The sequence below is a fragment of the Lathyrus oleraceus genome, chromosome 2, assembly GCF_024323335.1.
Source record: "Lathyrus oleraceus cultivar Zhongwan6 chromosome 2, CAAS_Psat_ZW6_1.0, whole genome shotgun sequence".
Taxonomy (NCBI): domain Eukaryota; kingdom Viridiplantae; phylum Streptophyta; class Magnoliopsida; order Fabales; family Fabaceae; genus Lathyrus; species Lathyrus oleraceus.
The window spans coordinates 429193546-429265634 of record NC_066580.1 but is presented as its reverse complement, the minus strand read 5'-3'; the positions used below and the strand labels follow the sequence as shown (position 1 = coordinate 429265634).

The following is a 72089-nucleotide window of genomic DNA, read 5'->3' as shown; positions in this document are numbered from 1 at the left end:
ATGTCAAAACGTCCAATTTGACATTCACACATAGAGACTTACATCAGGTCTGTTATCCTCTTGATAGGCAGACTGATAATAAATACCGAGTTATAGTAGAATACCACCTGTTCTATTCCTCAGTATCTGCTGACAGGGACGAATGTCATAACATCCAGTTTGACATTCAATAAATCCTGTATTAGCTAATCCTGCAGTACACTACTCAGAATGTCATGACATCAGCCAAGACATCAGAGTACAGCTAGATATTCTAACATAAAATGCAGTCAAACAAACATCTCAACAGCATGTCATGACATCAGTCAAGACATTAGAATCCAGCTAGTGTTTTACCATACAATGCAGCCAATTAAACACCTACAAACTCCCCCTTTGGCAAATTTTTGGCTAAAACACTTTGGTCTCACAACAGAGTCCATAGCAGCGGAAATCTCACATCTAGCAGGAAATTAACCTAGCTAATACACTCAAAGTGGCAACACACTCACACACATGGAAGTTAAATAAAAACTTCACAAAACAGCACACATACAGAAGTTAAATAAAAACTTCTAATTGCAGCACACACACACACACACACACTCACACTCATTAGAAGTGGAACATCAGCTGCATAGTAGGGGATCTTGAATCTGTCCTGAATATCTGTTTAGCAATAAGCAAAACAATCTGTTGTCCTGGGGTATCACCTGTTGTTACTCCCCCTTTTTGTCAAAAATGTTGCCAAAGCAACACTTTAAATTACAGATCCACATAGCATAAACAGAATTACACAAATGATAGAATTACAAACTTGGTTTTACTTCACAGTTTCAACCAAGTCAACACCCACTTGATCTTGCTTCACAGCTTTGATCAAGTAGTCACACACTCTTGCTTTACAGTAGGTACCACCATATCAGATGCCATGACTTTGTGTCTGACATCCAGAACTACTCCTGCATGAACATTGTCCTTGAACTCCTGCAGGAGTATAGGCTGCCTCAAGGTAGGATATCTCCTTAACCTCTTGTTGCCACACTTGTTGCAAGTGACATAGTTATGATCTGTTGACCAATCAGAGAACACTTCCAATTGTTTAATAGGCAGAGATATTAAACAATACATATGGAATAGGGAACGCTTGTTGCACGAGTAATGTCTATTAATTTTTGACCACTCAGAGTGCACTTTTAATTGTTTAATAAGTTGACTTACTAAACAGTAGCTAACTAACATAATTAGTTGCTACAACTTCTCAGAAGAGCACATTCCCTCTTTGCCCCCACCATTGTCAAACTGAGTAGCATCCAATGTCATGACATTCTGAGTGACATTGTACTCAGTCTGCATTAGTTTCATCTGTTTATGCCTTGCTACTACACCATTTGTATGATGACCAATAGGTGACAATGACTCACAGCTTTCAATCAGACATTTTCCACAGTCTGTTTTCTTATCCACAGGCAGATTAGGGATTCCTCTAATTGCTCCCTTGGATATGATGTTCTTCATTCCTTTTAAATGAAGTTGCCTAATTCTTCCATGTCCCAGCTTCACTTCCAGCTCTCCCTTGGCTAAGGGGCACTTGGAGGAGTAGAGTGAGTCTTTAGATTTCCATAGATAACAGTTATCTTTGGATCTGGCTCCTCTCATTACTTCCTGATTGCATCCATTCAACACCACACATCCTCCCATAGTGTATTTCACATTGAATCCTTGGTCACATAGCTGGCTTATGCTGATGAGATTAGCAGTTAGTCCTCTTACTAACAACACATTACTCAGTTTTGGAACTCCAGGACACTCCAGCTTACCAACACCCTTGACTTCTCCTTTAGCACCATCACCAAATGTCACATACTTGGTGGCATGGGGTTGTAGATCCACCGATAAGTTGCTCATCCCAGTCATATGTCTTGAGCAGCCACTATCAAGGTACCAGTCTTGTCTGGTAGGTGCCCTTGGAGATGTGTGAGCTAATTTAGCAACACATTGTTGATTCTCAAGGGAGGGATTGAGCTTAGATGCCTGCTGCTTAGGTCTGACTTGAGGTGTCTGATTTTCAGCCCATTTTTGTTTCTTAATGGGGGCATTAAGCTTAGACGCCTTCTCCTTAGGTCTGACTTGGGTAGTCTGGTTGGGATAACCATGCAGCCTGTAGCAGAAGGGTTTTATGTGACCAAATCTACCACAGTAATGACATCTCCATCTCTGAAATTTCTTCTTCTGATGGTTGCTCATTCTGGTTCTCTGATGTTGAGACATCGGTTGTGACTTCTGCTTGAATTTCTGAACTTCAACCTTAGATCTTTTGAGTTCAGATGGAGATTTCTTAGCAAAACCTAAACCAGACATGATTCCTGACTTCTGTCCTACCTTTAGAATCTCTTCCAAGGTGTCAGTTCCTTTGTTCAACATTCTGATGGATTTGGTCATTTGTTCTAGCTTAGCCGTCAACAAAGAAATCTCACCATTCAGACCATCTATGACTTTCAGCTGCTTCTGTTTCTCAGCTTCCAGCTCTTTGATGAGTTTCTTCTGCTTTTCTCCTTGGATACATACTTCTGCACTTTTAACACATAACTCTTTATATGATACAGCAAGTTCATCCAAGGTAAGCTCATCTCCGCTTGAGTTATCCTCTAAGGCACAGACACTGGTCAGAGCAATGACATGTTTAGCAGATTCTCCTTCAGATTCACTCTCAGAGTCTTCTTCAGACCAGGTGGCAGCTAGCCCTTTCTTTTGCATCTTGAGGAAGGTAGGGCATTCAACTTTAATATGACCATAACCTTCACATCCATGGCACTGGATTCCCTTGCCATGAGTGACCTTTTCTTCATATTTTGACTTTCTACTGATGTCATATGAAGAGTTCTTGACATTAGGTCTACCCTGTTGATCAACCTTCTTTATGAACTTGTTGAACTGTCTTCCAAGCATGACTATGGCTTCAGAAATGCTTTCATTTCCCCCAAAGTTTCCTTCTTCTGAATTCTCTTCAGTATTTGATATAAAAGCTATGCTTTTGTTCTTCTTTTCAACATTCTCACACAAGCCCATTTCAAAGGTTTGGAGAGAACCAATGAGCTCATCCACCTTCATGTTGCAGATATCTTGAGCTTCTTCTATTGCAGTGACCTTCATGGCAAATCTCTTAGGTAATGACCTGAGAATCTTTCTTACAAGTTTCTCTTCAGCCATTTTCTCACCTAAGCCACCAGAGCTGTTTGCAATCTCAAGAATATTCATGTGAAAGTCATGAATAGTCTCATCCTCTTTCATCCTCAGATTTTCAAACTTGGTGGTCAGCATCTGAAGTTTGGACATCTTCACCTTGGAGGTACCTTCATGAGTTATCTTGAGGGTATCCCAAACTTCCTTAGCCAGCTCACAATGGTGCACCAGTCTGAAGATGTTCTTACTGATTCCATTGAACAATGCATTCAAGGCCTTAGAATTTCCAAGGGCCAATGCCTCTTGCTCCTTATCCCACTCTTCTTCAGGAATCTGCACACTGCCTCCATCTTCACCTGTCTTCGTTGGATGTTCCCATCCTTTGTTGACAGCTCTCCAGACTTTGCTATCTAGAGACCTTAAGAAGGCTATCATACGAGGCTTCCAGTCATCATAGTTAAAACCATCCAGCATGGGTGGTCTATTTGAGAGTCCTATATCCTTGTCCATGGTACTAGAAAGTAACTTCCCTAGATCTCACCCAGAAATTAACAGGCAGGGTGCCTGCTCCGGTGCCAATTGAAATTCTAGTTATCAGACTTTCGATGTCACACGGGTTGTTCTGACATCCAATTCTGCACAGACAAGAATTATGCAGAACTTAAAAGTAAGTACAGTAAATAACACAAGTAATTGTTTACCCAGTTCAGTCCAACATGACCTACGTCTGGGGGCTACCAAGCCAGGGAGGAAATCCACTATTAGTAGTATTAATTCAGACCTTAAACCAACTATTTAACCCTATCACTTAATACCTACCCAATGCAATTTCAATCTTACACTAAGATCAGAGTTCCTACTCACTCCCCCTCAATCACCGCAGTGATTACTACCTTTAATCAATATTAAAGACAATTCTGAAGTCACACTTCAAACAACTCTTGATTGTGCTTAACAGCTTTAATCAAGATACACAGCATTCACGCTTAAAAGCTTAGAGTGACACAACACTTACAACTCAATGAACATCCTATACCGTTGCTATCATCTATGTGATAATAGCCTGGCTTATAAGATACGTCTAATACAAGACTCACAAAAATACAGCAGTGAAGTATGATGGACACACTAAATCTTCACGCCTCAAAATCCCCAGCTCTGAATGAAGGATTGCCATCCTTTTATATTGCAGCACTTGGGCCTTGTACTTGTATTTTCCTGAAATTAAGGTCACGCGAGTTCCCCTAAATTCCACATCTAGGTTACTAACAAATAGGCTATTTGTTAGGTTCATTAATTGTAGCTTGGTTGTTGGTTTCCTGAATTTTCTCTTAGCTGTTGAATCCCTGAAGAATAGCCTGAGAAAAATGCTGAAAAAGAAAAACTAAACAACCTACAATATAGCATACGCTGTCAGGAATGAATGTCACAACATTCAGTTTGACATCCAAATCAAGGACCATATGCTAAGTCTATTTTTCTTGAAAACAGACTGTACAATTTGCTGTACTGTACAGAATCAATCTGTCCATGCTTCAGTATCAGCGTACAATAATAAATGTCAAAACGTCCAATTTGACATTCACACATAGAGACTTACATCAGGTCTGTTATCCTCTTGATAGGCAGACTGATAATAAATACTGAGTTATAGTAGAACACCACCTGTTCTATTCCTCAGTATCTGCTGACAGGGACGAATGTCATAACATCCAGTTTGACATTCAATAAATCCTGTATTAGCTAATCCTGCAGTACACTACTCAGAATGTCATGACATCAGCCAAGACATCAGAGTACAACTAGATATTCTAACATACAATGCAGTCAAACAAACATCTCCACAGCATGTCATGACATCAGTCAAGACATTAGAATCCAGCTAGTGTTTTACCATACAATGCAGCCAATTAAACACCTACAATAACCAAACAAATGAAAAGAATGTTTTTTTAAGGTTCAAAACTTAAATTGAAGATGATTAAAGGTAAAAACAAAATTGATAAATAAGCTAATCTATTGTATCGATTTCCGACTTATCATCGATTCTTATAATTTCAATTCCTTAGCGGATTCAATCCCATTCGATTACAATACCCACTGACAAATGCAAATTGGTATTATATGATGTATGTTCCTAATTTCCGAATTAAGCAAATAGATTTAAGAAGACACGAATTAAGTAAACGCGACTTAATCAAACACGAGAACGAAAAAACTATGCTAACGTGATTATAGTTAAGGATCATACAAACAATCAAATTTAATCAACTCTATCCTATAAGAAACAATCGAATTAAGCCAACGAAAGTAATCGAATTTATAAGAAAAATTGAAAAGAAATTGAAATTAAACTGAAATTAATAAAAACCTCAAAGTGGAATTCGAATACAACAAATCAACTATTTGGGAATTAGCTCTCAATGAAATCTTCTAAGCAATATTGTATCATCAAAATTCAGAATTAGGATTACTATAGTAGTGAAAGACCTAATATGATAAAAGACAAATTTGGGGCCTTATAGGATCCGGCCCGAAAATTACAAAAACTGGCCCAAACTAACTATTTTAATTAAGTCTGGAACTTCAACGAATTATTAGACCCTCCTTCACTTAGAATCAACTTTTGACTTCAGCATGCAACTTGTAGCTCTTTCTCTAGACTTTCCAACGCATATCAGAACGCATCAATCTAATTCTCGTAGCTCAAGTTATGATCTGCATAGTGATAAGGTATCAAATAACTATTTATGCTGAAAATAAAGTATGAAAATAAAACAAAGGCAAAAATAAACTTAAATATTAAAACACACTAAAATAGAAAAAATAATATAATAAACTATAGATTTGCATAAGTACAATAGTAGAAGAAGGTGCCTCAAAATGCACTGATCAACCATCCAACATCATCACCATTTTCCTCGTATCATCACTTACCATATCACAATCCATCATCTTCTATCAACATAATACAACATAACAACCTGCATCTCTTTTCTTCTTCTTTTTCTTCATCTATCACCTTCATCAACAAACCATACCAACATATTACATTTTCTACACATCACCATCATCTCCTTATTTCTCCCTGAAAACTCCATGAACAACAACTCATAATACTCTTTCCTCTTGACCACATAAACAACCTCATGCAAAAAGTCACATGAACCCACCTCTCTTCTACAAGCAACAAAAACCATGTAACGCAACTCACTTCTCACTATGACATAAACCTTCATCTCCCACGTGAACCACCATCAACAACGATCCTGTGAACATTCACGATTTCCGTTTCTTTCATTTTCTCCGGTGACGGCAACAACCAAAAGCACCGTTGAACTTCCGGCATCACCGCTGATAAATCCAACGGCCAGCCCTCACGATTGAACTGTCGTGCCAGAAACTTCTTGAAGGTACACAAAACCCTAACTTCTATCTATTACTTCTTTACTTTACGTATTTCGAAAGCAACACTGGAATTTTCGTTACGATCCATTCATTTTTTAATAATGGAATAAGTTAATTTGTTCTCATTGTCACTCTGTATGAGTTATCGTTATTAAACCTTAATTTTTGCGAATTTGTTCTTAAATTTATGGCATTAAATAGAAAAGTTAGATACTCATAGAAGCTCAAAGAATAAGTACTAATAGTAGTACATTCTTAAATGCAATTTACAAATCCCGGATGTTAGCGCATGTCTACACATTCTTATTATAAGGCTAGTAGTGAAATAATGATTCGAGTATCTATCTCCTAAAAGCAGCACGTAGTACACATAACTTTTACAAGTTAAAATAATAAAAAGATATAAAAAATTTCATAATCGATCTGTTTCATAATGCCAACAAAAAGCTCACTAAAGCTTTACCTCAACAGATAAATTTATCCAAACAAGAGGAATAATAAGTAAATCAAATGAATGTGTACTACTTATATTTCAGTAGATACTTGGATGCACCAGAATAGGGTAGCTATTTGGAGTCCAAGATTCTATATGTAAGTTTCTAAGCTCATAGTTAAACATCATTATATGAGAGCAATGTAAAATGCCTGGAATTAATCATCATATTATTTTCAAGCATAGGACTTCACATCCTTAAAACTTTGTCATGACTATAAGTTATTGGAGAATCATACACGACCTATAAATAATTTTAAGCCATTCAAGTTAGTTACAAACTAACTAACTCTCATTATATCAACTAACTTCATCTTCCTTTTATTAACCAAGGACACCCTAAAAGCGGGTAAAATAAATATTACCGATGTCTTCGGCTTTTTATCAGTATACTTCCTAGTTTGTGTTATTTCGATATTTTTTGCTTGAAGATTACAGTTACTACGTATATTTTGTTTTTCTCTTTACATCATTCTTTGATGTTTTTCCGACATTATAGATTTTGTTTCAATACTTTATACATATTTCAATTCTTCTTACAATTTGAACAATGTATGAAAGGAATATTGCATCGCATTTGTACGCTGTTTGTTACATCAACAAAATTTACTATTTTGGAGATTGCGATGATGCTTTCTTTGATAAGCTATGGTTCTTTATTGTTCATCGGTTTTTATTACTTGCAACTGAAAATGAGAATATATTCAAGTAGTACTTCGGAAATAATTAGCTATAATAGTTAAAAAACAAAGCTGATATCTTTAGGATCTATGGTTGGACATGGATGACAAATAGTTAATTTTTTTAGAATCTACGGTTGGACATGGTTAGTTTGATATTTTTTTAAAATATAATTATTTTAGAATTTATTTTAAAAAATATGATTATTTAAAAAAAATCACATAATGTCAACTATCCAATAAAAAATGGAACGACTCACATTTTAATGCATGATGTAAGGAAAATAAAATGTCATATTTTAAATTTTGATGAAATGATTAACATGCATAACCCACAATCTAGGCAAATATGAAAAGAAAAATAGTACTACATGGGATCATTATTCCCCTTTACATGAAAATAATATAGATTTGTATTTTGTAATGTCCGAAAAAGCCACTTGAGGAGAAGACAAAACAAGAGTCGTTATCTAACATACACATCACAACACCGAACTAGAATCCAATTCTTATCCATTCCACCAATGGAATTTTAATTCCAAAAATACATTCTCCTATCTCTCTTTATTCTTATCTCATGCTCTTGCTTCAATAAACAAACCAGAATCTTTTGCTATTTTCTTAGTTCTTTATTTCATTCACTCAACCGAGAAATATCACTATATGCGTTAAAAATATCTAAAAACAACAATACGCTTAACATAAGATTTTGATTTTTTTGGTATAAAGAGATAGAGATATAGCAAGAGAGTGGAAGAAATTGAGTGAGATATGAAAAAAATGTTAAATATTCATATGTGACATATGATCAAAATAAATATATTTTTTTATCAAAACACTATATTTTCTCACTATATTTTTTAATTAATTTATATCTATAATTTATCTATAATTAAAATTAACTGAGTTTTTATATAATTAAGTCACACTGACTCAATTTCTCACACCATTTTACATTTCAATGCTTAGTTAATATAAAATATTTTTATTTATTTTTTTAACATGTTTCTTTTTATTGATTATCCATTTTTAATTTATTTTGCATACTTTCTTCTTCGTATTTTTTATTTTTTAGTTTAGATTTATATTTTTAAGATATGTTTACAAATATCATTTTTGGAGTAACTTGTTTTAAAAAGATATATTTATTTTAAAGTAAATCTATATTTACTATTATTTTAAACATAATTAGTGAATTTATGTTGCTTATAAATTACATATGTGTTTGCCAGTTACATTAACAAAATGGAAAATAATACACGTTAAATATCAAGTCAACAACAAATGTCAAGAAGAGGCGAAAATGAAAGGAAGAGGAGACAAAATATGAGCAACGAGCAGAAAGAAAACCATTTGTCGAGACAACATGAAAATTATAGGCGGCGGAAAGAGCAAGAGAAACAAGCTCAAACATATTGCCCTATAAACAGTCAGTCGAGAGTTTTATTTCAAAATTTTACAAATATGACTTTTCCAAGATCACATTTTGAAGGAACTCAAGACACTGAAGTCGGTCCAAGTAGAATTTCATATGCTAATGATGTTGCACTTGGTTGGTGATGATCAATATATACATTATATATTACATTGTATAATTTTGTTCGCTTTCGTCATATCTCATTTTATGTATTTAAACCCGCAGATCGTAATTGAACATCACCTAATCAACGAAACAACATGAGTCAAACCGATACAGGTATAAGGGATATTGTTCTAAGTATGCGAGTAGTAACTTTTACACATGTATATATTCTAATTATTTTTTTTGTATCAGATGATACGAATGTTGATGAAGCTTTTGAGGATGCAGTAATATCATATGTTAACATGGATGTCAGAGAAAATGGTGCATTATCACGTTGTCCTAAATGTATGTTCATAAACATTTTGTGTCAAATAAATGTAGCTTTTACTCAAGTGACATAAAATTTAAAATCATGCAATATTAAAATATTCTAATTGAGGCATCTTGCGTATATTTTTTATTTGTATTTTATTAGATAATATTTAGTAATCAATATCAAACTCCTGCCTGTAGAATCAGGACATGCTTTTCGAGCAAAGTACAATATTGCTCGAAATTTCAAAAATAACATGATGATGACAAAATCCTAGTTGCCACATTCAATTACCTGTAGACACTGCAATGCAAGATTGTTTCATCATGAATCAAGTGACACGTGTTGTATTGGTGGAAATGTATCATTTTCATGAGTTAATGATCCTATAGAATTGCAACAATTATTTTTGGATGGTTCAGTTGAAGGAAAACATTTTAGGCAACATATTAGAAGTTATAACCATGTGCTCTCATTCACTTCAATTGGTGTTCCTGTTGATGAGAATATTCTTGCATCTGGTCGTGGTATATACACATTTCGTGCTCAAGGTGCTTTTTACCATAACATAGGAGGTTTTTATCCAAATGAGGGTGTCAGGCCGCGTTTCTTACAACTATACATCTACGACACTGATAATGAGCTACATAATAGAATTCAAGAAGATCCACAGTTGCACCAAAATATAGTTCACAAATTACAGAAAATGCTCAATCCGTTTAATCCTTTTGTAATTAGGTTCAAGCAACTGTCACTATTTCCAAGTATCAGTGAGTGTAGCATCATACTTAAGGAGTGTCCAAGTAATCACCATCAATACAATCTTCCAACTACAGAATAAGTTGGGAAATTTTTTGTTGGATGTGATGCTGATTCTATGGAGTATGGAAGGGATATTAATGTCATTCGTCATGATGGAAATATCAAGAAAGTTCAAGAGACAAAGGGACATTATGATCCTTTGCAATACCCTATATTATTTCCATTTGGGACGCATGGTTGGGACATCAACACAACAAATCTTAATGGACGAAGAGTTTCATGTTGAGAGTATTACAGTTACATGCTTCAGGTAAATTTAGATTAATTTTAGTAGATAGTATACTTGGCTAAGCATTGTTTAAAAAACTTTACATTTAGCACCGACATTTTTTCAATCAACTGTAGATTCGCCCAAATGATCAGTCAATGTTGTTAAATGCGGGTAGACTATTGCAACAATATGTTGTAGACAATTATGTCAAAATTGAATCAAGGAGGTTAAGGTGGATTAAAGAGCAACAAAGTGATATATGTGCTGAATTGTACCAAGGTTTACAGGATGCTTTGCATGTTGGTGAAACTAATGCAGGTACAAATTCATATAGCATAAATATACAGTTTTAGATTAATAACTAGTTGTACTTATAATGCTAATAATTCATGTATTCTAATACTAATGCATTTCATAAATCATCGTAGAAAACAATGGAAAAAGAACAATATTGCCATCATCATTTATTGGCGGTCGTCGAGACATGACACAACATTATGAAGATGGCATGGCTATTGTTCTTAATGGCGGTAAACCAAATATTTTTCTAACAATGACATGCAACCCTTCTTGGAGTGAGATAACATCAGAACTTTTGGTTTTTCAAACACCACAAGATCGTCCAGATTTTCTAACAAGAATATTTTGTTCAAAATTCGAGCAATTGAAGGATGACGTTATTAATAAAGGAGTCTTGGGAAAAGTTAAAAGCTACATGTATGTCACTGAATTTCAAAAGCACGGACTACCGAATGTGCATATGTTGTTGGTCTTAGAAAGTAATGACAAGTTGCATGACCCAAAAGATTATGATAGTATGGTACGGGCAGAAATACCTAAATTAGAATATGAACCACAATTGCATGAAGCTGTTGTAAAACATATGATCCACGGACCTTGCGGCATAATCAACCGAAAGTATCCATGTATGAAAGACAGACATTGTAAAAAAAGTTATCCCAAACAACTCTTGGATGAAACACGTCAAGACACTGACTCATATCTCGAGTATAGGAGAATGTTTGATGAATCTATATCATTAGATAGAGATATGTCTGTCGATAATAGATGGGTGGTTCCTTATAACCCTTGGTTACTATTAAAGTATGATTATCACATAGAAATGTAGAGATTTGCAGTAGCATTAAAAGTATCAAGTATCTATACAAATATGTGTACAAGGGCCCTGATCGTGTGGCTATAGAGGTTCATACAAGATCATACATGGATGAAGTTCAACAATATGTTGACGCAAGATGGATTTGTGCTCCCGAGGAATTATGGAAAATATTTCAATTCACTCTTTACCGATTATATCCTTGATTGAAAGATTGCAGATCCACTTGCCGAATCGACATCAAGTGCGCTTTTATGATCATCAGCAAATTGCATATATGTTAAATAATAAATGCAACTCCAAAACAATGATCACATAATTCTTTTCATTGAATGTACGAGATCCACAAGCAAGAAATTATCTGTATAGAGAGATTCCAGAGCATTATTGTTGGAACAAGCGGGACATGGAATGACATCGTAGGCGGTCAACAAGAAAAGTTATCGAGAGAATCTATACAATATCACCTTCGGAGGGAGATAAGTTTTACTTGTGACTGTTGTTATCTCATGTCACAGGTCCAACCAGTTGGGAATATCTTCTTACAAACGATGGCATGACTTTCAATACATTCAAAAAATCAGCCGAGGATAGGGGATTTCTAGAGACTGATCATAGTATTCATGATTGTTTGGTTGAGGCTACGAGTCTCCGAATGCCATATGCTTTATAGAGGTTATTCATGATGATTTTAATATTTTATGAACCTACTGATGTTAGAGGTATTTGGAATGATTTTTTTACACACATGGCAGATGATTATCAAACAACTAACAATGTTGTGGAATCAGACTTGACTAATATGTTGTTGAAGGACTTGAATGAACTCTTAAACCTGCACGGTAAAAAAATTCAAGATTATGATCTCCCATCTTTACCCCCTAATACAATAGATGGAGATGCAATTCCAACTCTCATACAAGAGGATTTAGCGGTCGATATCCCCAATGAAGAGATTGAATTTGTTGCTAAGTTAAATAATGATCAAATGATTGCATTCAAAACCATTATGAATGTAATTGTTCAAAAACACAGTGGGATATTTTTTGTTGATGGTCTAGGAGGAACAAGTAGAACATTCCTTTATCGAACATTAATGGCAAGTTTAAGAAGTAGAGGAGAAATTGTCTTAGCAACTACATCATCTGGTATAGCTGCAATATTGTTACCCGGTGGTAGGATTGCACACTCTCGATTTAAGATACCTATTGATATACAACCGAGTTCCATTTGTGGTATTCAAAAGCAAAAAGTGTGAGGGCAAATATGTCTAGTTCTTATTTTAATGATGTAAAACCTTTCTAGTCGCCCATAACGTGTACTTTGGATGGTGTCATCATATCATATAATGCATTCATCCTCTAACATGTTCAAAATATAAGTTCAACATGTCTAGGAATATAGGAGCATATCGTAGATGTGAATCATGCACTTTGTCGCAACGCGAAAAACAACCGGGGGAAAAAGACAAACAAACAGAGCCGCCACCGTGCGTTATTTATCCCAAAGGAGGGAAAGGAAACACTCGAAGTAAACCTGGAAAGGAAATGGTCTTACGACCGAAGATTGCAAGGATCGGGAGTCGGTTACGCAAGGGGAAGGTATTAGCACCCCTCACGTCCGTCGTACTCGACGAGATCCACGCTCAAAAGAAAAGAATAAGGTTGCTAAATAACTGCTCAAAAAGAAAGCACACACACTGGAATAAAACACAGATGGAAGAAGACGGAGGAAGGAGACTCGGCAGGATGTCGCATCCTGGGCCTACGTAGTTTGTCAGAAACAAACATCAAAGTCGACATAGTTCGGGGAAATGGGAACGGGCTCGCTAGGATATCGCATCCTATGCCTACGTTTCTCATCTGGAATGAGAATCAGAGCTACCGTAGTTCGGCTAACGCACGCCGAAACAAAACACAACACAAAGACGCTGAGACGTCAAAAGAAACACGCAAATGGAAACAGACTGCCAATGGCTGGTCTTACGTCCGACACCAAACAAAAGAAACACAAACAAGAAACCGAATGCCAATGGTTGGACTTACATCAGACTCCACAAATAAACAACAATAGGAAACCGAATGCCAATCACTGGACTTACATCAGACTCCAAACACACAACAAATAGGAAACGGAATGCCAACCGCTGGTCTTACATCCAACTCCTAACACACACAAAAAGGTTATCAAACCGACAAGCTAATAGGGAGTCTGGAACTCGAGCCTAATAGCCGTCAAGCAAACACACACACACACAAAAGAAAAGGTTGCCCAGAGAGATCTCGCACGATCTCCTGCCTACGTACCTCATCTGGTATGAGGATCAGGGCGACGTAGTTCCCCTTAACAGGGAAGAAACTTTCTCCTAACCAGAGACTTGGGAATAACAAACTAAAAGGGAGACTGACTCGAGCCTAATAGTTGTCATGCAATCCACAATAGTCCTAGGTTGAGGCATCTAAACAGAACCTAACTCGCACAGGAAGCAAGTCAATCACACAGCAAGTAAGCAACACAGGTGAACAGGTATCACACGCTATATGCAAACAAGTGGCTCATACAAGGCTGGGCTTTAGTCAAGGGGTCATATCAACCTCGACAAACAAGCCACCTGGAAGGGGTATCTGACAAAGCTCTTAACCACTAACATTGACCGTCAGGGTGAGCAGATGAAAAGGTAATGAGGGTTGGACCTCAAATCTCTTAACCCGGCCTGGGTGAGCTTGAATCAAAGAAGGTGTGGGAGTCCAGAATGAGGAACTCTACTCCACATGACTGACTCTATATACAAGGATCTTGGGTGTTTATTCAAAATGCATCAGCACGTAGTGCGAGCAAGATGAAAGACTCAACTGAATAGCAGGGGATGGATTGCACATCCCTTCTATCTGCCAATGCCTCTTCAATTAGGAGGTCTTTACATGTAACCATGCCTCATTGAGGTCTTTAGCATAAAGTTAAACAATCAAGAACATGGCCTCTTAAGGAGGGCTTCAGACAGGTGCCTGCCAAAGATAGCAGGTCTTCCAGACTACATGGAGTTAAAGAAATTACCTAAGTGTTATGCCAACCACAAGCAAAGAAAAGCAACTCAAATAATGAGTTAAAGCGGATAAAGTACCTGTAAGAAAATCTAAAACATCAGTAGGATACTCAGACAAACAACCAACAGTTAACAGATAACAACAGACAAACAATCCCAACATGTACAACATGTAAGCCATAAGGCAAACACTCAAGTGATTCACCAAAGGACCTACAAAAGAACCAAAGGTTATCAAACATAGCAAATAGCCAAGCTCAAATGATGAGGCAACATCAATCATGGAGATGAATGCTTGAACCTGAAATACAAAGTTCAAATGTGAGTTCAAACCCCTAGGGCAAAGCCTAGGGTCAAAAGTGAGGCAAAAAGTCAAAACAACAACCAATATTCAACATGAATCACATTTAATCAAGTGAGAACATGTCCTAAAAAGGACCAAATCAAAATCATTAAGCAAAGTCATGTAGTGAGCAAGAGAAGACAAAGGCAATTTCAAGGCACACAATTGGACATTAAGAATGAAAATTCCATATTAAAACAGAAATGAATCAAATAATTCTAGAAATTTTTATGTGCACACAACATGTCAAATACAATCATGATGCAAAAGATTGGAATCAGAAGAGATCATTTGTCCTAGAAATGAAAATGCACAAGTATGACATCAAATTGTGTGACACACATTGTCACACCATACAATCATGTGCATAAAACAGAGATGAAAGATGATAAAAATACCAAACCAAGCCTCAAATGTCAAGCATCATGTTAGGAATCATCATGCAAAATTTCATGGCAATTGGATCATTATTGAGCATTTAATGATAGAAAGAATGAAGCATGTCACATTTTGCATATATGTTCAATCAACCAATCACAATTCAAATTCCAGAAATGATAAAATCCAAAAATAAACACCACAAAATAATAGACAAACACATGAAAATGTTGCAAAAAATGTGGAATTAATTGGATGAATTTTCAAATTGATATGAATTTTTGAAGTTGGAAGAAAAATATTTGAATTAATGGACAAAACATATATTGAAATGGAGGGAAAATGAAATGTGGATTTAATTTGAAAAAGATGCAGCTGGCTGGAATCGAACCTGGTACAGAATAAAAGAGAAACGCATGACAAAATAATCCAGAAATTGCAACCAGTGGGAATCGAAGCGTGTATCAAGTGAAACGCTACAGTTTTATTTATGAGGTGGCGCGTCCAGTCACGGTCAAAGGCCAACGTGGAAGAGTCAGAGGAAGCGCAGCCAATGAATTGGACATGTAGCGCTCGCGTGGCACACACAAGGGACAAAACCCTAGCGCCAGCACTGCTAGTTGCAGGCGGCGGCTCCCACGGCCAGGCAAGGAGGAAACCACCGTCTCCTACCTTGAGACGGTGGTGAACAGTACCACGTGCATTTTTTTTTCCAGAATTTTAAATGGAATACATCATTGGAACCGTCTCGACGAGTAGATCACAAATATCACAAAACCTAAGCCTAATTCTCACTATATTTCACGAATCGAAGGAAATAAGAATGGATCTACAAACTTTAAATCAACATAACTTCTTCGTTTTTCATCCAAATTTCATGAAATTTATATCAGAATAACCAGCATGCAAGGATCTACAAGTCTATGTACATAAAGTCAAGAATTATGAGATTCGAAATTGGACCAACCTGGAATGGCAGTGATCAAAACAGTGAGTTCAAGGCCTCCAAAGTGTGTGAATCCACTCCTTAACTCTTGTTATGAAGCTTTGTGAATGAATTGAGGCTTGGAGATGCTTGGATCTAGCTCAATTTGCACTTGCCATTGATGTGTTCATATGCTTGACATGCTTCAAACCTTGCTCAAATTCCACAAAAAATGGATGAATCATGCTCCAAATGTCATGAGGATGATGGATCTATCAAGAAAATGTGTGGTTGTGTGGAGAAAATTTGAATTTGAGATGAGAGAAATTTTGGAGGGAAAATGAGATCTAGATCTAGAATTGGTGGTTATGAACAATTCTGTTAGGGTTTACCTTATATACCATGTACTAATTACATCCAAATCACAATTAGTCATGAATTAATTAGGATTAGGCAAAAATAAGGTGTATGACAAATTTTGGAAAATTGGTGGTGCCATGCAAAAGTACATGTGAACAGTAGCAAATGGATGATCAAATTCACTTAAAATCTTCCAATGAACACAATGGCAATGGTATTTTGTTCCCATGATGCACCAAATTCAAATTTGCAAATTTCCCTCCAAAATGGTCATGAATGAGCATATGATTATATGATGAAATTTCATGCCATGTAATGAATGATTTGGAAAATATATGTCACGAGGAGCAAAGTGCAAAAAGAGGCACTCAATTTGGAGTTTTGGTTCAAAAGTTATGGCCTTTTGGAGTTTCAAGCATACTTGGCAATGATTTGATCATATCTCCCCAACCATTCATCAGATGCTCATGATCTTGGACTTTTTGGAAATGGGAGAGAAAGATCTTAAAATTTAATGTTGGAAAAAATTGTATTTGAAGCTTTTTTGATGATGTAAGATCAAGTTGAATTTGGACCAGAATCATTCCATTTTTGCAAACTTGAAATTACAGGTCACTTTCCATTTTTGGAAACTTTTGCACAGACTACAAATTCTTCAATGTATATGTTTGTAATGACAAATGAACCTCTTTGGGACATGAATGAAGTGTCTCAAACCATTTCTCCACCTCCTAGCCCTCAATTGACTTTTTGTTGACTTTTATGGGCCCCAGATGACCTAACCATGCTCTGATCAGCTTGCGCCTCAACCACTTGAGGAATTGGCTCCAAAATGACACCCTAGCTCAAATATGCTTAACATAATGATCATATGATCCTCATCCTAATAGAATCCTCCTCTCCTTGAGAATCCCTGACTGAAAGAAAGCAATTGATTAGGGTTGACCAGAGGTCAAAACCCTAATCCCAAGGAACCTGAGCATGAATTCTGAAACCTTTGATAAGGACATGACCATGATGATAATGATGTATCCTTGCAACCAAGATAATGCTCAACCTCCTTGAAGAACCAAGAAAACCCTAATTGAAGCACAAACCCTCAGATGGCTAGTGATCAATCCATGAGACCCTCAGGCTTGAATCTCTTAACCTCTCTATCTTCTGAGAAAGACTTAGGAGGATGACTTGTTTATTTTCACATGATATTCAATATGCAAATGCCTAATGTCTTAAAAAATGCAAATATGCAGAACTAGTCCCAAGAAGAGGAGGGCAAATTTTGAGGTGTTACAGCTGCCCCTATTCAATCCACTATGAACCTGTCGATATGAATAACCTCGGATTTCAGATGATCAGGGTGAAGAGTGATTGAATACCAAGAACAAACGAACAATTTGCACTCCGCGGGGAAAATAATTAACAAAGCCTGTCAGAATCGGCAAAGAAGCAATCTCAAAAGATGAATCCGTATGGTACGTAGAAAGTCGGCCTGAATACCGAAAAGGAATATTGACCCGGATACCAAAATAAATGGTAACAAAGGAACCACCATGGCCTGAACGCTGCTCATCAGTTTGAATACTGAGCATCGGAATCTGGGAGTATCGATATCGGTCTGAACACCGAGAGATTGGCCTGAATGCCGCTTCGGTCTGAATACCATTTTGGTCTGAATACCACTTTGGTCTGAATACCACTTCGGTCTAAATACCGGAAAACTGGCCTGAGTGCCACATCGGTCTGAATACCGGTTCGGTTTGAATACCGGAAACTGGCCTGAGTGCCACAAGTACTTCGACCTGATCGTCGGAAACTTCTTTGATCTGAAAATCGGAAAACTGGCCTGAGTGCCACAAGTACTTCGACCTGATCTTCGGAAACTTCTTCGATCTGAATATCGGTTCGGTCTGAATACCGGAAACTGGCCTGAGTGCCACAAGTACTTCGACCTGATCGTCGGAAACTTCTTCGATCTGAATATCAAAAAACTGGCCTGAGTGCCACAAGTACTTCGACCTGATCGCCGGAAACTTCTTCGATCTGAAAATTGGAAAACTGGCCTGAGTGCCACAAGTACTTCGACCTGATCGTCGGAAACTTCTTCGATCTGAATATTGGAAAACTTCATGCCCTACGACATCGGCAGTAATAAGGTAAAGTGATGAATGAGACGGCACGTAGGTCAACAATTCATGCCGGGGATAATAAGCCATGAGCATGCCATCCCTACTTAATCCATGGTGAACGAACAATTTGCGCTCAGCTGGGGATTATTCTCTTTCTCTTTTTTTGCTTTTCTTGAACCCCAAAACTTCTCTTGATTTTTTTTATTATTTCCATCTCCGCCCGACATAAACTCTTCTTCCAATATCGCACTACTGGGGAATACTGTTGATTCAGAATCACGATGCCGAACTCCTCAGAGTAACATCTTCACCATCTGGCGAAACCAATCCTCAAACAGTAACCACGGCTTGAGACTAGTTTAAGCTTGCAATGCTGATGCATGATTTTTTACAGCGTAATGCTCCACAACCATGGAAATGCTACGCAATTAGATATGCAATATGCTATGCTTATCTAAATGATGAATGCCTAAAAAAGTATCCCCCTCAAGGGACTCTACTGGGAAGCTCGAGGCACTCTGTTGAGGAACTCGCTATCGCTCCAACCTCCACCCTGCTGGGGAAAAGCACTGCTGCTAGGGAAAGGACAACCCTCAACAGGGATGAACTCCACTGAACCCGATCTGCTTGGGGACTTCGCTGGGAAACAGCTACCAACACACTCTGCGGGGAAAACAACAATCTTCGACTTGCTAGGGATGCAACAATCCCGACACTGCTTGGGGAAATTGCCACCTTCATTCCTGACTGCTGTGGAAACACCGATCTTGAACCCGCTGGGAGATAACAATCCCGACCCTGCTAGGGGGAATAAGGAATATCTGGCACGGAACACCTGCCGACTCGTCGAACCCTAGTATTCACTATCTAACCACAGTGTCAGCTTTCCACTTTTGAGAGCTCCCAGAATCGTCTGGACTTTTCTGATTCATCACCTTGTATTCTCGATTTCTCCGTACTCCACGGAGATCGAACCCCTCAAATCGGTACCAACTTTCCAATTCTTCAGACTTTGAAGAGTCTTCTTGATTAATCCCCCAGGATCGTCGTACGTTCTTCCGTCGTCTTTTCACCGTTCCTCCATCCCTCGTCCCTGATTGGACTCCACGGGGATCTCTTGTTAAAGGCTTCACATCACAACCTGCAAGTGAGTGAAAATATCTAACAGCACCTGTAAAAGAGATCGTTAGACAAAATCGTGCCCCCAGGCGTGCCAAGATTTCAACACCTGGGTCACTCTACCTTCCGAATAAGATTTCAAGTTTTCAATCTTATAAACATGCATTGGAAGGGACCCGTATGTCTTAAAATGCAAAGATTCTTTATCAAAATAAACGGATGTTTTTGCAATCAAAGCGGTAATGAAAACAAAAACAAAATTATTTGACTGAATATGCACTTTATTGATTGAAAAAGGTGGCTCATGAATGAGCAATACAAAGGAAGCAATTCCTGAAAAGAGGTAATTGCGCACAAAAGGAAAATCTATCCTAATGGCAATGTGAACCCATGATCTCATCGAGTTCCAACTCGGTTACACCCCATATGTCCTCAAGACTCTCCACGCTTTCTGCCTTCTGAACAAGACGCTTCTGACTGATCCCTGCCGGATATTATCCACGTGTCTTAACCAAAGTACAAACGATCATGCTGGACGCAGTTGTTTGTTTCAATCCCTCTTTTGTCTGGACCGCCCTTGCGGGTTTTCAGTCCACCGGGATACCCTTTTTTGCCCAAGCCGCCCTTGTGGGGTTTTCGACTTGCCGGGTGTACAGTTTTTTCTTTTTATCCCTAATTTTTGCCCGAACCTTTTTATTCTTTTTTTTTTGTTCAACGGGATGCCCCTTTTTGCCTGGACTATTTTATTCTTTTCGTCCAGCGGGTCTCTTATACAAAGTATTTTTTAACTGCGTCCGCATTCACAGGGGATGGAAAATCCTCGCCATCCATGGTCGTCAACAACAAGGCTCCGCTAGAGAAAACCTTCTTGACCACGAATGGAACTTCATAATTGGGTGTCCACTTGCCCCTACGATCGTTTTGAGGAGGAAGGATCCTTTTCAACACCATATCGCCTACGTGATATACCCGAGGTCGCACCTTTCGGTCAAAAGCACACTTCATCCGCTGCTAGTACAGCTGCCCATGACAAATGGCCGCCAGCCTCTTTTCCTCAATCAGGCTCAACTCTTCGTACCGAGTCCTTACCCATTCAGCCTCTTGCAATTTCACGTCCATCAGGACTCTCAAAGAGGGAATCTGGACCTCAACCGGCAACACTGCTTCTATTCCATATACGAGCGAGAATGGCGTTGCCCCAATAGATGTACGCACCGAGGTTCGGTATCCATGCAATGCAAACGGCAACATCTCATGCCAATCTTTATAGGTCACGACCATCTTCTGCATAATCTTCTTAATATTCTTATTGGCTGCCTCGACCGCCCCATTCATCTTCGGACGATAAGGAGAAGAATTGTGATGCTCAATCTTGAATTCCCGGCACAGTTCTGCCATCATCTTATTGTTCAAATTAGAACCATTATCGGTAATGATTCTTTCGGGAACCCCATATCTGCAAATGATATCTCAATTCAGAAATCGAGCAACGACCTGCTTTGTCACATTGGCATAAGAGGCTGCTTCCACCCATTTGGTGAAGTAATCAATAGCCACTAATATGAATCAGTGCCCATTTGAAGCCGTAGGCTCAATCTTTCCGATCATATCAATGCCCCACATGGCAAACGGCCACGAAGACGACATCAAACTCAACGGATTAGGAGGCACGTGCACCTTATCAGCATAAATCTGGCATTTATGACACTTCCGCACGAAATTGAAGCATTGGGCCTCCATCGTCATCCAATAATATCCAGCCCTCAACAATTTCTTCACCATTGCATTCCCACTGGCATGGGTACCAAACGACCCCTCGTGAACCTCTTTCATCAATTGGCTTGCTTCTCTGTCATCGACGCATCTGAGCAAGACCCAATCAAAATTCCTCTTGTACAAAACCCCATCCTTGTTCAGATAGAACACCATGGCTAACCTCCTCAGAGTCTTTCGGTCCTTCTTGGATGCTCCCTCAGGATACTCTTGGGTTTCCAGAGAGCGTTTGATATCGTAATACCATGGCTTCTCATCATCAGGCGTTGTGTCAACAACAAACATATAAGCCGGTCTATCTAGACGTCCTACCTCAACATTGGGGAACTGATTCCACCACTGCACCTTAATCAAGGCAGCCAGAGTAGCCAAAGCATCTGCCAAAGGGTTCTCTTCTCTAGGCACATGATGTAATTTCACCTTGGTGAAAAACGTCAACAATCTCCTCGTATAATCCCGGTATGGAATTAAATGAGATTGATGCGTATACCATTTTCCGTTAACCTGGTTCACAACCAAAGCTGAATCTCCATATATAACAAGGTTTTTGATCCGCAAATCAATCGCCTCTTCAATCCCCAAGATACAAGCTTCATATTCAGCCACGTTGTTGGTGCATTCAAATGTTAGCCGGGCAGCAAAAGGAATGTGGGATCCTTTCGGCGTAACCAAAACAACACCAACTCCACTACCATTCACGTTAACGGCCCCATCAAACATCAGAATCCATTCGGATTCAGGGTCAGGCCCCTCCTTCGGGATAGGTTCCTCACAATCTTTCGATTTGAGAAACATGATGTCCTCATCAGGGAACTCAAACTTCATCGGTTGATAATCCTCAATGGGTTGCTTGGTGAGGTAATCAGACAATACACTCCCCTTGATCGCCTTCTGAGAGGTATATTAAATATCATATTCAGTCAAAATCATTTGCCACCTTGCAACCCGTCCGGTCAATGCTGGCTTCTCGAATATATACTTGACCGGATCCATCTTGGAAATCAACAAAGCGGTATGAACCAACATATACTGTCTCAGTCGGCGAGCAGCCCATACCAAAGCACAACAAGTTTTTTCGAGCAGTGAATATCTTGTTTCACAGTCGGTAAACTTTTTGCTAAGGTAGTAAATCGCATGCTCTTTTCGACCAGACTCGTCATGCTGCCCCAATACACACCCCATAACCCCTCAAGGATCGTCAAGCACAGAATTAACGGTCGTCCCTCCACAGGAGGCATCAGAATCGGAGGCTCCTGCAAATATTCTTTTATCTTTTCAAATGCCGCTTGGCAATCATTATTCCACCTGACCTTTTGATCTTTTCTCAACAATTTGAATATGGGTTCACACGTGGCTGTTAGATGAGATATGAACCGTGAAATGTAGTTCAATCTACCTAAGAAACCACGAACCTCTTTTTCTGTTCTCGGTTCAGGCATGTCTTGTATTGCTTTTACTTTAGCAGGATCAACCTCGATTCCTCTTTCGCTTACAATAAACCCCAACAATTTACCGGACCGCACTCCGAAAGTGCACTTATTCGGATTCAACCTCAGTCTGAATTGTCTCAGCCGGTCAAACAGCTTGGCCAGATCTACCAGATGCCCCTCTTCTGTTTGGGACTTTGCTATCATGTCATCAACATAGCATTCGATTTCATGATGAATCATATCATGAAACAAAGTCACCATGGCTCTCTGATAGGTTGCACCGACATTCTTGAGACCGAATGGCATCACCTTATAGCAGAAAGTGCCCCACGGTGTGATGAACGTTGTTTTCTCCATATCATTTGGCGACATTTTGATTTGGTTATAGCCAGAAAAGCCATCCATGAAGGAAAACACCGAGAACTGAGCTGTATTATCTACCAACACATCGATGTGAGGTAATGGAAAATCATCCTACGGACTAGCTCTGTTTAGATCCCGGTAGTCCACACACATTCTCACCTTCTCATCCTTCTTCGGGACCGGCACAACATTCGCGACCCAAGGTGGATAATTAGTGACAGCGAGGAAACCAGCATCCAACTGCTTCTGCACTTCCTCTTTTATTTTCATGGCCATCTCAGGTCGAGTTCTGCGCAACTTCTGCTTCACTGGAGGACAATCTGCTCTCAATGGTAACTTGTGCACAACGATATCGGTATCCAACCCTGGTATATCTTGATAAGACCAGGCGAAGATATCAACATACTCTTTCAACAAGGCTACCATTCTACTCTTAACATTTGCCTCCAAAGCAGCCCCGACTTTCACTTCTTTTCTGACCTCCTCGGTACCCAGATTCACAATCTCAACTTGCTCTTCGTGCGGCTGAATCACCTTCTCCTCTTGTTTCAACAACCTGGCTAATTCCTCCAGCAATTCACAATCATCTTCGCCTTCTTCTTCGGCATGATAGATCGGATTGTCGAAGTCATATAGGGGTGTAACAGGATTGTTATCAATGAAATCCGGAGAATGATCGCATCTGCATGAATGTTGATTCATGCATTGCTTTAGAACCGGAGTGAGACAAATTGAAAAAGGAAAATGAAAACATTGCCATTTTTATTTTTGTTTTTAAACTGCAAAAATAAACGAAAAACAGGGAACACCGCTTTTAATGAAAAACATCCTCTTATTTATGATGCAAATATTGCAAAATGAAACACATGAGGTGGCCCTTACAATGAACCATTACGTTTCGGGCAAAACGTATGGCTTTCATGCAGACAGAATTGAAAAACAGGAAATATTACTCTTCACGTAGAGTGACAGTGATGATCTTTTCGACCTTCTAGTTCTGGATCTCCATCCCTGGTACGCACGGTTTTATCCACTGATCGAGCTCACAGTCATTGTTAATCTCTTCACCCACCACACAGATGCGGTCTAGATCTAGCATTCCAGCACTGGTGAACGTGAATGGCTGACGGCGACCTCTATTCTGCCCAGACGAGCCTCGGCCCGGCTGATACCCAACCCCAAATCTGTCCTTCTTAGCAGCGATATCCATCATCCTTCCCCAGCCTGGAGCTTCTCCACTCTTCACCACCTCAGCATCCTGCTTGTACGAAGAAATGGATGACTTCTTCTCTTCCTTGACAAAAACGGCATTCTACACCTTAACGGTTTCAAATGCTTGACTTGGTGTTTCCCATATTTCACCGTCCATTTCCACGTACTTGAACGATGATAGGTGGCTGACGAAGATGTCTTCCTCTCCGCAAACTGTGACGACCTGCCCATCCCAGATATACTTCAATTTCTGGAGCAAATTCGAAGTCACTGCCCCAGCAACATGTATCCATGAGCGACCCAACAGGCAACTGTATTCCGGCTGAATATCCATGACATAGAATACTGACTTAAACACCTCGGGCCCAATCTTCACAGGGAGCTCCACTTCCCCAAACACAGCCCTTTTAGAACCATCAAAGGCTCTAACTATCAGGTCAGTGGGCCTCAGAATCAACCCTTCACAGTCCAGTTTCGCCAGGGCCTTCTTAGGCAACACATTGAGTGATGAGCCGGTATCCACCAACACGTGTGAAAGCACTGCTCCTTTACACTCCATTGCAATGTGTAATGCCCTATTATGATTACGCCCATCCACCGTTAGATCAAGATCAGTGAAACCCAACCCATGGCTAGCATTAACATTAGACACCACTGTCTCTAGCTGGTTAATCGTGATCTCTTGAGGAACATAGGCTCTCTTCAGTATTTTCAACAAAGCCTCTCTATGTCCCTCTGAGCTCAGTAGCAGAGATAAGATTGAGATTTTGGACGGCGTCTGCTGCAAATGGTCAACAAGCTTGTACTCTGACTTCTTGATGATCCTCAGAAATTCCTCAGCTTCGTCATCAAGTTCTTTTTCCGATCCACCAGGAGCCGGTGTCACCACAGGAGTACCCTCGCTTACCACCTGCTTCCCTCTTGCCCTGGCTAAAGCCTCGACCTTATCTTTCTTTTCTCTCTCTCCATCCCCACTCCTCAAAGCATCAGGTGCAAACAACCTTCCACTGCGAGTGAAACCACTGGGTCCGACATTATCCACCTTTGAAACGGTGGTTTCACCTGCAGCCTGTTCTTCCTGCTTCTCCCCATTACAGTATACCTCTCCACCATAATCCCATGGTACAACATCATCGTTGTCATAAGGAATAGGCCCAGGTACCGTGATGGTAACCGGAGCCGCATCTGCCAGCGTTGACAAATCGATCGGATCAAAGTAAATGGTTATGGTGGAGACATCCTCCTTTCCCAAATCAACCTTTTCAAACCTGAGACTTCCCTCATCCATCAGGCTCTGAACAACTTCCCTCAATAATACACACCCATTAGGAGCCACGGTGCATGCAGCACAACAATCAACACAACCCGGGAAGACCCCATTCTTCAACAGTTGCCTCTTGACCTCAGCCAAAGGAGTTCTCAACTGATCTACGTTCATCATCCAGATTCGGCCCTTATCCTCAGAAATTTCATTCACCCCCATTTGACCATGCGCAGACATGGGATTGGCATTCACATTCGGAGATGGTGCAAAATTGATTGCCTTAGAATCCACCAGGTCCTGGACAACATGCTTAAAAGCTTTACAATTCTCCACATTATGTCCAGGGGCACCAGAGTGGAATTCGCACCTGGCGTTCTCATCATAGCTGGCCGGCCTCTGATCCGGTCTCAACGGAGCCAATGTCCTCAGCTGGACCAACCCCAAATCCTTCAACTTCTTCAGCAAGAATGAGTAGGTCACAGGTGGTCTATCAAATTGACGATCATTCATTCGCCCTCTCACCTGATACCCGGCCCTCCGCGGTCTCTGTTGAAATGGCTGTCGTTGTTGTTGCGGTTGTTGTTGTTGCTGCTGTTGATTATCAGCAGGAATTGTTACCGCAGCAGTGTGCTGGTAGTAACGATCCCTACTTTGTCCTCTTTGGGCATACACAACACTTGTATCACCCTCCTTCTTTCGCTGGCCATTACCAAAGGGTTTCTTCGATCCAAACGACGAAGCGTTACCCTGTATCTTCCCCAGCTTCAACCAGCTTTCTATTCTTTCTCCCGCCACTACAATATCAGCAAAGTTGGTAACTGGGCATCCCACCATTCTTTCTGCAAACGTCCCCTAAAGGGTACCCATAAACAGATCAGACATCTCCCGGTCTACCAACGGAGGTTGGACTCGGGCAGCCAACTCCCTCCATCTCTGCGCGTATTCTTTAAACCTCTCACTAGGCTTCTGAGACATACCTTGCAATTGGGTACGGCTAGGAGCCATGTCAGCATTGAATTGATACTGTTTAAAGAACGCATCTCTGAGATCCTGCCAGCTCTTGACATCAGATGACCTCAACTTGGTATACCATTCCAAAGACCCACCAGACAGACTGTCCTAGAAGAAGTACATCCAAAGCTTTTGGTCCATTGTATAGGCAGAAATCTTTCCAAAGCCCTTATCTTCTCAGCCAACACCTGAATCTCTTTGTTTGGTGGTTGAACACCGTATTGACCAAACTGTTCATTCAACACGGAGAACTGGTCTTCTTCTCTATCCTCCTCGGCCCCAAAGAAAGGAGGAAACAGACTATCCTTCAGGTTGTTGCCCACCGGACCTGGTCCACCGCCTGTAGCAGCACCAAAACCACCACCATTATTGATCACCACCCCAGCAATAGTCTTCTTTCTGAGATCTCCTCCATCCCTAGAACCACCCAGACCATTGTTGGACACACCCTCCTAATTATTACCACTGTTGGCAGCCGAAGCCCGCTCGAGCTTTTCCACCTTATCAGCAAGTGCTTTCTGTACCAGAGCAAGCCCTTGCATAACATTTATCAGCTCACCCATTTTCTCCTTCAATTCGAGAATATCTGCGTTGGGTAGATCCATCAACTTGGATTTCTTGCGCCTGGTAGGGTATCTGTGTGGACGTGCTACGTGCAGGGGAATGATTCTACGTGCGCGAGCAATGATTCCTGAAACAATCAAACACGTTAGCAACGGACACCTGCAAAATAGAAGACAAGTTATTATGATTCATGCATGAATGCAATGTCTATCCATATGAGGAACACTCTGTCTTTCGATCATGGTTTCATCGAGACAGATAATAATTTGACAGCAACATTCTATCATCAATCATCTGGTTTTGCCATACAGATCAGAGAATTATGATTCAGCAAAAATATCACCCGACCATGTGTGTGCTATGTGAGTGCGCCGAAAAAGCAAATAAAGCTTGAAGATCAATCACTGAATGATAATAACCACTGTATATCAAAAGTGCACTTACACGTGCAAGAGTCATACATCAAGTTGATACAAATCAAATTACAATTCTCCAGAATCATAAAGAAAATACAAGCAAGTGAATTCTGTCAACAGGCCTGACGATAATCCACACCATAACAACAAAAGTCTACACTGAAGAAGGTCCCACAGACGGCTCTGCATCATCAACCATCTTGGTAAACTTCACAGCAAACCTGAGCTCAGTGTTCTCCTGCTACAATCTCCCCACTTCCTTCTGGTGAATCTTCATCTGACGGAAATAATGATCCCTCTCAGTAAGATAGTGATCTCTCTCAGCAATAATCTTCGCTTTCTCAACTTCCCATTCCGTGGAAAGGACTTTAGCTCTGACATCTCTCTGATTCTTCACAAGGATTTGTCTCCTCTTCTCATCTTCAATATCCCTCAAAGCTCTATATAACTTCTCCTTGGTAATGTCATGCTCCTTTGTAGACGACTCTAAAGCTTGGCTGACCTTCCGATAATAAGCGGTGTCTATCTCAAAGCGCTTCACCTCCATGGCATGTCTCTTATCCTGATCTTTTATTTTCCCTTTGATTTCCTGATTAGCCATTTGGATTCTAGCAACACTCATCTCCAACTCAGTCTTCTCTGCTTGCAGCTGATCTCTGGCCTTCTTCATCTCAAGGAACTCTTCCATGCTGACAGAAGAATATGGCCCCTCAATCAATGGACACCAAGGATCACCCCCAGGAAATGGTAGATGCGTGAGCTCAATCCTCTTCCTGAGCCAATCATCAAATGGAGGAAAATACCTGCTATTAACCTTACCAAAAGGAACCTTGCCCTTCCTCTGAATATCGCGCCACTCATCAGCCACTTTCCTCAACTTTGGCTGATTACCCTCAGCCGGGAAGTAGAAAGACTCTTGAATCTCGCACCCAAGGGGAGGACCCTCCACAGCAAACCCCATTTGCCTCCTAAGAAGCACCGGGTTATAATTAATGCAACCCTGAACTCCTATAAGAGGCACATTGGGAAGACTCCCACAACTGTAAATGAAATCTCGTCCAGCCATACCATTGTGAGTCCAAGCTATGTCCTTGGCTCGCAAACCCATCAACCTGATTGACCATTTGACAGTAGGATCAAGAAAGACAAAGGCACCTCTGGAAGGCAAATACCCCATGAACCATTTGTACAACAGTTGAGCACAACACCTGATCAATCCCCCACGCCGCTTCTCATTCCGGTTATGGACCGAGTAATAAACGTCTTCAACCAGGGTAGGAATGGGATTCCTCTGAGCAAACAACCTGATGGCATTAATGTCCACAAAGTTCTTCTGATTAGGGAACATGATGATTCCATAGATGCTCACAGCAAGCAAAGCACAAACGGCCCTCCAATTACCCAAAACAGCATGCTCCTTGGCTTTAACCTCCAAGAAACTTAGATGAAAACCGGGCAACTTTCCTTTCTCCTTCAAACCCCCCTTAGCCACCTCTGAGCTCAAATAAAGAGCACGAGAAATCTCGGCAACATCAGGTTCATCCTTAGTGGCATAGAATGGAATCTGGTCTCTGATCTGAGTACCTAAGATACTGGCATAGTCCTCCATCAAAGGTCCCAACAGGTAATCCGGGAAGACGAAACATCTCAAACCAGGGTCATAAAACTGGAGAAGAGTATGGATGACACTCCTATCATCATCGGTAAGCCTGAAAACCAACTTCAGAATACCCCCATAAGTCTCACGGAACATCCCCACATGGTCAGGTGTAATCAATGCTATCATATCCTTCAGCACATCAATTTCTGGATTGAAGAAACTGTAGACGACGTCATCTTTCAAGCCGGTCCTCATGTTTGGAACAAAGAAGTCTCTCAACCAGGATTTCGATCAAGAATGTCCCCTGCATATGGATAAACATAAGTTAGATGCAGATAAATGCAAAATGGGAATGATGCTGATGTATGAATGCAATGCACTGTGCCATCCTCCAAATCATCTGAACAACCACTGCACTGAATTCCTGGTCTCTGAACTGATCATAACCATCTGAGGTACTGAGCAACCATAAATCCAACTTGGGGTTCCGAAATAAACGGAACCTGAAGATATATCACCATCATCACAGGTAATCCTCTGATCTGATAACCACAAAATCATCTGAATCAACCCAGAGAATCCTGAAATAAACGGATCCCCACTGATAAATACCACGGACAGAACTCCGACGTCTCGGAAATAAATCCATAAATCAGACTTATAAATAGGACTCTGATCGATAACTGAACCATTAGTCACCATCAAAGTCACCATCAGAACATGCATTTGTAGGAATCAAACCCTCCCCTCACAGGTGAATTCTAATCAGGTCATCCTAATGCGGATAATGGTCTCGACAATCGGACAAGATACTCAACGGGTTTGCCCTTTCGGGTGTGCCGCTGCAGCTCTCATAAGATCATCTAAACCAAAGATCCGGGAAAGATCGGTCACCGAAGTCAACAGCTCAGCTGAGGTGACTCAACCAAAGTGGATACTCCACAAAGGAAGAGCTCTCTCAAAAGAACCTCGTCCGGCTTGTGGTATGTCACGTCGCCAAAAACATGTTGACCTAACATGAGAGGCAACATGAGACCATGCTAATCCTAGGTGTATACTCGGGCCTGGGTTTTAGCCCCACTCAGAACACCCACCCCAAATCAGAGGAACCAACCTGTACAGAGTCAGCACAGTGATAATATGATGCATGCAAACACATATGCAAATATATACAATCACAGTATAATAATCATAAATGCAATAAATACAACAACACAAGCAACCTAAACTATCCTAGAGAGCGCTAGGAATGACTCGCTTAGGGAAGATGGACCAGCAAGAGGTCAACTTCTTTACTCCCCAGCAGAGTCGCCAGCTGTCGCAACGCGAAAAATAACCGGCGGAAAAAGACAAACAAACAGAGCCGCCACCGTGCGTTATTTATCCCAAAGGAGGGAAAGGAAACGCTCGAAGTAAACCTGGAAAGGAAATGGTCTTACGACCGGAGATTGCAAGGATCGGGAGTCGGTTACGCAAGGGGAAGGTATTAGCACCCCTCACGTCCGTCGTACTCGACGGGATCCATGCTCAAAAGAAAAGAATAAGGTTGCTAAATAACTGCTCAAAAAGAAAGCACACACACTGGAATAAAACACAGATGGAAGAAGACGGAGGAAGGAGACTCGACAGGATGTCGCATCCTGGGCCTACGTAGTTTGTCAGAAACAAACATCAGAGTCGACATAGTTCGGGGAAATGGGAACGGGCTCGCTAGGATATCGCATCCTATGCCTACGTATCTCATCTAGAATGAGAATCAGAGCTACCGTAGTTCGGCTAACGCACGCCGAAACAAAACACAACACAAAGATGCTGAGACGTCAAAAGAAACACGCAAATGGAAACAGACTGCCAATGGCTAGTCTTACGTCCAACTCCAAACAAAATAAATACAAACAAGAAACCGAATGCCAATGGCTGGACTTACATCAGACTCCACGAATAAACAACAACAAGAAACCGAATGCCAATCGTTAGACTTACATCAGACTCCAAACACACAACAAATAGGAAACGGAATGCCAACCGCTGGTCTTACATCCAACTCCTAACACACACAAAAAGGTTATCAAACCGACAAGCTAATATGGAGTCTGGAACTCGAGCCTAATAGCCGTCAAGCAAACACACACACAAAAAAGAAAAGGTTGCCCGGAGAGATCTCACACGATCTCCTGCCTACGTACCTCATATGGTATGAGGATCAGGGCGACGTAGTTCCCCTTAACAGGGGAGAAACTTTCTCCTAACCAGAGACCTGGGAATAACAAACTAAAAGGGAGACTGACTTGAGCCTAATAGTTGTCATGCAATCCACAATAGTCCTAGGTTGAGGCATCTAAACAGAACCTAACTCGCACAGGAAGCAAGTCAATCACACAACAAGTAAGCAACACAGGTGAACAGGTATCACACACTATATGCAAACAAGTGGCTCATACAAGTCTGGGCTTTAGTCAAGGGGTCATATCAACCTCGACAAACAAGCCAACTGGAAGGGGTATCTGACAAAGTTCTTAACCACTGACATTGACCGTCAGGTGAGCAGATGAAAAGGTAATGAGGGTTGGACCTCATAGCTCTTAACCCGGCCTGGGTGAGCTTGAATAAAAGAAGGTGTGGGAGTCCAGAATGAGGAACTCTACTCCACATGACTGACTCTATATACAAGGATCTTGGGTGTTTATTCAAAATGCATCAACACGTAGTGCGAGCAAGATGAAAGACTCAACTGAATAGCAGGGGATGGATTGCACATCCCTTCTATCTGCCAATGCCTCTTCACTTAGGAGATCTTTACATGTAACCATGCCTCATTGAGGTCTTTAGCACAAAATTAAACAATCAAGAACATGGCCTCTTAAGGAGAGCTTGAGACAGGTGCCTGCCAAAGATAGCAGGTCTTCCAGACTACATGGAGTTAAAGAAATTACCTAAGTGGTATGCCAACCACAAGCAAAGCAAATCAACTCAAATAATGAGTTAAAGCGGCTAAAGTACCTGTAAGAAAATCTAAAACATCAGTAGGATACTCAGACAAACAACCAATAGTTAACAGATAACAACAGACAGACAATCCCAACATGTACAACATGTAAGCCATAAGGCAAACACTCAAGTGATTCACCAAAGGACCTACAAAAGAACCAAAGGTTAGCAAACATAGCAAATAGCTAAGCTCAAATGATGAGGCAACATCAATCATGGAGATGAATGCTTGAACCTGAAATACAAAGTTCAAATGTGAGTTCAAACCCCTAGGGCAAAGCCTAGGGTCAAAAGTGAGGCAAAAAGTCAAAACAACAACCAATATTCAACATGAATCACATTTAATCAAGTGAGAACATGTCCTAAAAAGGACCAAATCAAAATCATTAAGCAAAGTCATGTAGTGAGCAAGAGAAGACAAAGGCAATTTCAAGGCACACAATTGGACATTAAGAATTAAAATTCCATATTAAAACAGAAATGAATCAAACAATTCTGGAAATTTTTATGTGCATACAACATGTCAAACACAATCATCCTGAAAAAGATTGGAATCAGAAGAGATCATTTGACCTAGAAATGAAAATGCACAAGTATGACATCAAATTGTGTGACACACATTGTCACACCATACAATCATGTGCATAAAACAGAGATGAAAAATGAGAAAAATACCAAACCAATCCTCAAATGTCAAGCATCATGTTAGGAATCATCATGCAAAATTTCATGGCAATTCGATCATTATTGAGCATTTCATGATAGAAAGAATGAAGCATGTCACATTTTGCATATATGTTCAATCAACCAATCACAATTCAAATTCCAGAAATGATAAAATCCAAAAATAAACACCACAAAATAATAGACAAACACATGAAAATGTTGCAAAAAATGTGGAATTAATTGGATGAATTTTCAAATTGATATGAATTTTTGAAGTTGGAAGAAAAATATTTGAATTAATGGACAAAACATATATTGAAATGAAGGGAAAATGAAATGTGGATTTAATTTGAAAAAGATGCAGCCGACTGGAATCGAACCTGGTACAGAATAAAAGAGAAGCGCATGGCAAAATAATCCAGAAATTGCAACCAGTGGGAATCGAAGCGTGTATCAAGTGAAACGCTGCAGTTTTATTTATGAGGTGACGCGTCCAGTCACGGTCAAAGGCCAACGTGGAAGAGTCAGAGGAAGCGCAACCAATGAATTGGACATGTAGCGCTCGCGTGGCACACACAAGGGACAAAACCCTAGCGCCAACACTGCTAGTTGCAGGCGGCGGCTCCCACAGCCAAGAAAGGAGGAAACCACCGTCTCCTACCTTGAGACGGTGGTGAACAGTACCACGTGCATTTTTTTTCTTCCAGAATTTTAAATGGCATACATCATCGGAATCGTCTCGACGAGTAGATCAAAAATATCACAAAACCTAAGCCTAATTCTCACTATATTTCACGAATCGAAGGAAATAAGAATGGATCTACAAACTTTAAATCAACATAACTTCTTCATTTTTCATCCAAATTTCATGAAATTTATATCAGAATAACCAGCATGCAAGGATCTACAAGTCTATGTACATAAAGTCAAGAATTATGAGATTCGAAATTGGACCAACCTGGAATGGCAGTGATCAAAACAGTGAGTTTAAGGCCTCCAAAGTGTGTGAATCCACTCCTTAACTCTTGTTATGAAGCTTTGTGAATGAATTGAGGCTTGGAGATGCTTGGATCTAGCTCAATTTGCACTTGCCATTGATGTGTTCATATGCTTGACATTCTTCAAACCTTGCTCAAATTCCACAAAAAAATGGATGAATCATGCTCCAAATGTCATGAGGATGATGGATCTATTAAGAAAATGTGTGGTTGTGTGGAGAAAATTTGAATTTGAGATGAGAGAAATTTTGGAGGGAAAATGAGATCTAGATCTAGAATTGGTGGTTATGAACAATTCTGTTAGGGTTTACCTTATATACCATGTACTAATTACATCCAAATCACAATTAGTCATGAATTAATTAGGATTAGGCAAAAATAAGGTGTATGACAAATTTTGGAAAATTGGTGGTGCCATGCAAAAGTACACGTGAACAGTAGCAAATGGATGATCAAATTCACTTAAAATCTTCCAATGAACACAATGGTAATGGTATTTTGTTCCCATGAGGCACCAAATTCAAATTTGCAAATTTCCCTCCAAAATGGTCATGAATGAGCATATGATTATATGATGAAATTTCGTGCCATGTAATGAATGATTTGGAAAATATATGTCATGAGGAGCAAAGTGCAAAAAGAGGCACTCAATTTGGAGTTTTGGTTCAAAAGTTATGGCCTTTTGAAGTTTCAAGCATACTTGGCAATGATTTGATCATATCTCCTTAACCATTCATCAGATGCTCATGATCATGGACTTTTTGGAAATGGGAGAGAAAGATCTTCAACTTTCATGTTGGATAAAATTTCATTTGAAGCTTTTTTGATGATGTAAGATCAAGTTGAATTTGGACCAGAATCTTTCTATTTTTGGAAACTTGAAATTACAGGTCACTTTCCATTTTTGGAAACTTTTGCAGAGACCTCAAATTCGTCAATGTATATGTTTGTAATGACAAATGAACCTCTTTGGGACATGAATGAAGTGTATCAAACCATTTCTCCACCTCCTAGCCCTCAGTTGACTTTCTGTTGACTTTTATGGGCCCAGATGACCTAACCATGCTCTGATCAGCTTGAGCCTCAACCACATGAGGAATTGGCTCCAAAATGACACCCTAGCTCAAATAAGCTCAACATAATGATCATATGATCCTCATCCTAATAGAAGCCTCCTCTCCTTGAGAATCCCTGACTGAAAGAAAGCAATTGATTAGGGTTGACCAGAGGTCAAAACCTTAATCCCAAGGAACCTGAGCATGAATTCTGAAACATTTGATAAGGACATGACCATGATGATAATGATGTATCCTTGCAACCAAGATAATGCTCAACCTCCTTGAAGAACCAAGAAAACCCTAATTGAAGCACAAACCCTCAGATGGCTAGTGATCAATCCATGAGACCCTCAGGCTTGAATCTCTTAACCTCTCTATCTTCTGAGAAAGACTTAGGAGGATGACTTGTTTATTTTCACATGATATGCAATATGCAAATGCCTAATGTCTTAAAAAATGCAAATATGCTGAACTAGTCCCAAGAAGAGGAGGGCAAATTTTGAGGTGTTACACACTTGATTATCGTTAATACCCTAGGTTCATAAGAGATTGGTTTAAATTGATCAAAATACATCTCAAAACTCATTTTTGAGAGTTTAAGAACCGTGAGTCGACTCATGACTCGGAGCGTAACTCTCGGGTCTGAACAGGTCGAGTCACAGGTCGACTCAATCCTGGGAAAACTGAATGAGTCGACTCATCCACATGTTATGTCGACTCATTGCTTATTCCATTTGAACCATGTAGCCACGGGTCTGAACTGGTCGAGTCATAAGTCGACTCAACCCTGGAAAAACTCTATTTGAGTTGACTCATCCCGTGTTTGAGTCGACTCATCGCCTGTTTCACTTGAATAATTTTGCCTTGGGTCCATACAGGTCGAGTGACTTGTATGAACAGGTCGAGTGGTCGCTGCTTGGACTCAATTTTCTGCTGTGTAATTTTGCAAAATAGTTCTGTTATGTCTGTTATTTGGTTCATGCATCATATAAATATTCTAGAGTCTCTTCTTCAACAAACAACAAGAAAAGTGAAAGATATACACCAAAGTTCTCTTCATCTTCATTCTCCATTGCATTTCTCAACAAATACACATAACCATTTTTGTTGATCATTGTGCATTGCTGTGGTGACAATGTCCAAATAGGATTGTGTAATCTTAGTTTTGGTTGAGGCTTTGTATGGATTTTTCTTGAATAAAACCATTGGGGTTTTGTCCTCCAAGAATTGGGGTTTTTTGCACTAACATTTGCTTCACAAATTCAGCCGAGTGAAAAGTTTGAAGATCGGTGGGTTCGGTCAAACAAGTAACTGTAATCGGAGGATTGTGAAGAAAACTTAGGGTTCAAGCAACTTGCGGTCAAAATCAGCCGAGCTGAAGTTTTGGAGAACGTGGAGTTCTTGCAATAAGGTAGCTATAATCGGAGGTTTGTTCGAAGCGCTTGAAGGACTTGGTTCAACTCGAATCAAGGGGAGAGAAGCGAATAGGATCTGCAATGACACTAGGGGTTGATTGGTGGTGATCATTTGTTCTCTTGTATTAACTTTACAACTTGTTAATAAAAACATCTCAATTCTAGATTTAGAATTGAGGGAAGACGTACCTTAAGCAAGGACGATAGGGGAACTTCCTCAACAAATCCGGTGTTGTTCTCTCTTTCTCTTAACTCTTTAAATTCTGCATTAATTACGTTTTGTGTGAAATTAATAGTAAAATCAATCTCGCTTGATTATTGTGCATAGCAGCTGTTCGATAAATTGGTGCAATCATCTTAATTATAACTGAGTAAAATTCTGCACATTCAATTTGAGTGAAATTGAGACTTGGACAGGAGTGCTCACCAAGTGTTCGATAAAATTAATCTCACATAAATCTATTAATATTTTACTTGCTCTCTTATTGTGTTAACGCATTATTAGAGGTAACGATATCAAGGATTGTGGTAGTTAATCAATTGAGTTAGATAGTGGTTGATTATCTCTATCGTAGTTATTCCATTCGGTTTCACGCATATCCGATCTTTCCATTAACAGGTCATTTAGACGATTGTAATCTAGGGTGCTTTCATAACCGTTGAAAACATTTTTAAAAAGCGCTAAATTTCAAAAACTGATCTATTCAACCCCCTTCTAGATCGGTACTATCGTCTAACAAGTGGTATCACGAGTGTTGGTTCATCTAGTGCTTCGCGTATAACTTTTTATAAAATGAGTAATGATCCTAAAGGGGCATACAATAGGGCGCTTATTTTTACCGGTGAAAATTACAACTATTGGAAAGATTGTATGTGTATCCATATCAACTCTATTGATAGAAATGTATGGAAAGTCATCCAAGATGGTCCTATGGAAATAACCATGACCAATGCGGATGGTGTTGTTATACCTAAACCTGAAGCACAATGGAATGAAGAAGATGAGAAAAAGTACAACTATGATTGGCAAGCCAGAAACATACTCATCGCCGTCTTAGGTGTTGATGACTATTATAGTGTTTCCCATTGTACTAGTGCTAAAGCTATGTGGGACTCATTGCAAATTACCCATGAGGGAACCAATGATGTCAAACTAGCTAGAATCAACACTTTAACTCAAGAATTTGACCTTTTTCATATGGAAGATGGTGAAACCATTACCGATATGCAAAAGCGATTTTCTCATCTAATCAATCGGTTAAATGCTCTTGATAGAACTACCCCTAATGATGTTGCTACTAATAAAATCTTAAGATGTCTTAACAAGGATTGGCTACTAAAGGTCACCGCGGTTAAGGAAGCCAATGATCTAAGAACATTGGACATGACAACATTGTTTGGTAAGCTTCAAGAGCATGAGCAAGAGCTCATGAACCTTGAGAAATATGAGAAGAGTCAAAAGAAGGAAAAGAAGGAGAAAGCTAAGGACACCGAAAGGAAGTCTACCGCTTTAAAGGCTTCAAGATATAAGTCATCCACCAATGATACGTGTGAGAGTGAATCAAGTGATGATGATAAAGATTTGAATGAAGACATGGGGCTGTTCGTAAGGAGGTATAACCGATACCTTAGAAAGAATGAAGTTCAACATTCGGATAAAAATCTTGTCAACTATAGAAGACAATCAAAATTCCCAAATCGAGAGGAAGGTAAGACAACAAAGTCAAAAGGATCATGCTTCAATTGCGGAAAGGCCGATCACTATAAGTCGGACTGTCCCCTGTTGAAGAAAGACAAAGGAAGAGATAAACGTCACAACAAATCTAGCAAAGCTAGAAGAGCATACATTGCATGGGAGAGCGATAGTGAGTCCTCAAGCGATGATAACTCAAGTGATGAAGAAGAAAAGGCCAATCTTTGTCTTACAGCTCATCAAAAGAAGATAAAGAATGTAATTCATTCTAAATATGACCACGTTGATAAAATGTCTTATTATGATTTGCAAAATGCCTTTAGTACTCTACACAATGAGGCCAGGTAAGCTTTCAAACGCCTAACCTCAAATAAGAAAATTTTCTATTATTTAGAAAATAAGATTTTTGATTCCGAAAAGGAATTGGAAACTCTTAAGAAATCTATGATAGAGGTTACTAAAGACAAAACTGAAGATGATAAGGGATTTTGGTTTAGATGGTCTGGATGTGAAACCTGTCACATTTGGCAAAGAGAGGTTAGAACTCTTCAAGCTAAATTAGACAAGGCTTTACAACCTAAAGTTACCTTTGCTATTGATCAATCACATTTTAAAAGTAACATGAATAATCCTTATCAAAAATACACTTATGTGGTAAATGATCAAGTTAGCAAAAGCAACTCTCATTCGAACTTAAATTGTCTATATTGTTGCAAAAGGGGACATACTATTGCTAAATGCCGATTTAGGAGATTTTTGGTTCCTAAAGGCATTTTTCAATGGTTGCCCAAATGCAACCAAAGTTTCACTCACACACTAGGACCCAATGAAAATTGGGTACCTCCTTCCCTTGTTTAAATTTGTAGGTGGAATGTCTTGAGGATATGGAGAGAACATGGGTTCTTGATAGTGGATGCTCAAGACACATGACGGGTGACATTTCCTTGTTCTTTGACTTTGTGGCTAAGAAGAAAGGGTTTGTAACCTACGGTGATAATAACAAGGGAGCTATACTCAGAAAAGTTAGTGTAGGTAATCCCTCATCTACTACTATCTCAGGCGTCCTTTTAGTTAAATGCCTTAAGCACAATCTCCTTAGTATTAGCCAATTATGTGATAAAGGATATAAAGTATCATTTTCAAAAGATTGTTGCATGATTGAACATAATGATACAAAGAATGATGTGCTTAAGGGATGGAGGGAAAATAATCTATATATGCTTGACTTGAATGAAGTATCTTTGACTAGCGCTAAATGTCTCATCTCCATGAGTGAAGACTCGTGGCTTTGGCATAGGCAATTAATGCATGTCAACTTTGACTTGCTAAATAAAGTTGTTGCAAAAGATCTAGTAGTTGGTCTTCCCAAAATCAAAATTTCAAAAGATCACCTATGTGATGCGTGCCAAATGGGAAAGCAAACAAGGATCTCTTTTAAATATAAAAATATTGTTTCCACAACGAGACCCCTTAAACTTCTCCATATGGACCTTTTTGGGCCATCTAGAATTAAAAGTCTAGGTGGAAACTACTATGGTTTTGTTATAGTAGATGAGTACTCTAGATTTTGTTGGACCATCTTCTTAGCAAGTAAAAGTGACACTTTTTCTGCTTTTGAAAAGTTTGCCAAGATGTCTCAAAATAAATTGAACACTAACATAGTTACTATTCGAAATGATCACGGAGGTGAATTTGAAAACCACCTCTTTGAGGAATTTTGTGAAACCAACGACATTGATCATAATTTTTCTACTCCAAGAACTCCATAACAAAATGGAGTAGTGGAACGTGAAAACCGAATTTTAGAAGATCTTGGAAGGACTATGATCAATGAAAACAACCTTCCTAAATATTTTTGGGTCGTCGCCATAAATATGGTTTGTTATGTATTGAATAGGATACTCATTCGTCCTATTCTAAACAAAACCCCTTATGAATTGCTAAAGGGAAGGAAGCCTAATGTTTCACATCTTCATATCTTTGGATGTAAATGCTTTGTATTAAACAAGGGTAAAGAAAACGTTGGTAAATTTGACTCAAAAGCCGATGAAGGTATCTTTCTCGGATACTCTCAATCTAGTAAAGCATATAGAGTATACAACAAAAGGTTACTTATTGTTGAAGAATCCGTGCATGTGTCCTTTGATGAATCTTATCCGAAAATTGTCGAAGAAGGTAATATTATTGATGGTGCAGGTGTTCCTTCGGAAGTCATAATAAAAGATCAAGAAGAAAAGAGTGTTGAACCCCATCCAGAAAAAGCTGAGGAGGAGCCGAATCACATATCTGAAAAGAAAGAAGAGGATCATCCGATTAATAAAAATGATCTTCCTTTGGAATGGAAATCTTATAAGGATCATCCCATTGATAATATTCTATGAGATATCTCAAAGGGAGTTAACACACGGTCAAAGATAAGTAACTTTTGTTATCATTTCGCTTTCGTCTCTCAAATTGAGCCTAAAAACTCCAAAGATGCATTACTCGATGAACATTGGTTTTTAGCGATGCAAGAGGAACTTAATCAGTTCAAAAGAAATGAGGTGTGGGATCTTGTTCCCCTCCGCGAGACCATTGAGTAATCGACACTAAATGGGTGTTTAGGAACAAGTTAGACGAAAACGGAGTTATAACTCGCAACAAGGCTCGCATTGTTGCTCAAGGGTATAACTAAGAGGAAGGCATCGACTATGAGGAAACTTATGCTCTGATTGCTCGACTCGAGGCTATACGCCTTTTGCTTGCCTATGCTTGTTCTTAAAATTTCAAATTATTTCAAATGGATGTTAAGAGCGCTTTCCTAAACGGTCACATTAATGAAGAGGTCTATGTATCTCAACCTCCCGATTTTGAAAACTATGAGCATCCTAACTATGTTTATAAGCTTAAACGTGCTTTGTACGGTCTCAAACAAGCCCCTAGGGCATGGTATGAGCGTCTTAGCAAATTTCTACCAGAACAAGGATTCTAAAGAGGGAAGGTTGATAAAACCCTTTTTATTAAGCGTCAAGGAAAACACTCTATTTTAGTTCAAGTAGATGTAGATGAAATTATTTTTAGATCTACTAACATAAATTTGGTCAAGGAATTCTCTAAGTTGATGCAGGAAGAATTTGAAATGAGCATGATAGGGGAGCTAAATTACTTCCTCGGACTTCAAATCAAGCAACTTGAAGAAGGAACTTTTGTGAGCCAAACGAAGTATTCTAATGAGCTAGTCAAGTGCTTAGATATGGAAAACTCTAAAGTAATCGACACTCCAATGCCTACTGCTGTTAATATGGATCGGGATGAAAATGGTAAGGCCGTAGATATAAAAAGGTATAGAGGTATGATCAGATCTCTCCTCTATCTTACCGCATCTTGACCAGACATTATTTTTAGTGCATGTATGTGTGCTAGGTAGCAATCATGTATCAAAGAATCATATTTAAAGGCCGTCAAGCGCATACTTAGATACCTCTGTGGTACTTCAAAGTCTGGGCTTTGGTTTTCTAAGGGAAGTGATTGCTCTTTGGTTGGCTACTCCGATTCCGACTTTGCCGATTGCAAATCGGATAGGAAAAACACTAGTGGAAATTGTCATTTCTATTCAAATTCCTTAGTGAGTTGGCACAGTAAAAAGCAAGTTTCAGTTGCTTTGTCAACAGCCGAGGCAGAATACGTTGTTGTGGGTAATTGTTGCGCTCAAATTTTGTGGCTCAAACAACAATTACTTGACTTCAATGTTCAACTTGAATGTATTCCCATTTTTTGTGACAACACAAGTGCCATCAGTTTAACCAAAAATCCTACACTACATTCGCACACTAAACATATTTAAATTCGGCATCACTTCCTTAGGGATCATGTTGAGAAAGGTGATGTTTTCTTCGACCATGTTGATAGCAAAAATCAACTTGCCGATATTTTCACAAAACCACTTACGACAGAGCCTTTCTTCCACATCCGTAGGGAACTTGGTGTTCTCGATATCTCGGATCGCGTTTACATACATATATTATGCTTGTCTATTCCTTGATTTATAAGTGAGGTTATGTGAGGGCACTCATCATCTATCACCATTGGAGGTAATATCGTTCCTATCCATTTGACCTATATTTATCAACTATGTATGTATATACTTGATCTATGTAATTCTTGATGTTCATTTTATGGCTTGATCTAAGTTTGATCAATTTCTATGTTTGAATTATACTTGAACTTGCTTAGGCATCATATTTAACATGCATGTTACTGTATTTAGTTATTTGTCTTAAAGTTTATGCTAAACAAATGTAGCAATGTTATTTACTTAGTTTCTTTTGCTCCGTGTAATATTTATGCCTATACTTCTTCCATTGACTTCATGTTATGTGCATGATTGTTAATGTCTATATGTTGCAAAGTCGTTGACTAAGTGCTTATGAATAAATTTTGTTTCATGATTGACCATTTCATTGTTTCTTTTTGATGTTGTCAAAGGGGGAGAAGCAATGGAAACACAATAACTGATTTAGCAGAATGTTTGAAGGCATGCATAAAATCAGGGGGAGGATGTCTATCAAAGTACGCGATTGTGCCACAGTTTGCCATCATCAAAAAGGGGGAGTATGTGAGGGAAAATATGCCTACTTCTTATTTTAATGATGTCAAACCTTTCCAGTCGCCCATAGCGTGTACTTTGGATGGTGTCATCATATCATATAATGCATTCATCCTCTAACATGTTCAAAATATAAGTTCAACGTGTCCAGGCATATAGGAGCATATCATAAATGTGAATCATGAACTTGATCATCATTAATACCCTAGGTTCATAAGAGATTGGTTTAAATTGATCAAAATACATCTCAAAACTCATTTTTGAGAGTTTAAGAACTATGAGTTGACTCATGACTCGGAGCATAACTCTCGTGTCTGAACAGGTCGAGTCACAGGTCGACTCAATCCTGGGAAAATTGAATGAGTCGACTCATCCAAATGTTGTGTCGACTCATTTCCTATTTCCATTTGAACCATGTAGCCACGGGTCTGAACAGGTCAAGTTATAGGTCGATTCAACCCTGGAAAAACTTTGTTTGAGTCGACTCATCACCTATTTGAGTAGACTCATCGTCTGTTTCACTTGAATAATTTTGCTTAGGGTCCATACAGGTCGAGTGACCTGTATGAACAAGTCGAGTGGTCGCTGCTTGGACTCAATTTTCTGCCGTGTTATTTTGCAAAATAATTCTGTTATGCTTGTTATTTGGTCCATGCATCATATAAATATTCTAGAGTCTCTTCTTCAACAAACAACAAGAAAAGTGAAAGATATACACCAAAGTGCTCTTAATCTTCATTCTCCATTGCATTTCTCAACAAATACTCATAACCATTTTTGTTGATCATTGTGCATTGCTGTGGTGACAACGTCCAAATAGGAATGTGTAATCTTAGTTTGGGTTGAGGCTTTGTGTGGGTTTTCTTGAAGAAAACCATTGGGGCTTTGTCCTCCAAGAATTGGGGGGTTTTTGCACTAACCTTTGCTTCACAGATTCAGCCGAGTGAAAAGTTTGAAGAACGATGGGTTCGGTCAAACAAGTAACGGTAATCAGAGGATTATGAAGAAAGCTTAGGGTTCAAGCGACTTGCGATCGAAACCAACCGAGTTGAAGTTTTGGAGAATGTGGAGATCTTGCAATAAGGTAGCTGTAACCGGAGGTTTGTTCGAAGCGCTTGAAGGACTTTGTTCAACTCGAATCAAGGGGAGAAAAGTGAGTAAGATCTGCAATAACATTAAGGGTTGATTGGTGGTGATAATTTATTCTCTTGTATTAACTTTGTAACTTGTTAATAAAAACATCTCAATTCTATATTTAGAATTGAGGGCAGACGTACCCTAAGCGAGGACGATAGGGGAACTGCCTCAACAAATTCGATGTTGTTCTCTCTTTCTCTTAACTCTTTAAATTCTGCATTAATGATATTTTGTGTGAAATTAGTAGTAAAATCAATCTCGCTTGATTGTTGTGCATAGTAGTTGTTCGATAAATTGGTGCAATCATTTTGATTGCAACTGAGTAAAATTCTGCACATTCAATTTGAGTGAAATTGAGACTTGGCAAGGAGTGCTCACCAAGTGTTCGATAGAATTAATCTCACACAAATCTATTAATATTTTACCTGGTCTCTTATTATATTAATGCATTATTAGAGGTAACGATATCAAGGATTGTGGTAGTTAATCGGTTGAGTTAGATAGTGGTTGATTATCTCTACTGTAGTTATTCCATTCGATTTCACGCATATCCAATCTTTCCATTAACGGATCTTTTAGACGATTGTAATCTAGGATTCTTTCGCAACCGTTGAAAACATTTTTAAAAAGTGCTAAATTTCAAAAATTGACCTATTCAACCCCCCTTCTAGATCGGTGCTATCGTCTAACAAAAAGATCTTGCAAATCTCATTAGAGTTGTTGCCGTAATAATTTGGGATGAAGCACCAATGACAAACAAAAATTGTTTAGAAGCCTTAGATCGATCATTACAAGACATTTGTAGCAACATTGCTCTATTTGGTGGAAACGTTCTGATCATGGGGGGAGATTTTCGTCAAGTTCTTCCTGTTGTAAGAAAAGGTACTAGGTCAAAAATGATTTCAGCATGTATTGTTCAGTCTCATTTATGGGATCATACCAAGATTTTGCGTTTGTGTCAAAATATGAGATCATTGCATGATCAAGAGTTTGTAGAATTTCGTATTCGCATTAGTGATGGTGTTGAACCTACCAAACCAGATGACATGGTGAGGTTATCTTCACAAATTGCAATCCCATGGGAAGGTGAACATTCCATACAAGTACTTATCCAACATATTTTTCCTAATTTAGAATTGCATGGTTAGGATGCCCCATATATGGTACAAAGAGCTATTTTGACAACAACAAATGATAATGTCCAAAAATTGAATGATATGATTATCGACCAGTTTCCAGGAGAAGAACATAATTTGTTGTCGTTTGATGAGGTTGAAGGGGATAATCATGATTTATACCAGCAAGAATTCTTAAACTCAATTGCACAAGGTAGTTTGCCACCACATATTCTAAAGATAAAAAGGATGAACCGTTGATGCTGTTACGAAATCTAGATCCTAAATATGGATTGTGTAATGGGACCCAGTTATTATGTCATGGTTTATTTATGAATATGTTGGATGTGGAAATCTTAATAGGAAATAACGCAGGAAAACGAGTTTTTTTGCCCATAATTAAAATAAAAACATCTGCAAGTGATGGATTATCTTTTGTCCTTAGTAGAAAGCAGTTTCCTGTGCGACTAAGTTTTGCAATTACAATAAATAAATCACAAGGACAAACCATTCCAAATGTTGGAATATATTTTCCACGATATGTTTTTAGTAATAGACAGTTATATGGTACTTTATCCAGGGGTGTTTCACAGACTACGACAAGAGTTTTAACCAGGGAAGGAAAATTGAAAGGAGAAGATGGTGACTACACAAAAAATGTAGTCTTCAAACAAATTCTTTTATCGAACTCGCATGTATTTATTAAGTACATTAAAAAGATTGTTCACACATTGATTCCCATTTTGGTTACATGACATACAAAGATTATATTGTATTCTTTATATCATAACTAAATATAATTTTCTTTTGCTTTAATATACAGTCAAACTAGAACACATTGAAATCTTCCAATTATGTAAGGAGTTGGGACGAAAGAATGTTGAAACTTGCTTCGACATAAAAGTAAGTTATACTTAATCATTTATTTTATGCTTTTATGTTAGATATCAATTGGGTCATACTTATTCTCACTATTCTTATGCAATAAATTTTAGATAGGAGCCTTTGAAGATAAATGGAACATATGAAAGGATGAACACACAATTTCATTCATCGTCAAACTCGATAATAAAGTGTATTTACCTTTTCCGTAATATGTATAAAAAATTATTTATTGCGTTTTCACCACTCTTTCACTAACATTTTTATCATCCTTATTGAAACAGGTCAAACGTCTAAAAATTTACTCTGTCGGTTGGAGCTCCACAGTGATAACAGATAAAACACAACTTTGGAAAATGGTGAAAAGAGAAATAATATCTCAAAGGATGGAAATGTTTTTATTTAATTCATATAAGAATATTTTTACTCTAGAATATTTTTTAATGCATGAATTTAACTTCTATTTGTGGTTTATGTAAATAAAACCATATATATTTACTAAGTCCATTGTTTTCCTTCTTTTTACCAGAAATCCAGGTAATTAAGAAACAAGTCATAGTTGTTGTTCTACCAAATCTAGACTAAAATAAAATATCTTCATTCTCCAGATATTTATTTGTGTCACAATAAATCATATTATATTGAAACGAGTCAAATATTTTGAATGTATTTCTTTGATGATATGCCATTTTATCATGTATTTGTAGTTTTTTAAATCTCAAGAGCGCATTGATAAAAGGATGTATGAAGAATTGATTTGAATCTTTATAAGGTGAAAAAAACTATATTACACTACTTACTATTAATTTTACTATCTTTTTCTCTAAAAAGCTTCTAATTATGAGTCTTACATTTTTTCTTTACTACGGAAAACAATTGCAGGAAAAAAGAAAATACTTCGAATAAAGATTTCATGTTCGACATTCCTCTTAAAGAACTTCATTGATTACACAGTATCAATAGTACTTTGCATGCTTCAATATAATTTTGAATATCTTTGTTTACATTTACAAAGTGTAATAATATTATTTTTAATGCGACGTACAATATAAATCTCATAAAAAGAAAAAACATACATTTATTTTTCTTTGTTGTGCGCATTAAAAAAAGCTAGTGCCCGTCTGAACACTAGTTTGAAGAAAGACTCTTAGGTTTTGTTTGAATTGATGGAATCAGATGGAGCAGAACGAAATAGGATGGAATGGAACAATATTTCATTGTTTGGATAATTTAAAATCGGATGGAGTGCAATAGAGTGATATGGATTAAACTCTATCACTTACCACCATATTTCTTTCTCTATGATTTAGGCAAAATCAATAATTTGTCTTACTCTATCTTAAAATTTCTAAAGAATAAAATGTAATCTTCACTCCTTTTATTCCGCTCTAGTACGCTTGATTCATTTTTATGGTATCTGTAGCGGTAAATTCATGATCATCAAGCTATGGATAAGCTAGAGATCAAATAACAAGAGTCGCCATCGCGCTTTTATTGTTTCCAAGGGAAAAGAGAAAAAGTATGAACAAAACCCAAAAGTAAGAAGTTTTCAAATCAAAACTAATAAAAAGTCAGAGATTACAGGTAAGGGGGTTGGTTACACAGAGGGAAGGTGTTAGGACCCAAAGTGTCCTAGGTACTCTTAGGGAGTCCTTTTTGTGTGCATATGTACTTGGTATAAAGTGATGTTTACAAACAAATAGAAGGGGGGATGAGAAAAGAATTCATTAATTATATTTTTTGTGTTTGACAAGACCTTTGGTCTTGTGCTTACGTATCAACATAAAAATGAGGGATCAAAACTTCGTAGTTCGTGATACAAATTTCAAAGTGGATGCATTATTTTTAACAAAAATTAAGTTTGAAAGGCACAAAGGCCTAAAAATGGTTTGAATGAGTTAGTTCTTTTTTTTTGGCTTTTTGAAAGTTTAGGTCAAGTATAGTTAAGTTTATTTACAAGTTTGATTTAAGAAAATAAGTTTGAAATTGCAACGGCATAAGGCCAAAGTTTCTATTTTTTTGCAAAAATGGTCAAAGTTTAGAACAAAATAAGTTCAATCAAAGAAGGTTTTGGAAAATGGAGGGAGAGATTTTTGAAATTAAAGAAATGGGGAGAAGATGAAGAGACTATCCTATGTACAAAATTAAAAGTTTAGAGTTGAAAAGATCTGACCAAATGGGTAGCAATCCAATAGACAAGAATGTCAATAGAAACCCAGAATGCCCTTGGACTTTTAAAATCAAGCAACCCACAAATTCACAATTATATTATCTTGAAGAGCAAGGAATCAAATAAAGATGTCCACATCCAATGCTTACCCATTCCATGATCTTCCTCAAAGTAGCCCATGTAACAGATGAATTCCACAAGTCACAGGTTCAAAATAACAGCTTCACAATGACCATGTTGCAGATGAACTCGGAGGGATCTTGAATGATGTATCAGATGAAGTTTCAAATTGCAAGCACTTGGTTTCTCAATAAGTTGGCATTGGCCAAGTCCTTTAGCATAGGAAGGTTGCCTAGATTCTAAGTCCATTTGTCCAAGATCAAGTCAACAGTCCCCACAAAAGTTTTTTAGGGTTTTTGTTGTTATTATGTACATTAATGGTCAAAGACCACACAAACAAGCAAAGCATACCCAAACAAAATATATCACACAATATGGTCCAAATGGACAAAGTGAAAATTGCATTAACATAAACAATTAGAATGATATGAATAATGACAAATGAAATAAAAATGCTAAAAGTAAATTGCATTAAAGTAAATGGCTTGAATTTAAAAGTTAGTAGTTAATAGGTTAGAAGTTAGTCTTCTTTTGCTTTTGCTTTTCATTTTAAGATATTCTTTGGAGAACACTCAACCCACTTATCACAAGCATGGATCCCTGAACCAAGACATCTTCCACGGAAAGGAAAAAAGGCCAAGTTTTCATACAATACCATGAAAGAGGGGAGACTTACAATCTCACTAACTAGAATTCTTATGCCTTTTATGTCACAAATTTAGCGCTATGTTAAGCAATCGTAATTGGACTTATGTAGAAGTCACAACTATTTGAGGTCGGGCAATATAATTTTGGTGTTAATGCATGTTAGAGACATAGTATTATGAACTATGCTCATGAAACATACCACACACAAAAAGAATATGCAAAAGGTGTGGCCTAATCTCATCCATACTCATGTTAATTTTTCAATCAACTAGCCTTAGGATTTTGAGATATCATAGGCCAAATGGAATGAATGAAGAAGGGGAATAAGATGAAGTGAGAGGGGAATGGATCAAAACACAAATTGGTCAAAGGAGGACTTTTACCAAATTAATATCATCCATTCATTTTGGGAGATGGAATGTACATTCCATCAATCCCCTAAATCCAATGATATTAACTCAACAAAGTCAAATCAACCTTGACCAAGACCCAACAACAATAGTCAAACACAAACAAGTCATCACAATTGGTCAACAAAATTATTTGGCATTTATTCAAATTAAAAAAATACTAAAATAAGGCATTTAAATTAAATATGGTTTGTCCAATTCCTAAAACCTCATCAAAACACCAAAGAAATGGCCATGAGATTTATCATAGGTCAAACAAGGTCAAAGGACCTTGGAGAAAAAAATTCATAATTTTTGGACATTTAAAAGTATTTTTAAACAATAAAAAACAAATGCAAAATCAATTAAATCATGAAAAATATTAATAATGATTCAAAAAATAATTTTAATTTAGAATATGAAAGAGGAAAATATTTGAAATTTTTTGGTGAAACTCTCATATTTTTTGGATCAATATTAAAATTAATATGAATTAATAAAAATAAAAGGATTAAAATGAAAATTAAATGATCAGAAAAAACGTGGACCACTTGATCTCCCCATTAATTGAGGCGGCAGATCAAGTGGTCACAAGCGCGCTATCCACGATACGTCTGAGTCAGCGCGCCACAAGAAAGGTAATTCAAACCAGCGCACGAGATTATTTCATTTCAAAAGGATCATGTGGCTCTAAAGACACCAACTCACCACCGGAGCTACAGCTCCGGTCTCCTTCTCAGGTGAGCCTCGCCGGACTGGTCCAGTCATAACCATCGCCAAAAGTAAAAAGAAGGACATGATTTCAAAGTAAAAATGGCACTGAGCACGAATCTGACCTCAATTTATCCTAACTCCAAGTATATTGAGAGATACACGAAGTTGAAATTTGAGGTACATGAACTGAGTTGCTTCGATTTGGCCTCAAAGCAACTCAATCTTCTTGCCTACATTGGTAAGACTTCAGACAACCAAGGAATCAAGAGAATTGAGCAAGATTTAGAGAGAATCGAAGATATTAAAATTTCTGGAAAATACCTTCAATGTAGGTCTGGATTCAACTGTTCTTGCCTTGGCTCGTGCTTGATCTCACTCCAAATGCTTGCAGAAGAAGAAATGAATGCTCAAAAGGTCTTGGATCCCTGGAGTTTTGAATTTCAAAACAGTGAGAATTCAAACTCAATTTCAAGTGAAATTCTCAGGATTATCCTTTGGAATGAGAGGGTTAGAGGTTTGGGATCAAAGTTGGCGCGAATGTGTGTGAAATTCTGAGCATATGGAGCTCTATTTATAGCCAATTCAATTGATATTTGCACACTTGAAGTGAACTTCCAAAATTAGCAATGTGTGATGCATGAGTGCATGGGCGTGTGCAGGCCCATGAAATCACTCTATCTGATCCATAATTGAGTGTAAGCAAGGCTGAAGTCATGTTGGAAAGCTAGGCAATTGTGCATGGATGTTTGAAGTTCAATCTTGTCAAATGATGACACCATGTTCAAGCCATGTGCAGCCTATTCATTCTTGTCCAAAATGGATGAATTTGGGATTTTTGGAAAGGTTAGATCAAGAGGAACAACTTTCATGTTCAACACTTTTCCATTTGAAGCTTGTAACTTGAATAATTTTGAGGTGGAAGTTTGGAAATTTTAACATATTGGAATTTTTTCTAAGTGTCAAGCCATATGTCTCAATATTCCACCTTGATTAACGTTTTATGTGAGCTTCAAATGAGAAAAGTGTCTTCATCAAAGTTGTAGCTATCTCAAATACCTTAAAAATGGTCACCAATTTCATGTCATTTAGATTTGAAATGTTAGAGTTATGCATTTTTGATGTTTGGAAAAATCACTTGATCAATGGTATAGCTCAAAAGTGACCTATAATGTAGCCTCATATCACATGCTCATAAAAGTTGAATTAGCTCTCACTCCAAACATAAAACTTGAAGTAGACATATTGAATTTTATTGTGAAACTTGGAAATATTTCATCTTATAAAAATTGAGCAAGTTATGGCCTTGGGAAGTTGACTTTTAAATTAGGGTTTAGACAAAATGACCTATAATGTTTCAACATAGAAAATGATTTTCCAAGAAAAACTAGCTCTAGGTATCAACATTAAAGTTGTTTGTAATGTCATTTAGAGTAAGGTTTCTCTTGGAATAATTTTCATATGGTGAAAATTGTAGGAGATAGGGTCTAGGGAGACCCAGTTTTGATCAGATAAATTCATCTGGCCAACCACCATCAACCAACTTGCTAACCTTCAATTCTCTTGACTTTATAGGCTCATGGTAGATCATATATGCATAATATGATGATATTTGAAGTGTCCCTTGAGAAATTTGATCAATTGGTGAGATAGCTTATTGGAGAAGTTACTCAAAATACCCAGTCAAACTAGGGTTTCCAATGCAAATCACCCTCAAACTCTTGAAGAAAACTTGATCAATACAGCATGTAGAAACCATTGGAACTCATATATGATGCTCATAACCATTATTGTATCAATTCATGGTTGTACTCTTTGTCATGAGGGTCTTAAACCCTAGATATGAACTTGATAGATCAATGGAGATCATGCCCTACCTACAAAAGAGTTAGGCAAATACAAAGACATATTTTTGGTATTTTGGTTAGTAAAATGATAATATACAAGTATGATACAATCACAAAGTACTTGGTGATCTCTCCCCAAACAAACCCAATGAAGGAGGGGTAAGGAGGATGCCAAGGTATGATCCCAATGCTAATTCTTATGATGAAATTGCAGGAGGAATCTTAGGGTCAAAATTGGGGTCTTACACCTTTGACTCAGTTGACTCGAAAGGGTAAAACTTATGTGTGGAGTGTTCAGTCTGAAAAGAGTTTTCAAGAACTCAAGAAGAAGTTGATTTCTGCTCCGGTTTTGATTTTTCCAAGTCCAAGTGAATCCTTTGTTGTGTATTATGATGCTTCAAAGATGGGCATAAGTGGTGTGTTGATGAAAAATGCTCAGGTTATGGCTTATGCTTCCAGACAGCTAAAAGTTCATGAGAGGAATTATCCTACGGATGATCTAGGGTTAGCAGTCGTAGTGTTCGTGTTAAAAATTTGGAGACATTATCTGTTTGGTTCCATATTTGAAGTGTTCAGTGACCACAAGAGTTTGAAGTATCTCTTCGATAAGAAATAGTTGAATATAAGACAGGGGAGATGACTCGAATTTCTGAAGGATTATGATTTTGGTTTGAGTTACCATCATGTTAAGGCCAATGTTGTAGTTGATTCTTTGAGTAGAAAGTCGTTGCATATGTCGATGATGGTTCGAGAATTGGAGTTGATTGAACAGTTCAGAGACATGAGTTTGGTATGTGAAGAAACTCCTAGTAGTGTGAAGTTAGGCACATTGAAGCTGACTACTGGTATCCTTGAAGAGATAAGAGAATGTCAAAAAGTTTATTTGGGATTGGTTGACCGACTTATTTTAAGCAATCAAGGTAAAAGAGGTGATTTCAAAATTGGTGAGAATAATGTGATAATATTCTGAGACATAGTTTGCGTACCTGATGTGCCAAAACTTAAGAAAAGTATTCTTAAGGAAGGACATATGAGTGATTTGAGTATTCATCCCGACGCTACTAAAATGTATCAAGACTTGAAGAAAATGTTTTGGTGGCCAGGAATGAAGAAGGAAGTTGTTGAGTTCGTTTATGCGTGTTTGACTTGCTAGAACTTAAAGATTGAACATTAGAAGTTGTCGGGTCTGATGCAACCGTTGAGTATTCATGAATGGAAATGGGACAATATTTCCATAGATTTTGTGACGAGTTTGTCGAAGACGACAAAAAGATATGATTCCATCTATGTTATTGTTGATAGACTGACTAAATCGGCTTATTTCATATCAGTTAAGATCAATTATCCTTTGTAGAAGTTAGTTGAGTTGTATATTGAGAAGATCGTTAGCTTGCATGATATTTCGTTGAGTATTGTGTCTGATAGGGATCTGAGGTTCACATCGAGGTTTTGGCAGAGCTTGCAACAAGCGATGGGTGCTAAGCTAAAGTTAAGTTCAACTTATCATCTGCAGACAGATGGTCAGACGGAGAGGATTATTCAACCTTTATAGGATTTGCTGAGAGCGTGTGTTTTGGAGCAGGGAGGTAACTAAGACAATTACTTATCGTTGGTTGAGTTCACTTATAACAACAATTTACATTTTAGTATTGGAATGCCATTGTTCGAGGCATTGTACGGTAGGAGGTGTCGAAAACCTCTATATTTGTATGATTCTGGTGAGAGTGTTGTGCTTGGACCTAAGATAGTTCAGCAGGCTACTTAGAATATCAAGATGATCCAAGAGAAGATGAAAGCTTTGCAGAGTCGTCAGAAGATCTATCATGATAAGAGGAGGAAAACACTTGAGTTCTATGAGGGAGATCATGTGTTCTTGAGAGTTACTATGGTAACTGGTGTTGGACGTGTGTTGCAGTCTAAGAAACTTACGCCGCATTTCATTGGTCCATTTCAGATTCTTCATAGGGTAGGGGAGGTGGCCTATCGAGTTGCATTACCACCATATATTTCAAATCTTCATAATTTTTTTCATGTGTCTCAGTTGAGGAAGTACATTCTTGATCCGTCTCATGTGATCCAGTTAGATGTTGTGCAAGTTATAGAGAACTTGACGGTTGAGACTTTGCCGTTGAGGATTGAGGATCGTGAAGTGAAGCACTTACGAGACAAGGAGATCGCTTCAGTGAAGGTTTCTTGGGGAGGTTCTATTGGTGGCAGTGTGATGTGGGAGCTCGAGAGTCATATGAGAGAGTCTTATCCAGAGCTTTTCCAGTTAGGTAATTTTCGAGGGCGAAAATTCTTTTAAGTGAGAGAGAGTTGTAAAACCCCAACTTAATTATCCTTTTATTTAATTATTTAACTATTTATTTGATTTAATTAAGTGATTTATTTAAATAATTATTTGTGTGATTTTGGATGGTTGGGTCGGTGAGTAGTATTTTTGGAGAATTATACTTAATTTTTTTTTTATGAGATTTAATTAATTAAATAATTAGAAATTGGTAATATATGAGGAGTTGAGTCATTTATGTATTTTGAGGGAATTAAGTGGTGAGTGGTGAGAAGTGAAGTTTTGGTTGGGAAAAAATAATAATTATGGTAAATTAATTATAATATTATATATTTTAAAAATTAGAGAAATAGGGTCATGGGAGCCTTTTGTGAGTATGTGAATTAGAGAGTAAGAGCAGTGGAAGGGAGAGCTAGGGCTTGAGAGGAAGAATCCATAGGAGCTTGCTTTTGTTGTTTTTGCTGGAATTACAAGGTAAAGGTGGAGATTATTCAATTAAGGGTGCCTAAATTATGAAAGGGTATAGAGGTTTCCCTTAACCTCTAATAGGGTTTTGATTTTTCTCTATTGCTTGATGATGAGTATGATAGATGAATGTTTATGATTCTGTTTTGTCATGGATTGATGTGATAAATTGTGTTTATTATTGTTTTGTTTGGTGTTCATGAATCAATTAATAAAGTGATGAAATTGTGTTGAAATTGAGGATTTTAGGGTATAACTATGACTGGTTAATTCATGATAAAAACAATGAATTAATGTTATTCTAGGGATAATTGTGTTTACTGTGAAATTTAGTAAACAAGCGCTAGTCTCTTATAAAAGGTTACTTGCAGGATTAACCAGATAATCCTATAATATAATACTAAACATTTTTATGAGTTTTGTGTAGGAAAGTGAAGGACTTTGACGTGGTCAAAATCTTAAAGTAAAATAGTGCAAAAAGATAGATTATTTTGAAAGATAAAGGGTTTTATTATGACTAAGTGACAAACTTTTATGAAAGAATAATGTAAAGTGACAAGAAAATAACAAAGGAATGAAAGCAGGACTACAAAGAATATAAATTAAAGTGAAAACTTTGCATTAAATGAAATGGTGTTCAGAAATCATGCATTTTACTCAATTAAACTTGTTTCTCGCTTTGCTTGGTACTTTGAGTTTGTGAGTTTTTGTAGTGAATTCAACACAACACACTTAATCCTAACACTAGAACATCTATTTATACCAATACAAAATAATTGTTTGTAACATTCTCCTTTTCAGCACTTGACACGTAATTATTGCATGCTTTTCGCCTCTGAAATGCCGTCCATGTGTCCCTTCGAATAAGACTGAAAAATAGTTACTTGTTTTGAAAATATTTCGTCATGCTAACCACTGATTGTTGACGTGTCTTACTTGACAAATGGCGTCGAAATTTTAAACCAAGTTTTTGTCGAAATGTTTGACAAAATCCTTTTTTAGAAAAATACTAAATCTCAATCTTTATCCTACATCTGAGACTTCAACTTCCTCAACTGGAAATCTTGTGTCGAAATGTCCTTTTAACCTTACAAATTTTCTAAGTTCTCTCATTGTATTTATGTTTGACCCTGTCAAAAATACCAACTAACAAATTTCCCCCCAAAATGCCATTTTTAACTAAAAGAAGATATGGGCATTTTTTACTTTTCTTGACACTGTTTCGCCTAGTTCACTAAAGTCATTGACATCATGACCTCTCTATCAACTCTCATCTTAAAAATGTGTAAGTTCCCACAAACCTATAACTTTTAATCATGGCTCCACTCTTTTAGGACAACATGGCTACATACACGAAACTGTTGCAATTTCTCCTCTAACAATATGGCACGTGTCATAGAAGTTGGCGCCATTTGTCAAGAGCAAACTTGAAGAGTTTTCTTCTTTCCCACTATAAATACTCATTCTTTATTTCTTTTTCTCTTTTCTGCTTCTGTCCACTCATAAAATCCTCTTATAAACTTGTCTTCCTCAAGCATCAAGTTCATCACCTTCAAAAATGACTTCCAAAGCAAAAATGTTAAAGGAGTCAAGGAATCTCTACCTCTAGCTATTAGATTGTAATTTTCCATTCTTGCTGGAAATCAAGAATATGTTCCAGAGCCACAAAATCAAGAAGAGAAACTTCGTATATTTAAATATCATGTACTGATTCCTTATTCCATTTCTAGTAAAGTACATGCACTTATGGGTCCAATGCATGGCCTTTCAGTGGAGGTTGTTAAGCTTAGAGAGTTTCTTTCCTCTTACCACTAAACCAAACCCATAGTTAGCATAAAAAAACTCATTGATCTTGAGTACATGACTACTACTTTTCGTGTTTTGTGTACCTCCCCTCCCCCTAAAAGAAATCAGGATTATACTTTTTGGTTGAATAAAATCAAAAACCAAAAGGGACAAACCTGGAAAAATCAAGGGATTTATGTCTTAATTCAGTTGTCGAGGATTAGTCCTCTTTTTTGTCAAAACATGATTATCACAACCTTTTATTTTTGGGAGAGTAGCACTAATACATTCCAACTTACTTGTGGAATGGTTACCCCCACCATTTTTGACATAGCGGCCATTACTGGCCTTCGCCCAACTGGCGATAGTTTCAATCCCAACGAGAGTGATGAGGACACCATCAATTTCAATACTAACCATGTTAGTTTTGGAAAGTACATCGAAGATCATCATGACATTGATATTGTCGAAGTGTCTAATAAAGAACACATCGCTTTCTTAGCTTTGTGGTTGTTGAGATATATTTAGTGTTGCAAGTCATTGAAGGTAGTGAAGAGATACTTGACCCTGGCTAACCAATTACACGAAGGGCGAGATATCTGTCTTAGCCAATTGATATTAGTATCTCTATATGAATCATTATTGGTTACTCCATCTTTGGATAAATTCCATATTTGAACCTTCCTTGTATGTCAAACAACCCAACAATGATGATGAAGACATCAAGAACAGGCGCATTAAAGGCATTCGACTTGTTGGAATGACCCCAGTTGATGAAAATCGAATATACAGGGAAGCTTTTTCAGAATACTTCATGTTGTTTGTTAAAAGACATAACTTCACTCCCACCATGGCTCCTTTTGTGAATAGAAATCATAGGCCTGAGCGATTCACCAGAAAATTTCCTGCTACTGGCGATCAAGAAGCTGAATCAAGGGAGGTATGGGAAGCTTTCCTTACTCCAAAACTTCTTTCAACCAGACTTGGGATCTCCAAAGATGGCGTAAAGATATTGTGCTACCAACCCAATTTGGTGTCACTCTAATTTGGATTTAGCCAAACTGTGCCTAAGTCCTTTTTTTAATCGAAAGAATGAACTCTGCCTCTGCACTATTGGATACTCAAAGAGTGACTACCTTTAACGTCTTGATCGACATGCTATTGATGGTGATGTACTCACACCCTTTCCTTTTCACCCAACTTTCTATTGCACCAAATAATTCTACACTTGGTGGAGAGCCTACCATGCAAAATAGTTTCTTGAGGTTACAACATTATCTCAATATTTAATAGATGCTTTCTCTTCCCTGTAGAAGAAGTTCCAAAAAGGTAGAGACAAACATATCAATGAGATTCATGCTTTCCAATGCTACTTTGAAACTGTGTATAACATCACTGATCTTAGTCAGACTATTTGTAAAGCGGCAATTACTATTAAAGAAAAAAATGATGGCAAACTTCTTGACTTAAAAATTGTTATTCAAGGAATGGTGGTTTTAATCCAATGGTCATGCACGTTTTGAAAAAACAATCATTCATTTGGGAGTGATGTGGTAGTGTGTGGCGAGTGGATCATGAGTCCAGTCGCGGTGCTTGATTTTGCTAGTGTGTGAGTGACACAGTGAGAATAAAATATTAGCAAATCTCCAGGAGTCAGTTTACACAACCTTGTTGTAGTATGCTTTCAGAATAAACCTTACTTTAATTAGGTCTTTTGAGGGTTGTAACGTGGCTTGGTTCATGGTTATTGAAACAAAAGGATATAGGGCTCAAAGTTTATTTTAACCCATCCCTTCTTCATGATGATCTCCAATCCTACATTCAGTTAATTTGACACATACATTAAACTTTTACGAGAGTTCGACAATGTAAGATCTCTTGAAATGGCAATCACCTCATTTTGCTCTTCATGGATGTTGGTGACCCTTAGATTTTGGTATGGTGGTCACCGATTCTTGTTTTGTTTTGTTGAGGACTTTCATTGTCTCTTTCGATTTTTGCTTTGATCCCTAACTTTTGCATGGACCGCTTGTTGAAGCTTTAATCCATCGGGATTGCCCCAGTTTTTGCCTAAGTCTCCTTTTTTTGGACTTAGCAGGCTCTTTCTTTGATTTTTTTTTGGAAGATTGTGACTGCCAAGTCATTGGTTATTGAAGAACAACCGACATAACATTTGGATTTGTATGGTTCCTTCGACACTTCAAGATGTGTGCGAAGAATATTATGTGGTTGATCCTTGTATGGGATATTTCATCTTGTAATTCAGATGTGAAGTCAGATTAACTGAACACTACCCTGCCCCAGGTTAAGCGTAAGGGTTTTGTAGATCCGAAAGAAACTCCTACTTCTAGGCTCGAAGTGGTTGACTAGGGATTAACTCCTTATCTCTCAAGTGTTTGGGGATTTGAAACAATGCCTGTACATCATTAACAGGATTTTATCCGAAAACATACAATCATCAATTATGAGTATTTTGTTTTCGTCATCCTCCTTCCAATATTCACTAACAATAGTGTGATAAAGAAGGTGGAGTGGAAGAGTAAGTGTTTGTGCTTTGCAAATGTGATAGATAAGTGAATATGAAAGATTGATTCAAAGCACGCATAATCACCCCATTAATAAGACCAAATACAAATAACAATGTTTAAAGCATACAATACTTAGACAAACAAAAACAAATTACAAGAATGCAAAACGGTAAAAATGGCATAATGATTGCCTTCATTTAAAGAAACGGGCCTTCATCTCTTGATCCTTCGTTAGGAATTGCTCTGCTTGTTCAGGTCGGTGAGAAGCTTTATCTCCGAGCTTCACTGTGCTCCGCATGCGCCGACATGGGGTTTATTGCAACATTTGGCGTAACTGGCGTGAAAGTAACTGCCTTACTGTCAATCAGGTCATGGACCTTGTGCTTGAAGGCCTTGCAATTTTCTACTGCGTGCCTTGGGGCACCCATATGATACTCGCAGTGAGCATTGGCGTCGTAGCCTGGTGGATAGGGCGGAGTTGCAGGTGTTAGCTCCTTCAAAACAATTGATCCATCCTTTAGCTGTATGCATGCGTTTTTGACGCCATGAGATTAGTATGCAAAATAGTTCTTTCGATAGATAACGCCATGAAATTAACAGTTTAGTTGACAAGTGTTTTTCGACACTTCGACAGATTGGTGGTTCGACATTTTGACAAGAGAAGATGTTTGCAGATGAAAAGACGTCTTTGACAGGCATGGATGATGTTATGGTATTTCGACAAATTTTGACAAGTCTGAAGAGACGCATCATTTCGACGTGAAGTGGAAATTCAAATTCAAAAGAGTTATCACGTTTGGCAGAAGACGCGTGGAGGCGCCTGACGAAAGGAAGTCCTGCAGAAAGCCAAATGTCATAGTTTTAGGATTTATTCGTTAGTGACAGTTATTTTGTTTGTATATAAATAGGATAGTTGTTATCAGAAAAAGTGTGTGAAAACTTGTACAAAAATTCCTGCAAAATACTCAAAGTACCCGTGTGAGAGAAAAGAGTCTTATATGGAAAATGTACGTGTGAACAAACACCATTTCTTTAAAGTTTTATCTTATAAATTTCAAAGTTCTTTACCAATGTTCCTTTACTTTTACCAGTCATTTACCCTTTGCATTTACTCTTCGACAATTTATGCTTCGCTATTTACTTTTCGCCATTTATCTTAGTCTTGTTAACTTTGCTTTTACTTGCGCACTTCTAGTCAATATTTTTCGACATGAAAGACTTAGTAAACCAAATAAAAGGATACAAAGGTCTTTCTAAAGAGTTACAAAGTTATTTAAATTTGCACATGTCCTAGGATTTGTATGGTTGATCCTGCAAGTAACCCAATTCGACAAGTTTTGGAAAACCAGAGGTTGTTCGCCAAAATCTACAGCGAACAAATTGGCACGCCCAGTGGGACCTGTGCAAAAAATCTAAAATTTAAATAATCTTTACTCAAGGTTTCTTCTTCGTTGTATGAGACTGAGAAGCGGTAGATTGGCCGTATCTGACGTAGAAAGACCTAAACGAACGAGAGTAAGGAAAATGGCGAATCAGCCAAATAATCCAAATAATCCTAATCCAAATGAAGCAATCCCAGTATCCAACCCTATCCCTTCGACAGGAGGAAATGTGGGATCAGTCCCCGTGTCAGAGGCTGTACCTTTGTCAACAGGGTCAATACCAGCGGTTTCAATATCGCAAAATGCACCTAGTTCGTCCATTAGGGTGCAACAAGTGCCTGTTGGGACACCTCCTCCCATAGGGAATACTTCTAGGACTTTTGTGACAAATTTCACCATGCCTCTGCCTGGTAGGGAACAACCATTTGGAATGCCAACTTCGGTAATGGCCAATTTACACAATTCGCCAGTATTGTATTCTGATTCTATGGCCAATATGTCTTCACCATTACAAGGGTCGGGATATGGCAGAAACATGAATAGACTAAACCAACAACCACTTTACATGCCAGCAATAACAAATAATTCTGCGCAAGTAATTAGACAACAAATGGACGAGAGTAATCATGATATGGTCCAAATGTTGACACAACAAATGGGGGTGGTGTTTAATCCTCTAATACAAAACACCACCCAAACAAACCAATTGTTGGCAGCGCAAATGACGCGCATTGCTGACTTTTTTGGGGTCCCTCAAACTCGACACAGAGAACAAGTGGTTCAGAACCCAGTAGTGGCGGTTCAAGAAGAGCCTACAATAAATCAAATACAGTTAAATAATCCCCAGGAAAACGTCAGAAACCAAGAAGATGTAGTCGAACAACCTCGTGTCGAAATCCCTGTTCCACAGGAGCCTAGAAGGATAGTAATCCAGAGAGGCCAAGACGTTGATGCTATGTTGCAACAGCGAATCCGGTATAATAACTTGCCCGCCGAAAACAATTTAGCGGCCATGGTCGAAACGATAATGACACAAAATGGGGTGAACATGGGATTACAAAGGCCCAGTTACGCTTCCCCACTGTCGGAATATATTCTGCAGAAGAATTGCCACCAAGATGGAAAGTTCCCAAGTTCACAAAATTCTCAGGGGATACTAGTGAATCCAGCATAGAACATGTAGCACGTTATCTGATCGAAGCAGGAGAGATAACCCGTAATGAAAATTTGAAAATAAAATACTTTCCTAGTTCCTTGACAAAATACGCGTTTACTTGGTTTACATCTTTGCCTGCAAACTCAGTGTATACGTGGACCCAATTAGAGAGGTTGTTCCATGAACATTTTACATGGGACAAACCAAAATAAGTCTGAAAGAATTATCCAGTGTTAAGAGAAAACACTCAGAACCAATAGATGATTATTTAAATAGGTTCAGGTTGCTAAAGGCTAGATGTTTCATGATGCGTTGGAAAACTTGATGTTCGCAAGTGTACGAACGCGTCAGAGTATTATAAAAGATTATCGTATCCACAGAGACCAAGTGTCAATCTATCGTTATCTGTCGTTATGATGTTTATCAAAGGCAATCAAAATAAGTGTTTTTGTAGTGTGCAATAAAAAGTAAAGTATTGAAATAGAATATAATTAGTAAAGACAGGGTCGAATGTAATTCACGTAATCAATTAATAATCCAAGTACTTGCTAATAAAACTACTTATGGGCAATGTTTCCTACTTTGAAAAGAACTAATTTAACAGGAACTGTCGCTTTCGCGTATTCAGAACCGAGTTGTACTCCCTAATCAAACCCTCTTATTGTCACTTATAAAAAGGCGCGCATTGCGTTAGAGTAGTAAACCTATTTTTAAGAAATATAGTATCTTGACTAAGTCGAAAAGTATTATAACCTGGATTTCTTAACCAAAAGAGGTTCTTACGAACCAGACTCTAAACTTATAAACGCGTCCGAAAATAGTTTTAAAATCTCTTTTCTTCTTAATGTTAAAATCTCCTAATGAACTAGACAAAGCGCTTTCGCTGTTTTTGAAATAGTTAAAAACAATTAAGTTTAAAAAGACGTTGGACGACTTTCGATCTTACCCAACGAAATTGAAGTGCGGGAAAACTTAATTTGAAAGTTAAAATAGCCCTTAAGTGTTTCTACAAACATTTATACGGATTACTGGTTTAATCACGATCCTTACATTCTAGCCTTATAAATTTAGCTAGACATGGTAAAGTAAAAGTGCATTAAAATAAATAAAAGTAGTGCGAGTGCGGAAAGTAAATAAAAGTAGTGCGAATGCGGAAAGTAAATAATTTAAAGCGAGTGCGAGAAATAAATAAAGTAAAAGCGAGTGCGGGAAATAAACAAATTTAAAGCGAGTGCGAGAAATAAATAAAGTAAAAGCGAGTGCGAGAAATAAATAAAGTAAAAGCGAGTGCGGGAAATAAATAAAGTAAAAGTGAGTGCGGGAAATAAATAAAGTAAAGGCGAGTAATAAAAACCTGCTCCAATCGGAGAGCTGAGTAAATTGCAATGCGGAAAAGAAAATGGCGGCAGGATTAAGTTCCTTCCAAAGTTCTCCAAACTCGAATACAAACTCTATCACAGACTCAATTACACAATTGTGGTAACACTCCAATGCGAAGCGATTACCACTTTATAAAACTGAATATATGCCTAAGTGAAACAAAGTTGCTTCTGATTTCGCCTTGTTCCAACGTTCGGATCTTCGTCTGCTCTAAGTTTGGGTGATTGTAAAACTGAATTCGCGTTTCTATTTATAGGCAAATAAAAAGGTGGAATTTACTTGGATGCCCTTCAACTTGAAAATAGAGGAAACCGTTTTCCTCTTGTGGCGCCCGCCACAAGGCCATGGCGCCCGCCACAAGCACAAAGTGGGGCGCCTTAGTGGAAGTGGTGGGAAAACGTGGGAGTTGATGGAAGTTTGAATTGGACACGTCATGGCTTGGACTGTGGCGCCCGCCATTGGGTAGGCCATAAGAGCAAAATGCTGATTTTTAGGGTTTTTGGCTCTTTTTCGCTCCTTTTCTCGATCGGGGCTCCTATTAAGGTAAAAACCTGAAAACAAAGGAAAGCACAGTAATAACACAACAAAACGATAATAAAATAACTAGAATGCATGTGAAATCGGAGTCGAAAATACGTAAATTTTAGTGTGATCAAACTCTCCCACACTTAAACCTTTGCTTGTCCTCAAGCAAAACATTGAAAAGCTCATAAAAGAAAATTTGTGTAAACGAGTGCTTCAGGTAAAAATTCCAAGTTCAAGTCGGGATGCAGTGATAGGTACTAACTGAGTGAACTAAGGGTATCATGATGACACTAATCCGCAAATACGGACATAAACTTCATTCCTATATTAACCAACCCATATTATCCCACAATACCTAGGCCTGCCTCTTCATCTCTTTTGTGTCCTTTTCATTCGGGCGCAATCACATTAAGCCCGTTATCCGTACATGCTTCATAGTAGAGTGGCCTGTTAGTGATTATGATCAGAGCTTGGGATTTCTGGCACATAAACATGTGTAAAGCCTTTTATTGGACCCAACTGTAGTTGTGGGGGATCAGATCATAATCCGCCCTACCGAGTTCAGTGCCAGATACCTCTGAACCAACTAGCAGTGGGTACTGCTTTTCTTTTTCTTTTTCTTTTTGTTTTTGTAGCAATTTTTTACAATTCTTTGGTTTAAATGACTTTGTGAGGGTCACCTATACCGGAATTGCCTTTTTGCTTTCTTTTATTATTATTATTATTTTTTAGATCATTCACTTATTTGCATCGGTCCCCTACGTAGAGGATGCGTAGGCCGGTGCTGACTGCTAGGATAAACTACTAAGGACTTATACGGAAATGATGATTAAGGTCATGGCATATGGGGTTTCGGGGATGATTCCTATATTTACGAAGCTTATGGTGCTAAAACAGATACTGATGTTTCGCAAAGTTCTCCCAAGTCACCGCATCCTTACTCAAATCATGTCCTTAAAACCTGAAGACTTCCGAAATAACACTATTTTCTTTTGCAAATTTTTTTTGGTGAGGTTAAAGGTATGGGGAGGTAGGATTGTACTAAAGATCTACTGTATTTGGTGACTCGTCAGACTCATGCATTATACTAGAAAGCAAAATAAACAACTAAAAAGGGAGATTAGACAACTAAAAGGAAATAAACAGTCTAAAAACAGCAAATAAAACTGAAAATAAAGGGAAAATGATAAATGCTCCTCCCACACTTAAATCGAACATTGTCCCCAATGTTTCGAAAAAAGATAAGGGAAGAGTTACCTGGCAACCTATTGCTGACCACTAGTGCCCTCGCCATCCTGAGGTGGACGACGGGATCGGGTACGACGACGGTCTCTCTGATCCATCCTCGCCTGCAGGGCATCCTGAGCGGTCCTCACCTCTCGAAGGTTACCTATAATGGAACCTTGAGTGGATTCAATTAGTGCCATGTGTCTTTGGTTGTAATGTTGTCGACGGGCTTGTGTATCGGTGATCACTTGCAGAGACTGTAGAACAGTGTCATAGGACCTGTCTGTCCACCGCTGCGACTCTCGCATGAAGTTCATATTACCCGTTATTTGTTGCTGGAGGGTAGAGAGTAGGTCGTCACGCTTTTGCTCTCTAGCCAGGTGGTCACGCCATATCTCCTCTGTAATATAGAAGCCAGGAGTGGTACCTGCAGAAGAAGAAGATGGTGCGGTGTGTGGTGGTGAAGGATGATGGGGGGACACATGTGGTACAGGAGATCTCTCTCTCCGATCATATTCATCATCTGTGTCTGGTCCCGCCTCATCAGGAATGTTAGGAGGAAGAGGACCCAAAACAGGTGGAGCATCTACATCGTAGGTCCAGTTCCTCTCATTACGTATATTTGTACGTCTAGTGCAAGGTAGAATAATAGATGGGATGGCTACACCATGAATCATAAGTGTATAACCTCCTTCTCTCCTTGAACGACACAATTTCATGTCTCTCAGAAATTTTAAGTTAATTGTGCGAGGAGGTAAGGGGTTTAGGGTAGCCATCTCGTTGTTCAGGTTAAGTGCCCGAGCAATAGACGTAATCAATCCACCAAAAGATATCGGTCCCGCCTTATTTAGAGTTAAAATCATATGGGCGAGCATGAACGGAACCAAATTAATTTTCCTATTTGTGAGGCTTCCTTGCAAAAATAGAAGCTCTCTAGCGTTAACCTTATTTGGATATCTAAAAACTCTGATGGCCGGGTTATGGATAGTTGAGGCAAATACACCTTCAAAAGAGTTAATGGAAGTGTTTGATAAACGCTTCCAGAAGGAAAATACCTAAACAGACCATTCAGAATCCAAAGGGGCCTCACAAATAGCACCCTCCCCATGAGGGATCCCTAACAGACTGGCTAGTTCATCGGTACTGAATTGGTATTCAACAACAAACATTCTAAATTGAACAATACCGACTGTGCTAGCAGTGTTAGGGCGGACAACATAAATTAAAGAACTTAAAAATTCAATTGTCAGCTGCTCATAGGTGGGTTCTTTATTGATAAAGAAATTATGCAAACCTAAGAAGTCTAATAAATGGAAAATGCTATGGAAGATGCCTAAAGTATAGAGACAATCTTCGTCAACATACCTTGTCGGGAGGATTTTCCGATTCTGCAACCGTTCAATGATTTTTCTTTGTCTCTCCCCTGGTTTCCCTCCTCGAAAAACGAATTCGTTGAACTCCATTTGAATGCTCTTGAAATGTGGATGAAGAAGATGAAGTGGTTGGTGAAAAGGTTGGATTTTTACAAAATCCGGCGGATGAAATCGAAAATGGAAAGTGGATTAATGATTTGTGTGGTATGATGGTTAGGAAAGTATGAGCTTTTTGGGGGGTTCAAGGACTTTTTTCTAAGGTGAAAAAATGGGTTTTGGAGGTTGTAAGTTGCAAAAATGGTGAAGAAGAGAGGTCTGCCCCGACCATTTATAGACGCTGTGGCGGGCGCCACAGGTCCTATGGCGGGCGCCACAAGGCAAAATCCGGCTGGGCCAGATTTTGGTCCTTTGGTTTGGGCTTCGCTTGTCTTTTGGCTTTGGGGGGGGGGGTCTGGATAGCATTTGTCTTGTGATTCTCCTAGTTTCTTTGACTTGCATAATTATAAAAGTAAAAACGAAAAATAAAAAGTGAAACTGAAACTAAAACAAGAACGGAAATTAAATGTAAATATAAATAAATAACTGAAAAAAATTAAAAATGCAAAATAAGATAAATATAAAACATATATAGATAAAAATAGAAATACTAATGTATGGCAGTAGTTTATATAATATTCAAATGCGCTAATATTCAAATGCGATAATGTTAAATGAGAAATGCAAATACGATAAATATATATAAAGAGAAATAAACTGAAATGGTGAGATCAGGTATTAGGATGGTCGTCTGCCTGAGTGGATCCATGGAGCACGGCTATCTCCTGCCTGAGCTCGGCGATCTCCTGATATAGACAATCGGCTTCAGTAGCATGGGTGAGATCAGACACTCCTATCTGTAAAGTTAAGTCCGCCACTTCCTGTCTAAGCTCTGCAATCTCTCTACGACACTCAGCGATCTGGGTGCGTATGTCGGGTGTCTGCAATGAATGATTATTAGAGAGAACAATGATTCTAGGAGATGATGGTGTAGGCATGTATTCAGCAACTGGGGGCGATCTCGGCTCCTCAACGGTCTCTCCCTGGCCTTCTAGAGCATAACTCCAATTCGCTGGATCATGCACACTGGTCATCATAGGGTCTGGCAATGTGAAGTAATGGATGGCCTCGCTGTCGACTAGTAGTCGGAACTGACATGTATGGAAAGAGGCTCTCCTCATCAATCCTCTGGTCAAACAGAAATCGATGTCCATGGTCGTGTATCCACAGTAGGTCCGAAGATTCAACAGCTTGCGAGACAGACCTAAAGCGACAACAATCTGTGTGATGATTCCACCAACATGGATGACTCCTTCGGTGGATCTAGAGATACCGCTGAGATTATTCAATAAAAAGTTCCCACATGCTACTGGGCGAGACTGGGATGCGCAAAATAGTAGGAAGATCTCCTCTTCACTCAGTAGTGTCTCTGCATCTTGTCTTCCCAAGAAGGAATGTGCTAATATCATCTGAAAATACCTGAAGGCTGGGTTATGTATGACATAAGATAACTATGTAGATGGATCCTGGCTTCCGCCACCTGATATATCACTCCAAAACTTCTCCACTTCCATACCCAGGAAATATCCCAAAGGTGTCTCCTGGATAGCATCGGGAGTAGTCTGGAAACCCAACAGGTCGCCGAACTCTTTCTGGCTGAAGGAGTACTCAACTCCAAAAAGTCTGAAAAGCGGCATTCCCATCTGGTCCAGAATATGGGTCGTAGTCGAATGAACTCAGGAACTCCAAAGTCAAGTTCCTATATGTGTTACTCAAGTCATCAGCAAATTCGTCCCAGTGGAGCTGGTGGCTAAGGAATCGGATACTAGGCTCGATACTCAATGCCTCCATACAATGCTGATCAGGGTAACGTGTGGGTGCCATAGGGCGCTGGTATAAAGCAATGTAGCGCTCCCTCTGAGCATTGTCTCTATAGGCAACATGCATGTCATCAAAACCCTGCATCCTGTAAAGGTTAGGAAAGTGATCCTGAAAATACAAACCATTCAAACTTTTAGTCTCTATGCAAAATAAGATAAAATAAAATAAAAATAAAAATAAATGTAAATAAATGCGAAAAGCTAAAAAGAAAAACCATGGGTTGCCTCCCACGCAGCGCTTGTTTAACGTCATTAGCTTGACTGTTAGAATTTATACACCTGTAGTAGTATGAATCGGTGGATCAATCAGGGTGTGGCTTGAGTAGTATGTTGGAATGTCTCCTCCTTCGTAGAGCTTCAGTCTTTGTCCATTTACAATGAATGGGATACAGGTTTGGTTCTTGATTTCTACGGCTCCGGATCTCAGAATCTTGGATACTTCGAAAGGACCGGTCCATCTTGAACGTAGCTTTCCAGGGAAGAGTCGTAACCTAGTGTTGAAAAGGAGAACAAAATCGCCTATATTGAAGTTTTTCTTTATTATTCTTTTGTCGTGATAGGCTTTTGTCCTCTCTTTGTATATTCTTGCATTCTCGTAGGCGGATTGCCTAAGTTCTTCTAATTTATGAATGTCTAGGGTACGCTTTTCTCCAGCAGCTAAGTAGTCTAAATTCAAAGTTTTAATGGCCCAATAGGCCTTATGCTCTAACTCGAATGGTAAGTGACATGATTTTCCATAAACTAGTTGATAAGGAGTAGTTCCTATAGGGGTTTTGAAAGCGGTTCTATAGGCCCATAATGCTTCTTGAAGCTTCTAAGACCAGTCTCTCCTAGAAATAGAAACAGTTTTCTCTAGGATCTGTTTTATCTCCCTATTAGATACTTCTACTTGGCCACTAGTTTGTGGATGGTATGGTGTTGATACTCTATGCCTAACTCCATATTTTCTTAAAAGTTTGTCAAATATTCTCGATATAAAGTGTGATCCTCCATCGCTTATGACTAAACGTGGTATTCCAAATCTAGGGAATATATAGTTTTTAAATAATTTGATTACTACCCTAGTGTCGTTTGTGGGTGCAGCTATAGCTTCAATCCACTTAGACACATAGTCTACAACTACTAAGATATACCTGTTTCCTAAGGATGGTGGAAAAGGTCCCATGAAATCTATACCCCATACGTCAAAGAGTTCTACTTCCTGAATGTTTCTTAGAGGCATTTCATCACGTCTTGAAATGTTTCCAGTGCGTTGGCATCTGTCACACTTGACAATGTAAGCATAGACATCACGCCACATGGTAGGCCAGAATAGGCCAGCTTGAAGAATCTTGGCGTATGTCTTAGAGGTGCTCGCATGTCCACCATAGGGTGCAGAATGACAATGCTCGATAATATTATTTGCCTCTTCTTCTGGGACGCAACGGCGAAAGATGCCATCTTTACCCCTTTTGAAAAGGAGTGGTTTGTCCCAATAGAAGTTTCTCACATCATGGAAGAATTTCTTCTTGCGGTGGTAGTCAAGATCAGGGGGTACTATATCAGCAGCTAGGTAATTAACGAAATCTGCATACCAGGGTACGTTATTTATTGCTAAGGAATTTTGGGAATGCTCAAACGGATCTAGGTTATTGTCTTCAATGGTTTCTACTTTAGCTATCAGTCTATCATAGGCGAAATCATCGTTTATGGGTACTAGTTCAGGTTTTAGATGTTCTAGCCTAGAAAGGTGATCGGCTACTACATTTTCAGTGTCTTTTTTATCTCTTATGTCTAAATCAAACTCTTGTAGTAATAGAATCCATCGGAGTAACCTGGGCTTGGCATCTTTTTTATTTAATAGGTAACGAATGGCAGCATGATCGGTGTAAACAATAATTTTTGCTCCTACTAGATAAGATCTAAATTTGTCTATAGCGAAAACTACAACGAGTAATTCTTTTTCGGTTGTTGCGTAATTAAGCTGGGCAGCATCTAGGGTTCTACTGGCATAATAAATGGCATGTAATTTTTTATCTTTCCTTTGTCCTAGAACGGCTCCAACTGCATAATCACTAGCATCGCACATTATTTCAAAGGGTTCCGACCAATCGGGCGGTTTCATAATGGGTGCTGATACTAATGCTTGTTTTAAAAGATTAAATGCGTCATTGCATTTTTCGTCGAAAATGAATTCAACATCTTTCATTAAAAGTCCGGTTAACGGTTTAGTTATTTTGGAGAAGTCCTTAATAAAACGCCGATAGAATCCAGCGTGTCCAAGAAAGCTTCGTACTTCTCTGATTGTTTTTGGTGGTTTTAGGTTTTCTATAACTTCTATTTTAGCTTTATCTACCTCTATACCTTTTTCGGAAACTATATGTCCTAAAACTATTCCTTCGGTCACCATGAAATGACATTTTTCTCAATTTAGCACGAGGTTCACCTCCACGCATCTCTCAAGGATTTTCTCAAGGTTAGCAAGGCAATTGTGGAAATCGAATCCGCAAACCGAGAAATCATCCATAAACACTTCCATGATAAGGTCTAGGTAATCTGCGAATATTGACATCATGCAGCGTTGGAAAGTAGCTGGGGCGTTACAGAGGCCGAAAGGCATTCGTCTGTAGGCAAAAGTTCCATAGGGGCATGTAAAGGTAGTTTTTTCTTGATCTTATGGGTGAATAGGTATTTGGAAGAATCCAGAGTATCCATCTAAATAACAGAAGTAGGAGCGTCTGGCTAGACGCTCCAGCATCTGGTCAATAAATGGTAAAGGGAAATGGTCATTCCTAGTTGCTTTATTTAATTTTCTATAATCTATACACATCCGCCATCCTCCTTCTAAATGTTTTGCTACATGTTCGCCTTTATCGTTTTGCACGACTGTGATGCCTCCCTTTTTAGGTACTACATGCACAGGGCTCACCCACTTACTATCCGAGATCTGATAGATTATACCTGCCTCAAGTAACTTAAGAACTTCCTTCTTAACAACATCACTCATTATAGGGTTTATTCTTCTCTGATGCTCCCTAGATTGTTTTGAATCTTCTTCGAGCGAAATCCGATGCATGCATACGAATGGGCTTATACCTTTCAGGTCAGAGATATTATATCCTAAGGCTGAGGGATATCTTCGTAAAATGTCTAAAAGTTGGTTCATTTCCTCTTGGCTCAAGGTAGCACTAACTATAACTGGACGGTTCATCTTTTCATCGAGGAACTCATATCTCAGGTTCTTAGGCAGTTCCTTAAGTTCTAAGGTTGGTTTCTTAGGGCATGGCATAGGATCTAGGGTAAGGGATAAGGATTCGTAAAGGTTATCATCGATGTAAGGTTCTTTAAAGTCATCATCTTCCTTTATGGGGGTTGATGGTAACTTAATAATTTCTTTTTGTTCTAATTCTCTAACACATTCATCAATGATATCTAAGGCATAACATGAGTCTCCCATCACAGGTGCCATAAGAAATTTCGAAAGTATAAATTCTATTTTCTCGTCACCTACCTCAAACGTCAACTTTCCTTTCTTGACATCTATTATGGCTCCTGCAGTTGATAAGAATGGTCTACCTAGAAGAATTGGTATATCATTGTCCTCTTTGATTTCCATGACGACAAAATCAGTGGGGATAAATAGTTGACCTATCCTAACAGGAACATCTTCTAAAATGCCTATCGGATATTTAACAGATCTACCGGCTAACTGAAGTGACATCTTAGTGGGTTGTAATTCTCCTAAGTTTAATCTCTCACAAACTGCTAGAGGCATTAAGCTCACACTAGCTCCTAAGTCTAGAAAAGCTTTTTCGATGACATGATTACCCAAAAGGCAAGGAATGGAGAAGTTTCCAGGATCTTTATCTTTCTTTGCTAATTTGTCCTCGGAAATTGCATTACATTCCAAAGGCTTCGGATCGTCAAGTCTACGTTTGTTGGTAAGGATGTCTTTCAGAAACTTTGCATAAGAAGGTATTTGGGTGATGGCTTATGTGAAAGG

At 38.5% G+C, this 72089-nt stretch overlaps 3 protein-coding genes across 3 annotated transcripts; all 3 read left to right on the top strand.

The window, feature by feature from the left end:
• Positions 1-12479: 12479 nt before the first annotated feature.
• Positions 12480-12989, top strand: LOC127123547 (uncharacterized). The gene has a single exon (XM_051053757.1). The coding sequence runs from the start codon at positions 12480-12482 to the stop codon at positions 12987-12989; it is 510 nt and encodes a 169-aa protein (XP_050909714.1).
• Positions 12990-44947: 31958 nt separating this feature from the next.
• Positions 44948-46341, top strand: LOC127123546 (uncharacterized). The gene is made up of 5 exons (XM_051053756.1): positions 44948-45247; positions 45347-45527; positions 45677-45880; positions 46137-46216; positions 46309-46341. Exons 1-5 carry the CDS (start codon positions 44948-44950, stop codon positions 46339-46341), a joined length of 798 nt encoding a protein of 265 aa, XP_050909713.1.
• Positions 46342-53965: 7624 nt separating this feature from the next.
• On the top strand, positions 53966-55270 carry LOC127123545 (uncharacterized). The gene is made up of 2 exons (XM_051053755.1): positions 53966-54356; positions 55263-55270. Exons 1-2 carry the CDS (start codon positions 53966-53968, stop codon positions 55268-55270), a joined length of 399 nt encoding a protein of 132 aa, XP_050909712.1.
• The last annotated feature ends 16819 nt before the right edge of the window (positions 55271-72089 follow it).

Bases quoted from the DNA above. Each gene is read 5' to 3' on its own strand.
- LOC127123547 (XM_051053757.1), top strand. From the start codon at position 12,480: ATGGCAGATGATTATCAAACAACTAACAATGTTGTGGAATCAGACTTG.
- LOC127123546 (XM_051053756.1), top strand. From the start codon at position 44,948: ATGACAAACAAAAATTGTTTAGAAGCCTTAGATCGATCATTACAAGAC. The intron at 45,248-45,346 runs GTGAGGTTATCT...TTGCATGGTTAG, and splicing joins CTACCAAACCAGATGACATG to GATGCCCCATATATGGTACA. The intron at 46,217-46,308 runs GTAAGTTATACT...AATAAATTTTAG, and splicing joins AAACTTGCTTCGACATAAAA to ATAGGAGCCTTTGAAGATAA.
- LOC127123545 (XM_051053755.1), top strand. From the start codon at position 53,966: ATGGTAACTGGTGTTGGACGTGTGTTGCAGTCTAAGAAACTTACGCCG.